The sequence below is a fragment of the Coenobita brevimanus genome, chromosome 112, assembly GCF_032717465.1.
Source record: "Coenobita brevimanus isolate Jiangsu-jjx chromosome 112, ASM3271746v2, whole genome shotgun sequence".
NCBI classification, from domain to species: domain Eukaryota; kingdom Metazoa; phylum Arthropoda; class Malacostraca; order Decapoda; family Coenobitidae; genus Coenobita; species Coenobita brevimanus.
In genome coordinates this window covers 22586806-22658894 of record NC_137065.1, presented here as the reverse complement: position 1 = coordinate 22658894, position 72089 = coordinate 22586806, and positions in this window count along the sequence as shown.

The following is a 72089-nucleotide window of genomic DNA, read 5'->3' as shown; positions in this document are numbered from 1 at the left end:
AGCATTTGTCTCCAGGAGACGATGATGGGAGACTCAGTTCATCTCAGTCCTCCTGGATATAGAGCCTTTTATTCTGATCTTCCTAATGAAGGCCACCACGGTGGCACGGCAGTACTAGTCAGAGATGATGTGCCTTGTAGCAAGATTCAAATCAATACTCCACTACAGGCCGTTGCTATCAAAATTTTTATAAATCGATCCTACACGTTGTGTAGTATATATCTTCCACCCAGTGTTCCTGTCGAGAGAGGGGATCTTGTTCGTCTAGTACGTGATCTTCCCTCTCCCTTCATTTTATTAGGGGATTTTAATGGTCGCCACCCACTGTGGGGTGACGGCATGGCTAACCCCAGAGGTATTTTACTTGCTTCTTTTATAGAGGAAGAAGGGTTAGAGGTTTTAAACTCAGGGGATATGACGCATTTCCATAATCAGACCGGTACTTTTACTGCAATTGATATTTCTCTCTGCTCTTCAAATGCCCTCTTAGATTTTAACTGGCAGGTCTTGCCACATTTATATGGCAGTGACCACTTCCCTATCATAGTAGAGTCTACAGCGTCGGAACCAATGTCTCGTCTTCCCCGGTGGCGCTTAGATAGGGCTGATTGGAGGCATTTTACAGAACTTTGTTCCCCTGATTACTCGATAGCTGATTTTAGCAGTACTGACGAGGCTGCGAAATATTTTATGGATTTATTACATTCTTCTGCACTCCAGACCATCCCCAGGACATCTGGACGTTTTCCCAGACGTCCTGTCCCTTGGTGGAACAGTGATTGCTCTGCTGCTGTGCAGGCAAAGCGTTCTGCCTTCTCCCGTCTTCGGCGGCATCGTGGGGACCCTCAGTGCTTGGATGCCTTTCGACGGGCACGAGCTCATGCTCGGCGGGTCCTAAAGAGTGCAAGGCAAGAGTCGTGGAAAACTTATGTTTTCTCAATTACAACAAAGACTCCGCTCACACAAGTGTGGAATAGAGTGCGCAAGATATCTGGGAAGTTCGCAGTCCCTCCTCCTCCTGTCTTGTCCCATGGTGGTGTGAAGATAGCTGATCCTAAGGTGGTTGCTGACATATTTGCCGATCACTTTGCTAGTGTCTCCAGGAAGGATCCTACCTCGCCAATGGTACACCATCGCCGTGATTTGGAATCACGAGGTGTTAACTTTGCTTCACCTGCTGGTCGCTTTCGTGGCGGAGAGCCATATAATTTAGACTTCACCCTCCGTGAGCTACGAGCTGCCCTCTCAGAGTGCAGTGACAGTGCTCCTGGGCCTGACGACATTCCATACGCTCTGCTCCGTCATCTGTCAACTGATTCACTTCAGTTTTTATTGGATCTTTTTAACAGGGTTTGGAGCGAGGGCTCTCTTCCCAGGAATTGGAAGTTGGGTACTGTCCTCCCCATTCCCAAGCCTGGTAAAGATCATTCCCAAGTCACCAACTACCGTCCCATCGCTTTAACATCATGTGTGTGCAAGCTGTTCGAGAAGATGGTCAGTGTCAGACTTATCTGGTTTCTGGAGAAGGGTTGCTTTCTCTCTCCTTCACAGAGTGGTTTCCGTAAATTACGGTGCACTTCAGACAACCTTATCAGGCTAGAAACATCGATCTCTGAAGCCTTTGCCTCCAAGCAACATCTTGTGGCTGTGTTCTTTGACCTTGAGAAGGCTTATGACACTGCCTGGCGCCATGGCATCCTCCAACAACTTCATGCCTTTGGTTTACGTGGTCGACTACCTGTCTTGCTTGGAGACTTCTTGACTGATCGTGTTTTTCGGGTCCGTGTGGGTTCTTCCTTCTCTGCACCACTGTGCCAGGAGGAAGGAGTCCCACAGGGAAGTGTCTTAAGTGTCTCCCTGTTTACAGTGGCCATCAACGGTATCCTTGATAATGTGCCTGGTGGGGTATCCTCATCCCTTTATGTGGATGACTTGGCTATATGGTTTTCTGGTTCCCGCATGTCTGCTGTCGAGCGGCGTATGCAACTTGCCTTGGATAAGATTTCTGCCAGGGCCACTTCCAAGGGTTTTCGGTTTCTACTTCTAAGACTGTGGCTATGCACTTCTGTATGATGAGAGGGGTACACCCGGACCCTGATCTCCAGCTCTGTGGCAGGAGACTCCGCTGTTTGCTAGAGACGAAGTTCTTGGGCCTGACGTTTGACAGCCGTTTGACATGGGTTTCACACTTGGCAAATCTTAAAGCATCGTGTATGAAAGCCCTCAGTCTATTGAGGGTACTGTCCCATACATCTTGGGGTGCTGATCGGAGGATGCTCTTGCATTTGTTTCAGGTTTTTGTAACCTCCAGGCTGTCATATGGCTGCGAGGTATACTCCTCTGCCACAGAGACCAGACTAAAAACTCTAGATGCTGTCTATAATTCTGGTCTTCGCCTTGCAACTGGGGCTTTCCGGTCATCTCCAATTCCCAGCTTATTGGTGGAAGCTGGTGTGCCTCCCTTAGATCTACTGCGTCAGTCAGTTGCAGCACGGTGCTGGCTCCGGATTCGTCGCCTTCCAGATTCACTTGTCTGTGAGTGTGTGACAAAACAGTCTTGTTTTTGTATTATAGTAGACACCCTCGCATGCCTCGTCCATTTGGCTATAGGGTTCGGGATATCATGGAGGAGTTTCATTTGATGGCAGTATCAGTCAGTCCTATTCGAATCTCGAGGGTTGTGCCATGGATATTACCCAAGGTAACTTTTTGCCGGTCTATTACAGGCTCAAAGGATTCTGTCACTCCACAGTGTCTTTTACAGCTATTTTTAGAACATTCCATGAGTCATGGTGGTTCTGTGCCTGTTTATACTGATGGCTCTAAATCCACATCTGGTGTTGGTTTTGGAGTGGTATTTCCCAATTTTAACCGTGGAGGTAGTCTTCCTTTGGTTGCCTCAGTTTTTACTGCAGAGCTGTCAGCTATCGTTTTAGCCCTGGAGTTGGTGTTTCTTCACCCTGACAATTATTTTACTATTTTTAGTGACTCCCAAGGGGTGCTTTTGGCTCTGGACTCATATAACTCTTCCCATCCTATAGTTTTAGCTATCTTGGAGTGGCTGTTCCTCATCAGGCGTCGGGGGAAGAGAGTGGATTTTTGTTGGGTTCCTGCACATGTTGGTGTGGTGGGCAATGAGAAGGCGGATGCACTGGCAAAGGCTGCTGCCTCTCAACAGCCCCCAACCAACTATCCACTTCCTATTTCTGATGTAACACCCTACCTGCGGCACAGAATTTGTATGTGCTGGCAGAGACACTGGGATGGTGTCGCTCATAATAAGCTGAAAGAGGTCTTTCAGAGAGTGGTTATGCCGAGGGTTCTCCCTCCCATGCCTCGGCGATTGGAGGTGGCTCTTACTAGGCTTCGAATAGGACACTCTCGACTTACACATGGGTTCCTGATGAGTGGTGAGACTCAACGGTACTGTGATGATTGCCTTGTTCCCCTTACTGTTCGACACTTGCTGGTCGAGTGCCCAAGTTTGGGAGACCTGCATCAGAGATTCCTCCATAGACATAGAGGGGCAGATGGTGCCTATTGTCTCTCCTCAATGCTTGGTGGAGACCATAGCGATTTTAATGATGTTTTTAGCTTTCTTCAGGAGGCCGGCCTCCTTACACTTTTATAGTAACTGATATTTTGTTTTAACTATTTTATTGTTTTTAGTGTTTTATTTGCAGTAATGGTTATTACTTCTTATTTTGAATTTGCACTATTTATTCGCTGCGTCTTTTAACTTGTTGTCCGGCGGCATATGACCCTGGCAGTTGCTCCGCCAGATTTTAATACAATCAATCAATCAATCATTACTTTTGATACTCTCTTTGCTATTTCCTCCTTCATGCCCTTGTTACCTAGTCTTTACCACCACCATTACCTATGATACTCTTTTTGTTAATCGCTCTGTCATACCTTCGTTACACTGTCTTGACAACTACCATCACATCTGACACTCTCTTTATTTATCCCTCTGTCATACGTTCGATACCCTGTCTTGACCACCTACATCACTTCTGACACTCTCTTTGTTAACCCTCTGCAATACATTCACTACTGTGTCCTGACCATCAGCATTACTTTTGATACTCTCTTTGTTAATCCCTCTGTTATACCATCATTACCTTGTCTTGACCACCAGCATTACCTTTGATACTGTCTTTATTACTCCCTCTTTCATACCACTTTAACCTTGTCTCGACGACAAGCATTACCTCTGATACTTTATTTGTTAATCCTTTTGTCATACCTTCGTTACCTACTCTTGGCCACCAGCATTACCTTTAATACTCTCTTTATTTACTCTTTCATATCTTCGTTCCCTATTCTTTACCACCACCATAACCATTGATAATCTTTTTGTTAATCCCTCTTTCATACCTTTATTACATTGCCTAAACAACCAGTATTACCTCTGATACTCTCTTTATTAATCCCTTTGCCATACCTTCGATACCCTGTCTTGACCACCAGCATTATCTCTGACACTCTCTTTGTTAATTCCTCTGTCATTCCTGCATTACCTTGTCCTGGCCACCAGAATTTCTCATGATACTCTGTTTGTTAATCCCTCTGTTATACCTTCGCTACCTTCTCTTAATCAAAGCTTTACCTCTGATATTCCCATTGTTAACCCCTCTGTCATACCATCATTACCTTATCTTGACCACTTACTTTACCTCTGATACTTTGTTTTTTCCTCTGTCATACTTTCCATACTTTGTCTTAACCATCAGCATTACATCTGATACTCTTTTTGTTAATCCCTCTCTCATACCATCGTTACCTTCTCTCTACCACCATCATGACCTCTGATACTCTGTTTACTAATCCCTCTGTCATACCTTCATTACCTTATCTTGACCACCAGCTTTATCTCTGATACTCTCTCTCTCTCTCTCTCTCTCTCTCTCTCTCTCTCTCTCTCTCTCTCTCTCTCTCTCTCTCTCTCTCTCTCTCTCTCTCTCTCTCATGGTTTCCTTACCGTGTCTTGACCAACAACATTACACCTGATACTCTTTTTGTTAATCCCTCTGTCATGCCATCATTACCTTGTCTTGACCACCAATATTGCCTCTGATACTCTCTCTATTAATCCTTTATTCATACCTTAATTTCCTTGTCCTGACCACCAGCAATACCTCTAAAATTCTCCCTGTCGTAGTTTCCTTTCCTTGTCTTGTCCACCAACGTTATCTGATACTCTCTTTGTTAATCCCTCAGTCATACCTTCGGTACCTTATCTTGACCACCAGCCTCACGTCTGATAATCTCTTTCTTAATCCATCTGTCAAACCTTCGTTACCTTGTCTTGACCATCAGTATTACCTCTGATAATCTCTTTGTTAATCCATCTGTCAAACCTTCGTTACCTTGTCTTGACAACGAGCATTACCATTAACTATCTATCTATCTATCTATAGCCCGACGCCCTAATCCCGCAAAGGGTGGGCTCAGATAAATCGCCTCCAAGACGCTCTGTCACCCACCATTTGACTACCCTTCCCCCAACTCACCCCTCCCTCTCCCTCATATACCTCTCAACTCAATCCCTCCACCTTATCCTCGGTCTACCACTCCCGCTTCCTCCCTCCATCTCACCTACATTCACCCTCTTAGTCAGTCTTTCATTCTCCATTCTCTCCACATGTCCAAACCACCTCAGTGTATTTTACCTAATCTTCTCAATCACTGCCACATCCACCCCACAACGATCCTTCACTTCTTTATTCGTCAACCTGTCCCTCCATGTCACTCCACATGCTCCTCTCATGTAACTCATTTCCACTGCTCTCACTCTTGGCTTGTTCCCCTCTTGCAATGTCCACGCCTCACTTCCATATGTCAGGGTAGGGATCACAATACTATCATGCAGTGACTTCTTGACTTCCATACTCACCTCCCTATTTCTCATCACTGCTTTCAGTGAACGAACAACCTTCCTTCACTGCTGTACCCTTTCAAGCACTTCATCCCAAAAGTTCCATCCTTACTCATCACACTCCCCAAGTACTTGAATGCACTCACATTCTCCATATCTTCACCATCCAGCCTCACTGTACATTCTGTGACTTCATTCCTCTCAAACACCATAACTTTACTTTTGTTTACATTAACTTTCAGCTTCCTCCTCCTACACACTGTCCCAAATTCATTCACCAAACCTTGCAACTCCCATTCATATTCACTCAGCAATACGGTATCAGCAAACAGCAAACACCGGAATCTTCCACATCTCACCATCATTCATTAGAGCCACCCCAACATCCACTGCCCTACCTGGCATCTCCTTTACAACCCCATCCATGTATATATTAAACAGTCATGGAGACATCACACAACCCTGTTTGAGTCCCACACTGAAATCAAAGAACTCACTCAGCTCACCATTCACTCGCACCGTAGCCCTAGCTCCTTCGTACATACTCTTCACAGCATTCAACAATTTCCCATCCACTCCATATATTCTTAATATCTTCCACATACCTTGCCTATCTATTCTGTCATAAGCTTTCTACAAGCTCATGAAGGCAGCATACACTTTCTTTCCTTTTCTAGATACTTCTCCACTAAACATCTTAGAACAAATATCTGATCTACACGCCCTTTTCCCTTCCTAAATCCCCATTGTTCTTCTCCAACTAGCTTCTCTGTCATATGCCTAACCCTATCGATGAGTATTCTGCCACATATTTTACCAGTCACACTAAGAAAGCAAATACCCCTATGGTTACCACATTCTTCTCTCTCCCCTTTTCCGTTGTATAAAGGAACAATTATACCTGATTTCCAGTCCTCCTTCCCTCTTCCCAAGCCATTCTACACAACTTCCATATCCACTCCACAACAATCTCACCGCCATACCTCAGCATTTCACCACTCACTCCATCAATTCCTGGGGCCTATCCCAACTTGATCTTCTTCATTGCTTCCACTACTTCCGCCCTACTGATCTCTTCCTCTCTCCTCTCATCTCTTCTTCTCCCAGCCATTCCCCAACCACTTATACTCGCACTGCTCTCACCCTCTACATTCAACAAATCCTCAAGGAGCTCCTTCCATCTCCTCAAAATCTCTCCCTTCTCCACCAACAATCTATTATTCCTATCTTTCACTCCCCTACTATTTCCTCTTTCACACTGCCTTACTTTCTTTACCTCCTTCCAAAACAATATCTTACTCTCCCTCTCTTTCACACTCAGATTCCTCCCAAACTCTTCATCCACTTTCTTCTTACTCTCCTTCATCAGTCCCTTCACCTCCCTTCTCCTGTTCACTATACCTCTCTCTTCTCTCTCTCATCTTCTTCCCTACCTCTACTCGCTAAACATTCATTATACTGTATGCCTTCTTCTTTTGTTCCACAGCTCTTTTCACCTCATCATTCCACCATGCTGTTCCTTGCTCACCCTTGCATCTCCTCCTCACTCCACAAACCACCTCACACGCTGTGCCTATCTCTTCCGTAAATATCTTACGTACATCTTCCACCCCTTCCATCTGCTCTAGCTCATACCTTCCCAATCTTTCTTCCAATGTTTCTCTTATACTCTGCCATTTTCTCACTATCTTGCAAATTCTACATTCTTCTCACAGGAGCTGTTTCCTCCTGTCTTCCTCTTCGTTTTCTCAACCATTTTCTTTGCAGCCTTACCTTGGCCATCACTAAGTGATAGTCCGAGACTCCATTCCCCCACCCTCTCCACACTCTTGCATCCAACACTTGTCTTCTCATTCGCTCATCCACACACACGAAGTCTATCATTGCCTTTCGTTCAACAAGTTCACCATCCATCCTCCTCATGACTCTCCATGTATACCTGTGGATCATCTTTTGTTGGAAGTGGGTGTTGGCTATTGGCATCCCCTTACCAGCACAGAAGTCCACCAAAGCACTACCATTCCCATCTACTTCAGCTGTCACACTCCACTGACCAACCACTCCATCCACTCATACATTCCAAACTTTGACATTCATGTCTCCAATCAAAAGCACTCTCTCGCTCCTCTCAAATTTGTCCATACATGCTTCTACTCTCGCCCAAAACTCATCTTTCACTCTTGCCACTGGGTCCTCTGTCGGAGCATAAACACAAACAATCGCCCACACTTGTATACCTATTTTCATCCTCACCCATACAATCCTTGCACCCACTGTTCCATACTCTCTTATATTCTCCTTCTACTTCTTGCTTTATCATCAGACATACTCCCTCTCTTGCCCTCTCATTCTCATTGACTCCCGCACATATACCTAAACCATATTCCCATTCTCTCACCTTTTCACCTTACCATTTAGTTTCAGTCAATCCACATATATCCACTTTTCCATCCTCAAGCACCTGAACAATCTCTCTCTCTTTCGCTTCATCATTCACTCCTCTCGCATTCCATGTTCCCACCCTCAGAATATCCTTTGTCCGTTCCTTAGTCGTCAACGTATGGTCCGTCCTGGTCCGAGGCGCATTACTTACATGTTTACAGTAGTTAGTTCTTTTTACGGGGTGGGGCACTAACCCACCACCAACCCTTTTAGTCGCCCCGTACGACAAGCAGGGATACTGCGGGAGTATTCTTGAAACCCCCGTACCCCCAGGGTAGGGGGATTTCAATGCTCTTGTTACCTAGTCTTTACCACCACCATTACATATGATACACTTTTTGTTAATCCCTCTGTCATGTCTTCGTTACATTGTCTTGGCCACTACCATCACCTTTGACACTTTCTTTATTTATTCCTCTGTCATACCTTCTTTACTCTGTCTTGACCACCAGCATCACCTCTGACACTCTCTTTGTTAATCCCTCTGTAATACCTTCACTACTGTATCCTGACCATCAACATTACAGTACTTTTGATATTCTCTTTGTTAATCCCTCTATTATACCTTCGTTATCGAGTCTTGACTACAAGCATTACCTCTGATACTGTCTTTATTAATCCCTCTATCATACCACTTTTACCTAGTTATGACCTCGAGCATTACCTCTGATACTCTTTTGTTAATCCTTCTGTCATACCTTCGTTACATTGTCTTGACCACCAGCATTACCTCTGATACTCTTTCTTTCCTCTTTCATACCTTCGTTACCTATTCTTTACCACCAGGATAACATTTGATACTTTTTTTGTTAATCCCTCTGTCATAACTTCATTACATTGCCTAAACCACCAGTATTACCTCTGATACTCTCCTTATTAATCCCTCTCTCATGCCTTCGATACCCTGTCTTTACCACCAGCATTATCTCTTACACACTCCTTGTTAATCCCTTTATCATTCCTCCATTACCTTGTCCTAACCACCAGAATTCCTTACGAACCTCATTTTGTTAATCCCTCTGTTATACCTTCGCTACCTTGTCTTAGTCACAAGTTTTACTTCTGATATTCTCATTGTTAACCCCTCTGTCATACTTTCATTACCTTGTCTTGACCACTCACTTTACCTCTGATACTCTCTTTGTTTTTTTCCTCTATCATACTTTCCTAACCTTGTCCTGACCGTCAGCATTACATCTGATACTCTTTTTGTTAATCCCTCTCTCATACCATCGTTACCTTGTCTTGACCACCATCATCACCTCTGATACTGTATTTGCTAATCCATCTGTCATACCTTTATTACCTTATCTTGACCACAAGCTTTACCTCTGATACTCTCTCTCTCTCTCTCTCTCTCTCTCTCTCTCTCTCTCTCTCTCTCTCTCAAACTTTCCTTACCGTGTCTTGATCTACAGCATTACATTTCATCCTCTTTTTGTTAATCATGCCATCATTACCTTGTCTTGACCACATACATTGCCTCTCATACTCTCTCTATAAATCAATCATTAATACCTTCATTTCCTTGTCCTGACCACCGGCATTACCTCTGATTCTCTCCCTGACATAGTTCCCTTTCTTTGTCTTGATCACCAGCATTATCTGATACTGTCTTTGTTAATTCTGCAGTCATAACTCCGTTATCTTGTCTTCACCACCAGCATTACCTCTGGTACTTTCTTTGTTAATCCCTCAGTCATACCTTCGATACCTTGTCTTTACCACCAGCATTACCTCGGATACTCTCCCTGTCATAATTTCCTTTCCTTGTCTTGACCAGCAGCATTATCTAATACTGCCTTTGTTTATTCCGGAGTCATAATTCCGTTACCTTCTCTTCACAACCAGCATTATCTCTGATACTGTCTTTGTTAATCCCTCGGTCATACCTTCGTTACCTTGTCTTGACCACCGTCATTATCTCTGGTAAACTCTTTTTTAATCCATCTGTCAAACCTTCGTTACCTTCTCTTGACAACGAGCATTACCTCTGACACTGTTTATAATAATCCCTGTATCATACCTTCGTTACCTTCTCTTGACCACCATCATTACCTCTGATACTCTCTTTCCTATTTCCTCTTTCATGTCCTTGTTACTTAGTCTTTCCCACCACCATTACTTGTGATAATCTTCTTGTAAATCCCTCTGTCATACCTTCGTTACATTGTCTTGACCACTACCATTAGCTCTGACACTCTCATTATTTATCCCTCTGTGATACCGTCGATACCCTGTCTTGGCCACCAGCTTTACCTATGATACTCTCTTCGTTAATCCCTCTGTTCTACCTTCACTTTTGAGTCCTGACCATCAACACTACTTTTGATACTCTCCGTGTTAATACCTCTGTTATATCTTCGTTACCTTGTCTTGACCACCAGCTTACCTCTGGTACTGTCTTTATTAATCCCTCTGTCATACCACTTTTACCTTGTCATGACCTCGACCATTACCTCTGATACTCTCCTTGTTAATCCTTCTTTCATACCTTCGCTACCTTGTCTTGGCCACCAGCATTGCCTCTGATACTCTCGTTATTTCCTCTTTCATTCCTTCATTACCTAGTCTTTATCAGCATCATAACCTTAATTACTCTTTTTTGTTAATCCCGCTGTCATACCTTCATTACATTGCCTAAACCACCAGTATTACCGCTGACACTCTCTTATTAATCCCTCTTTCATACCTTCGAAACTGTCTTCACCACAAGCATTATCTCTGACACTCCCTTTGTTAAACCCTTTGTCATTCCTGCATTACCATGTCATGACCACCAGAATTCCTTATGATACTCACTTTGTTATTGCCTCTGTTATACCTTTGATACCTTGTCTCAATCACAAGCTTTACCTCTGATATTTTTCTTGTTGACTCCACTGTCATACCTTCATTACCTTGCCTTGACCAATCACTTTACCTCTGATACTCTCCTAGTTTTTTCCTTTATCATACCTTACTTACCTTCTCGTGACCATAAGCATTACATCTGATACTCTTTTTGTTAATCCCTATCTCATACCTTCGTTACCTTGTCTTGACCATCATCATCACCTCTGGTACTCTATTTATTAATCCTTCTATCATACCTTCATTACCTTATCTTGACCACAATCTTTACCTCTGATACTCTGTTTTTTTTTTTTTTCTTTCTCTCCCTCTGTCATACTTTCCTTCCCGTGTCTTGACCAACAGCATTACATCTGATACTCTTTTTGTTAATCCCTCTGTCATGCCATCATTACCTTGTCTTGACCACCTGCATTGCCTCTGATCCTCTCTCTATTAATCCCTCATTCAGACCTTCGTTTCCTTGTCCTGACCACCAGCATTACCTCTGATACTCTCCCTGTCATAGTTACCTTTCCTAGTCTTCACCACCAGCATTATCTGATACTGTCATTGTTAATTCGGCAGTTATAACTCCGTTACCTTGTCTTCGCCAACAGCATTACCTCTGATACTCTTTGTTAATCCCTTAGTCATATCGTCGTTACCTTGTCTTGACCACCAGCATTTCCTCTAATAATCTCTTTGTTATACCATCTGTTAAACCTTCGTTACCTTGTCTTGACATCGAGCATTACCTCTGACACTTTTTATATTAATCCCTGTATCATTTCTTCGTTAGCTTGTCTTGACCACCAGCATTACCTCTGATACTCTCTTTATTTCCTCTTTCATACCTTTGTTACCTAGTCTTTACCACAAACAAAACCTTTGATAATCTTTTCCTTAATCCCTCTGTCATACCATCTTTACTTTGCCTAAACCATAAATATTACCTCTAACACTGTCTTTATTAATCCCTCTGCCATACCTTCGATACCCTGTCTTGACCACCAGCATTATCTCTTACACTCTCCTTGTTAATCCCTCTATCATTCTTCCATTACCTTTCTGACCACCAGAATTCCTTATGATCCTCTCTGTTAATCCCTCTGTTATACCATCGCTACCATGTCTTAATCATAAGCTTTACATCTGATATTCTCATTGTTAACCCCTCTGTCATACATTCATTATCTTGTCTTGACAACTCACTTTATGTCTGATACTCTTTGTTTTTTTCCTCTATCATACTTTCTTTACTTTGTGTTGACATTCAGCATTACATTTGATAGTCTTTTTGTTAATCCCTCTCTCATACCATCGTTTCCTTCTCTTGACCACCATCATCACCTCTGATACTCAATTTACTAATCTTTCTGTCATACCTTCATTATCTTGACCACAAGCTTTACCTCTGATACTCTGTTTCTGTCTGTCTGTCTGTCTGTCTGTCTCTCTCTCTCTCTCTCTCTCTCTCTCTCTCTCTCTCTCTCTCTCTCTCTCTCTCTCTCTCTCTCCCTGTCATACTTTCCTTACCGTGTCTTGGACAACAGCATTACATCTGATACTCTTTTTGTTAATCCCTCTGTCATGCCATCAGAACCTTGTCTTGACCACATTCATTGCCTCTCATACTCTCTCCATTAATCCCTCATTTATACCTTCATTTCCTTGTCCTGACCACCAGCATTACCTCTGATACTCTCCCTGTCATAGTTTCCTTTCTTTGTCTTGATCACCAGCATTATCTGATAAAGTATTTGTTAATTCGGCAGTCATAACACCGTTACCTTCTCTTCACAAACAGCATGACCTCTGGTACTCTCTTTGTTAATCTCTCAGTTATACCTTCGTTTCGTTCCTTTGACCACCGGCATTACCTCTGATAATCTCTTTCTTAATTCATCTGTCAAACCTTCGTTACCTTCTCTTGACAACGAGCATTACCTCTGACACTCTTTATATTAATCCCTGTATCATACTTTCCTTATCTTGTCTTGACAACCATAATTGCCTGTGATACTATCTTTGCTATTTCCTCTTTCATACCCTTGTTACCTAGTCTTTACCACATCCATTACTCATGAGGAGTAGACTGTAGCACTAGTCGAGCAGGGCAGTACTCCCGAGGTGGATGGAAAGCTGATGACAGGGAATCCTGGGGCTCCCGTTTCATCAGCCCTCAGGACTAGTTCATCACCATCCCCTTTTGCTGAACTTTTTTCATTGTCTCAGTTACACAGAGAGTAGGCCAGCATGTTCTCCAGTGCAAATTTCTCTATCTACACCAAACTACATGCACAGTACACACTACACTTCCTTTTCCAAAATTCAAAAAATTATGGCGTCTCATCACCAAGCCTCAGAGTCCCCAGGGCGGGGGGACCATAAATGCCCGCACCATCTGCCCCTGTCCCAGTGACGACTCGAGGTGCCTGGAACCACTGCCTGACTCTCTTCTTCTTCATTTCTGCAACATTCGCGGCCTTTCCTCTAACTTTTGCTCTGTTGAGTACCACCTCTCCTCCTCTAAACCTCACCTTCTTTTTCACTGAGACTCAGCTGTCTGAGGCAACTGACAGCAAACCCTTTTCTGTATCCTCCTACTTTCTCTATACTCATTAGGTGGCTGTTGTGTATATATACGCAACGACTTATCTTGCTCTCGTGATCCTGAACTCGATTCTTCTGAATTCTCTACACTCTCTCTTCGGCTTTCCTGTCATTCTCTGACTAAATATATCTGTGCTGTTTACTTATCCCCTAATTCTACTGACTATCAAAAATTCTTCGACTATCTTACTTCCACGATGGAACACATTCTATCCATTTCTCCTTTCTCTGAAATCTCCATTTTAGGAGATTTCAATGTTCACCACCACCTTTGGCTCTCCTCTCCTTTCACTGATCCACCTGGTGAACAAGCCTACATCTTTTCTATCCTTAATGACCTAGAGCAGCTTGTACAGCACCATACCCGTATCCCTGACCGCCTTGGAGAGAGCTCCAACATACTTGACCTCTTCCTCACAACTGATCCTTCTGCTTACTCTGTTAATCTTTTCTCTCCGTTGGGCTCCGCCATTCACAACCTTATCACCTTAACCTGTCCTATCACTCCGGTACGGCCTGTGGACCCTCCAGGGAAACGTCGTCTGTGGCATTTTGGAGCCGCGGACTGGGAGGCCCTCAGGCAGTACTTCTTTGATTTTCCCTGGAATGATTATTGCTTCCAAGGCCGTGAGCCATCTGAGTGTGCCTTGCGCATTACAGAGGTTATTCTCTCGGGCATGGAAGCATACATTCCTTTCTCATATCCTTTGACTACAGCAAGAAAGCCTTCGTTTCATCACGCTTGTTCTAATGCTGTCCGCAACAAGGAGAGGGCCTACAAAAGGTACCGGAGCCAACCCACCCCTGAATCACATCATCTTTACTTTTCTGCCCGGAATCGTGCTAAGTCTGTTGTTCGCTCTGCTAAAAATAATTTCATCCATACTAAATGCTCTCAACTCTCCAACTCGAATTCTTCCCGCTTCTTCTGGCACTTTGCCAAAACCTTTCTAACAACTTTACCTCATCATCCTTCCCTCCTCTTTTCTACTCTGATGGTTCTGTAGCTATTTCTTCTACTGATAAAGCAGATATCTTCGCACAGGCTTTCTCCTCCAGTTCCACCTTAGACGATTCCGGTGCTGTTCCTCCATCACTTCCCCCCTCCGACTTCCTCATGACTGACATTAAAATTTCTTTAGCTGATGTATTTTCTGCCATCACTGGCCTCAGTACTAACAAGGCATATGGGCCTGATGGGGTCCCTCCTGTTGTTCTCAAGAACTGTTCTTCTGTGCTTACACCCTGCCTAGGCAAACGCTTTCGCCTTTGTCTGTCAACTTGTACCTTTCCTTCTTGCCGGAAGTTTGCTCTCATTCAGCCAGTCCCAAAGAAGGGTGATCACTCCCAACCCTCCAACTATCGTCCAATTGCTTTAACGTCCTGTATTTCAAAAGTTTTCGAGTCAATTCTCAATAGAAAAATTTTAAGGCATCTTTCCTGTCACAACCTTCTTTCCGATCGTCAGTACGGGTTCCGTCAGGGACGCTCCACTGGCGATCTTCTCACCTACCTTTCAGACTCCTGGTCATCCTCCTTTCGGGACCTTGGCGAAAGCTTTGCCATTGCACTTGACATCTCAAAGGCTTTCGATCGAGTCTGGCATAAATCTTTAATTTCCAAACTACCCTCCTACAGTTTCTATCCATCTATCTGTGCCTTCATCACTAGCTTCCTTTCTGGTCGTTCTATAGCCGCTGTTGTAGACGGTCATCGTTCATCTCCTAGATCTATCAACAGTGGTGTTCCTCAGGGCTCTGTCCTATCACCAACTCTCTTCCTTTTATTCATCAGTGGTCTTCTAAGCTGTATATCTAACCCTATCCACTCATACGCTGATGACTCCACACATCACCTTTCCATTCGGTTCCCGCAACGCCCATCTCAACAGTTACTTCAACAAACAAGGGATGAGGCAATGGCACACCTAATGTCTGACTTGGTTCGTATCTCTGACTGGGGTAAAAATAATATGGTTGTTTTTAATGCATCTAAGACTTAGTTCTTACACCTATCAACCCGACAAAATCTTCCACAGGTATACCCACTAATGTTTAATAATATTCAGCTTAATCCTGCATCATCCTTGAACATGCTTGGGGTTTCATTTACTCGGGACTTATCTTGGAAAGATCATATTACATCTCTTGTAAAAATCTGCTTGCAAGAGATTGGGTGTGTTAAGCCGATTCCGCTCTTTCTTTTCCCCTGCACAATTGTTGACTCTATACAGAGGTTTTATCCACCCCTGTGTGGAGTACAACTCTCATGTGTGGGGAGGCTCCCCACATACAGCTCTTCTCAATAGGGTGGAGTCAAAGGCTTTTCGTCTCATTAACTCTCCTCCTCTTACTGACTCGCTTCAACCTCTGTCTCTTCGCTGCACTGTTGCATCTTTATCTCTTTTCTCTCGCTACTTTAATGGTCACTGCTCCTCTGAACTGTCTGCTTGCATTCCTCCACCTCTACGACGGGTGCGTAGCACCCGTATGGCAGCAAACTCTCATCCCTTTTCTGTCCAACTCTCTAATGCAAGAGTTAACCGTTACTCCCAGTCTTTCATTTATGCAACAGGTCAACTCTGGAACTGTCTCCCTCTGTCTGTAATTCCTGCTGCCAATGATCTCCAGTCTTTCAAACGCAGTGTGTCCAGGCATCTCAAAAGGATCGGATCTTGAATTTGGCTCTCTATTGTATTTTGTTCTTCTCTTGGAGGGAACTGTTACTGCGGGCTCATGGCCTTTGGTTCCTTCTTCCTCGCATAAAAAAAAAAATAATACTCCTTTAGTTAATCCCTCTGTCATACCTTCGTTACATTGTCTTGACCACCAGCATTACCTCTGACACTCTCTTATTAATCCTTCTTTCGTACCTTCGATACCCTGTCATGACCACCAGCATTATCTCTGACACTTTCTTTGTTAATCCCTTTGTCATTCTTGCAGTGCATTCTCCTGACCACCAGAATTCCTTACGATACTCAGTTTGTTAATCCTTCTGTTATACCTTCGCTACCTTCTCTTAATCATAAGCTTTACCTCTAATATTCTAATTGTTAATCCCGCTGTCATACATTCATAACCTTGTCTTTACCACTCACTTTACCTCCGATACTCTCCTTGTTTTTTCCTTTATCATACCTTCCTAACCCAATCTTGACCATCAGCATTACATCTGATACTCTTTTTGTTAATCCCTATCTCATATCATTGTTACCTTGTCCCGATCATCATTATCACCTCTGATACTCTATTAATCCCTCTATCATACCTTGATTTCCTTATCTTGACCACAAGCTTTACCTCTGATACTCAGTTTCTATTTTTTTTCTCTCTCCCTGTCACACTATCCGTCCCGTGTCTTGACCAACAGCAGTACTTCTGAAACTCTTTTTGTTAGTCCCTCTGTCATGCCATCTTTACCTTGTCTTGACCACCAGCTTTGCATCTGATACTGTCTCTATTAATTCCTCATTCATACTTTCATTTCCTTGTCCTGACCACGAGCATTACCTCTGATACTGTCCCTGTCAGTTTCCTTTCCTAGTCTTGACCACCAGCATTATCTGATACTGTCTTTGTTAATTCGGCAGTCATAACTACGTTACCTTGTCTTCACCAACAGCATTAAATCAGATACTCTTTGTTAATCCCTTAGTCATACCTTCGTTACCTTGTCTTGACCACCAGCATTACCGCTCATAATCTCTTCGTTAATCCATGTGTCAAACCATCGTTAACTTGTCTTAACAACGAGCATTACCACTGACAATCTTTATATTAATCCCTGTATCATCCTTCGTTACCTTGTCTTGACCAGCATCATTACCTTTGATACTCTCTTTGCTATTTCCACCTTCATGCCCTTGTTACCTAGTTTTTACCACCACCATTACCTATGATACTCTTTTTGTTAATCCCTCTGTCATACCTTCGTTACATTTTCTTGACCACTACCATCACATCTGACACTCTCTTTATTTATCCCTCTGTCATACGTTCGATACCCTGTCTTCACCACTTACATTACTTCTGACACTCTCTTTGTTAACCCTCTGCAATACATTCACTACTGTGTCCTGACCATCAGCATTACTTTTGATACTATCTTTGTTAATCCCTCTGTTATACCATCATTACCTTGTCTTGACCACCAGCATTACCTCTGATACTGTCTTTATTACTCCCTCTTTCATACCACTTTAACCTTGTCATGACCATGAGCATTACCTCTGATACTTTATTTATTAATTCTTCTGTCATACCTTCGTTACCTAGTCTTGGCCACCAGCAATACCTCTGATACTCTCTTTCATATCTTCGTTCCCTATTCTTTACCACCAGCATAACCATTGATACTCATTTTGTTCATCCATCTTTCATACCTTTATTACATTGCCTAAACCACTAGTATTACCTCTGATACTCTCTTTATTAATCCCTCTGTCATATCTTCGATACCATGTCTTGACCACTAGCATTATCTCTGACACTGTGTTTGCTAATCTCTGTCATTCCTGCATTACCTTGTCCTAACCACCAGAATTCCTTATGATACTCTGTTTGTTAATCCCTCTTTTATGCCCTCCCTACCTTTTCTTAATCACAAGCTTTACCTCTGAAATTCTCATTGGTAACCCCTCTATCATACCTTCATTACCTTATCTTGACCACTCACTTTACCTCTGATACTCTCTTTGTTTTTTCCTCTATCATACTTTCCATACTTTGTCTTAACCGTCAGCATTACATCTGATACTCATTTTGTTAATCCTTGTCTCATACCATCGTTACCTTGTCTCTACCATCATCATAACCTCTGATACTCTATTTATTAATCCCTCTGTCATACCTTCATTGCCTTATCTTGACCACAAGCTTTACCTCTGATACCCTGTTCTCTCTCTCTCTCTCTCTCTCTCTCTCTCTCTCTCTCTCTCTCTCTCTCTCTCTCTCTCTCTCTCTCTCTCTCTCTCTCTCTCTCTCTCTATCATACTTTCATTACCGAGTCTTGACCAACAGCATTACATCTGATACTCTTTTTGTTAATCTCTCTGTCCTGTCATCATAACCCTATCTTGACCACCAGCATTGCCTCTGATACTCTTTGTATTAATCCCTCATTCAAATCTTCATTTCCTTGTCTTCACCACCAGCATTACCTCTGATACTCTCCCTGTCATAGTTTCCCTTCCTTGTTTTGACCACCAGTATTATCTGATACTGTCTTTGTTAATTCCGCAGTCATAACTCCGTTACCTTGTCTTCACCATCAGAATTACCTCTGATACATTCTTTCTTAATCCATTTGTCAAACCTTCGTTACCTCCTCTTCACAACGAGCATTACCCCTGATAATCTCTTTGTTAATCCATCTGTCAAACCTTCGTTACCTTGTCTTGACATTGAGCATTACCACTGGCACTCTTTACATTAATCCCTGTATCATCCTTCGTTGCCTTGTCTTGACCAGCAGCATTACCTCTGATACTGTTTTTGCTATTTCCTCTTTCATGCCCTTGTTTCGTAGTCTTTACCACCACCATTACCTATGATACTCTTTTTGTTAATCCCTCTGTCATACCTTCGTAAAATTGTCTTGACCACTACCATCACATCTGACACTCTCTCTATTTATCCCTCTGTCATACCTTCGATACCCTGTCTTCACTACCTACATTACCTCTGACTCTCTCTTTGTTAACCCTTTGTAATACATTCACTACTGTGTCCTGACCATCAGCATTACTTTTTATATTTTCCGTGTTAATCCCTCTCTTATACCTTCGTTACCTTCTCTTGACCACCATCATTACCTCTGACACTATCTATATTAATCTCTCTGTCATACCACTTTTACCTTGTCATGACATCGAGCATTACCTCTGATTCTCTCTTTGTTAATCCGTCTGTCATAAATTCGCTACCTTGTCTTGACCACTAGCATTACCTCTGATACTCTCGTTAATTCCTCTTTCAAACCTTTGTTACCTAGTCTTTACCACCAGTATAACCTTTGATAATCTTTTGTTAATCCCTCTGTTATACAATCGCCACCTTGTCTTAATCATAAGCTTTACCTCTGATATTCTCATTGTTAACCCCTCTGTTATACATTCATTACCTTGTCTTGGCAACGCACATTACCTCTGATACTCTCTTTGTTTTTTTCCTCTATCATACTTTCCTTATCTTGTCTTGACATTGAACATTACATCTGATTCTCTTTTTGTTAATCCCTCTCTCATACCATCTTACCTTGTCTTCACCACCATCATCACCTCTGATACTCTATTTACTAATCCCTCTGTCATACCTTCATTACCTTATCTTGACCACAAGCTTTACCTCTGATATTGTTTCTCTCTCTCTTTCTTTCTCTCTCTCTCTCTCTCTCTCTCTCTCTCTCTCTCTCTCTCTCTCTCTCTCTCTCTCTCTCTCTCTCTCTCTCTCTCTCTCTCTCTCTCTCTCTCTGTCATACTTTCCTTATCGTGTCTTGACCAACAGCATTACATCTGATACTCTTTTTGTTAATCTCTCTGCCAAGCCATCATAACCTTGTCTTCACCACATGCATTGCCTCTCATCCTCTCTCTATTAATCCCTGATACACCTTCATTTCCTTGTCCTGACCACCAGCATTACCTCTGATACTTTCCCTGTCATAGTTTCCTTTCTTTGTCTTGATCACCAGCATTGTCTGATACTGTTTTTGTTAATTCGGCAGTCATAACTCAGTTACCTTGTCTTCACAAACAGCATTACCTCTGATACTCTCTTTGTTAATCCCTCAGTCATACCTTCGTCACCTTTGTTTGACCACCATTATTACCTCTGATAATCTCTTTGTTAATCCATCTGTCAAACCTTCGTTACCTTCTCTTGACAACGAGCATTACCTCTGACACTCTTTATATTTATTCCTGTATCATACATTGTCTTGACAACCATAATTACCTTTGATACTCTCTTTGCTATTTCCTCTTTCATACCTTTGTTACCTAGTATTTACCACAACCATTACCTATGATGCTTCTTTTGTTAATCTCTCTATCATACCTTCGTAACCTTGTCTTGACCACGAGCATTACCTCTGACACTCTTTTTATTTATCCCTGTGTCATACCTTCGATATCCTGTCTTGATCACCAGCATTACCTTTGACACTCTCTTCGTTAATCTCTCTGTTCTATCTTTACTTCTGTGTCCTGACCATCAGCATTACACTCTCTGTGTTAATCCCTCTGTTATACCTCCTATACCTTGTCTTGACCACCATCATTACCTCTGATACTGTCTTTATTAATCCTTCTGTCATACCACTTTTACCATGTCATAACCTCGAGCATTACCTCGGATACTCTCTTTGTTAATCCTTCTGTCATACATTCGCTACCTTCTCTTCACCATCAGCATTACCTCTGATACTCTCGTTATTTCTTCTTTCATACCTTTATTTCCTAGTCTTTACCACCAGCATAACCTTTGATACTCTTTTTGTTAATCCCGCTGTCATACCTTCATTACATTCCCTAAACCACCAGTATTACCTCAACACTTTCATTATTAATTCCTCTTCATACCATCGATACCCTGTCTTGACCACCCCATTATCTCTGATACCCTCTTTGTTAATCCCTTTGTCATTCCTGCATTACCTTGTCCTGACCACCAGAATTCCTTACGATACTCTCTTTGTTAATCCCTCTGTTATACAATCGCTACTTGTCTTAATCACAAGCTTTACCTCTGATATTCTCATTGTTAACCCCTCTGTCACACCTTCATTACCTTGTCTTGACCACTCACTTTATCTCTTATACTCTCCTTGTTTTTTCCTTTATCATACTTTCCTTACCTTGTTAATCCCTCTCTCATTCCATCGTTACCTTCTCTTGACCATCATCATCTTCACCTCTGATAATCTTTTTATTAATCCTTCTGTCATTCCTTCATTACCTTATCTTCACCACAAGCTTTTCCTCTGATAAACTGTTCTTAATATTCTCTCTCTCTCTGTCATACTTTCCTTACCGTGTTTTGACCAACAGCATTACATCCCATACTCTTTTTGTTAATCCCTTTGTCATGCCATCATTACCTCGTCTTGACCACCAGCATTGCCTCTGATACTCTCTCTATTAATCCCTCACTCAGACCTTCATTTCCTTATCTTGACCAACAGCATTACCTCTGATACTCCCCCTGTCATAGTTTCCTTTCCTTGTCTTGACCACCAGCATTATCTGATACTGCCTTTGTTTATTTCGCAGTCATAACTACTTTACCATGTCTTCACCACCAGCATTACCTCTGATACTTTTTTGTTAAACCATCAGTCATACCTTCGTTACTTTGTCTTGACCAGCAGCATTACCACTGATAATCTCTTTGTTAATCCATGTGTCAAGCCTTCGTTACCTTCTCTTCACAGCGAGCATTACCTCTGACACTCTTTATATTAATCCCTTAATCATATCTTCGTTACCTTGTCTTTACTACCATGATTACCTCTGATACTCTCTTTCCTATTTCCTCTTTCATGCCCTTGTTACCTAGTCTTTACCACAACCATTACCTATATAACTCTTTTTGTTAATCCCTCTGTCATACCATCGTTACATTGTCTTGACCACTAGCATTACCTCTGACACTCTCTTTATTTATCCCTATGTCATTCCTTCGATACCATGTCTTGGCCACCAGCATTACCACTGACACTCTCTTCGATAATCACTCTGTTCTACCTTCACTTCTGTGTCCTGGCCATCAGCATTACTTTTGATACACTCTGTGTTAATCCCTCTGTTATACCTTCGTTACCTTCTCTTGACCACAAGCATTACCTCTAATACTATCTATTAATCCCTCTGCCATACCACTTTTACCTTGTCACGACCTCGAGTATTACTTCTGATACTTTCTTTGTTAATCCTTCTGTCATACCTTCGTTACCTAGACTTGACCACCAGCATTACCTCTCATACTCTCTTTATTTCCTCTTTCATACCTTCGTTACCACCAGCATAACCTTTGATAATTTTTTTGTTAATCCCTCTGTCATACATTCATTACATTGCTTAAGCCACCAGTATTACCTCTGACACTCTCTTTATTAATCCCTCTGCCATACCTTCGATACCCTGTCTTGACCACCAGCATTATCTCTGACACTCTCTTTGTTAATCCCTCTGTCATTCCTGCATTTCCTTGTCCTGAACACCAGAATTCCTTATGATACTCTCTTTGTTAATCCCTCTGTTATACCTTCGCTACCTTGTCTTAATCACCAGCTTTATCTCTGATAATCTCATTGTTAACCCCTCTGTCATACCTTTATTACTATGTCTTTACCACTCACTTTACCTCTGATACTCTCTTTGTTTTTTCCTCAATCCTACTTTCCTTACCTCTTCTTAAGCATCAGGATTACATCTAATACTCTTTTTTTTTTAGTCCCTCTCTCATACCATCGTTACCTTGTCCTGACCACCATCATCACCTCTGATACTCTATTTATGAATCCCTCTGTCATTCCTTCATTACCTTATCTCACCACAAGCTTTATCTCTGATACACTGTTTTTATTTTTTTCTCTCTCTGTCATGCATTCCTTACCGTGTTTTGACCAACAGCATTACATCTCATACTCTTTTTGTTAATACATTTGTCATGCCATCATTACCTTGTCTTGACCACCAGCATTGCCTCTGATATTCTCTCTATTAATCTCTCATTCAGACCTTCATTTCCTTGTCTTGACCAACATCATTACCTGTATTACTCACTCTGTCGTAGTTTCCTTTCCTTGTTTTGACCACCACCATTTTCTGATACTGCCTTTGTTATTTCCGCAGTCATAACTCCGTTACAATGTCTTCACCACCAGCATTACCTCTGATACTCTCTTTGTTAATCTCTCATTCATTCGTTCGTTACCTTCTTTTGACCACCGGAATTACATCTGATAATCTCTTTTTTAATCTATCTGTCCAGCTTTCGTTAACTTCTCTTGACAGCGAGCATTACCTCTGACAATCTTTATATTAATCCCTTTATCATACCTTGGTTACCTTTTCTTGACTACCATGATTACTTCTGATACTCTCGTTGCTATTTCCTCTTTCATCCCCTTGTTACCTAGTCTTTACCACAACCATTATCTATGTTAATCCCTATGTCGTACCTTCGTTATACTGTCTTGACCACTTGCATTACCTCTGACACCCTCTTTATTTATCCCTATGTCATACGTTCGATACCATGTCTTGGCCACCAGCATTACCTCTGACTCTCTCCTCGTTAATCTCTCTGTACTACCTTCACTACTAAGTCATGACCATCAACATTACTTTTGATACACTCTGTGTTAATCCCTCCGTTATACCTTCGTTACTTTCTCATGACCACAAGCATTACCTCTAATACTGTATTTGTTAATCCCTCTGTCCTACCACTATTACCTTGTCATGACCTCGAGCATTACCTCTGATACTCTCTTTGTTAATCCTTCTGTCATACCTTCGTTACCTAGACTTAACCACCAGCATTACCTCTGATACTCTCTTTATTTCCTCTTTCATACCTTCGTTACCTAGTCTTTACCACCTGCATAACCTTTGATAATCTTTTTGTTAATTCCTCTCTCATACCTTCATAACATTGCGTAAACCACCAGTATAACCTCTGACACTCTCTTTATTAATCCCTCTGACATACCTTTGATACCCTCTCTTGACTACCAGCATTATCTCTGGCACTCTTTTTGTTAATCCCTCTGTCATTCCTGCATTACCTTGTCCTGAGCACCAAAATTCCTTATGATACTCTCTTTGTTAATCCCTCTGTTATACCTTCGCTACCTTGTCTTAATCACCAGCTTTACCTCAGATATTCTCATTGTTAACCTCTCTGGTCCTTCATATCCTTGTCTTGACCACTCATTTTGCCTCTGATACTCTCTTTGTTTTTTCTCTATCATACATTCCATACCTTGTCTTGATCATCAGCATTACATCTGATACTCTTTTTCTTAATCCCTCTCTCATACCATCGTTACCTTGTTTTGACCACCATCATCACCTCTGATACTCTATTTACTAATCCCTCTGTCATACCTTTATTACCTTATCTTGATCACAAGCTTTACCTCTGATACTCTGTTTTTATTTATTTTTTTCTCTTTCTGTCATACTTTCCTTACCGTGTTTTGACCAACAGCATTACACCTGATAGTCTTTTTTTTAATCCCTCTGTCATGCCATCATTACCTTGTCTTGACAATCAGCATTGCCTCTGATACTCTCTCTATTAATCCCTCATTCATACCTTCATTTCCTTGTCCTGACCACCAGCAATACCTCTAAAATTCTCCCTATCGTAGTTTCCTTTCCTTGTCTTGACCACCAGCATTATATGATACTGTGTTAAGTCGTCAGTCATAACTCCAGTACCTTGTCTTCACCAACAGCATTACCTCTGATAATGATACTCTCTTTGTTAATCCCTCAGTCATACCTTCGTTACCTTGTCTTGACCATCAGCCTCACCTCAGATAATCTCTTATTTAATCCATCTGTCAAACCTTCGTTACCTTGTCTTGACAACGAGCATTACCATTAACTATCTATCTGTCTATCTATAGCCCGAAGCCCTAATCCCGCAAAGGGTGGCCGCAGATAAAACGCCTCCAAATCGCTCTGTCACCCACCATTTGACTACCCTCCTCCCAGCTCACCCCCCCTCCCTCATATACCTCTCAACTCCATCCCTCCGCTTCATCCTCGGTCTACCCCTCCCTCTCCCTCCCTCCACCTCACCTATGTACACTCTTTTAGTCAGTCTTTCATTCTCCATACTCTCCACATGTCCAAACCACCTCAGTGTATTTCTCCTAATTTTCTCAATCACTTCCACATCCACCCCACAACGTTCCTTCACTTCTTCATTCGTCAACCTATCCCTCCATGTCACTTCACATGCTCCTCTCATGTAACTCATTTCCACTGCTCTCACTCTTGACTTGTTCCCCTCTTGCAAGGTCCGCGCCTCACTTCCATATGTCAGAGTAAGGATCACAATACTAACATGCAGTGACTTCTTGACTTCCATACTCACCTCCCTATTTCTCATCACTGCTTTCAGTGAACCAAAAACCTTCCTTCCCTGCTGTACCCTTTCACGCACTTCATTCCCCAAAGTTCCATCCTTACTCATCACACTACCCAAGTACTTGAATGCAATCACATTCTCCATATACTCACCATCCAACCTCACTGTACATTCTGTGACTTCATTCCTCTCAAACACCATAACTTTACTTTTGTTTACATTAACTTTCAGCTTCCTCTTCCTACACACTGTCCCAAATTCATTCACCAAACCTTGCAACTCTCATTCATCTTCACTCAATAATATTGTATCATGAGCAAACAGCAACACCGGAATCATCCACATCTCACCATCATTCATTAGAGCCACCCCCACATCCACTGCCCTACCTTGCACTTCCTTTACAGCCCTATCCATGTATATATTAAACAGCCATGGAGACATTACACAACCCTGTTTCAGTCCCACACTGAGATCAAAGAACTTACTCAGCTCACCATCCACTCGCACCGTAGCCCTAGCTCCTTCGTACATACTCTTCACAGCATTCAACAATTTCTCATCCACTTCACATATTCTTAATACCGTCCACATACCTTGCCTATCTATTCTGTCATAAGCTTTCTCCAAGCCCATGAAGGCAGCATATACTTTCTTTCCCTTCCCTTCATACTTCTCCACTAAACATCTTAGAACAAATATCTGATCTACACACACTTCTCCCTTCCTAAATCCCCTTGTTCTTCTCCAAGTAGCTCCTCTGTCATATGCCTAACACTATCAATGAGTATTCTCCCATATATTTTACCAGTCACACTAAGAAGGCAAATACCCCTATGGTTACCACATACTTCTCTCTCCCCTTTTCCCTTGTATAAAGGAACACTTATACCTTATTTCCAGTCCTCTGGAACCCTACCCTCTTCCCAAGCCAATCTACACAACTTCCATATCCACTCCACAACAATCTCACCCTCATACCTAAGCATTTCACCACACACTCCATCAATTCCTGGGGCCTTTCCCAATTTGATCTTCTTCATTCCTTCCACTACTTCCGCGCTACTGATCTCTTCCTCCCTCCTCTCATCTCTTCTTCTCCCAGCCATTCCCCAACCACTTATACTCGCACTGCTCTCACTCTCTACATTCAACAGATCCTCAAAGTGCTCCTTCCATATCCTCAATTTCTCTCTCTTCTCCACCAACAATCTATTATTCCTATCTTTCACTCCCCTACTATTTCCCCTTTCACTCTGCCTTACTTTCTTTACCTCCTTCCAAAACAATTTCTTACTCTCCCTCCATTTCACACTCAGATTCCTCCCAAACTCTTTATCCACTTTCTTCTTACTCTTCTTCACCAGTCTCATCACCTCCCTTCTCTTGCTCACATATACCTCTCTCTTCTCTCTCTCATCTTCTCCCCTACCTCTTCTCGCTAACCATTCACTATATGCCTTCTTTTGTTCTACAGCTCGATTCATCTCATCGTTCCACCATGCTGTCCCTTGCACACCCTTGCGTCTCCTCCTCACTCCACAAACCACCTCACACGTTCCGCCTATCTCTTCCGTAAATATCTTACATACGTCTTCCACCCCTTCCATCTGCTCTAGCTCATACCTTCCCAATCTTTCTTCCACTATGCTCTTATACTCTGCCATTTTCTCCCTATCTTGCAAATTCTCCACTCTTCTCACAGGAGCTGTTTCCTCCTGTCTTCCCCTTCGTCTCCTCAACCATTTTCTTTGCAGCTTTACCTTCGTTACATTGTCTTCACCACCAGCATTACCTCTGATAATCTCTTTTTAAATCTGTCAGTCAAACCTTCGTTTCCTTCTCTTGACAACGAGCATTACCTCTGACACTCTTTATATTAATCCCTGTATCATACCTTTGTTACCTTGTCATGACTACCATGATTACCTCTGATACTCTTTTTGCTATTTCCTCTTTCATACCCTTGTTACCTAGTATTTATCACCACCATTACCAATGATAATCTTCTTGTCAATCCCTCTGTCATACCTTCGTTACATTCTCTTGGCCACCAGCACTACCTCTGACACTCTCTTAGTTAATACCTCTGTTCTACCTTCACTTCTATGTCCTGACCATCAACGTTACTTTTGATACTCTCTTTGTAAATCCTTCTGTTATACCTTCGTTACTTTGTCTTGACCACCAGCATTACCTCTGATACTCTCTTTTCTACTTCTTATTTCATGCCCTTGTTACCTAGCCTTTACCACCACCATTCTCTATGATACTCTTTTTGTTCATCCCTCTGTCATACCTTCGTAACATTTTCTTGACCACTATCATCACCACTGACACTCTATTTATCCCTCTGTCATAACTTCGATACCTTGTCTTGACCACCAGCATTACCTCTGACACTCCCTTTGGTAACCCTGTGTAATACATTCACTACTGTGTCCTGACCATCAGCATTATTTCTGATACTCTCTTTGTTAATCCCTCTGTTATACCATCGTTACCTTGTCTTGACCTCTAGCAATACCTCTGATACTGTCTTTATTAATCACTATGTCATACCACTATTACCTTGTCATGCCCTCAAGCATTACCTCTGATACTCTCTTTGTTAATCCTTCTGTCATACCTTCGTTACCTTATCTCGACCACCACCATTACCTCTGATACTCTCTATATTTCCTCTTTCATACCTTCGTTACATACTCTTTACCACCAGGATAACTTTTGATACTCTTTTTGTTAATCCCTCTACCATACCTTTTTTTACATTGTCTAAACCACCAGTATTACCTCTGGTACTCTCTTTATTAATTCCTCTGTCATACCTTCGATACCCTGTCTTGACTACCAGTATTATCTCTGACACTCTCTTTGTTAATCCCTCTGTCATTCCTGCATTACCTTGTTCTGACCACCAGAACTGCTTATAATACTTACTTTGTTAATCCCTCTGTTATACCTTCGCTGCCTTCTCTTAATCACAAGATTTACCTTTGATATTCCCATTGGTAACCCCTCTGTCATACGTTCATTACCTTGTCTTGACCACTAACTTTACCTCTGACACTCTCTTTAATTTTTTTCTCTGTCATACTATCCATAGTTTGTCTTAACCATCAGCATTACATCTGATACTCTTTTTGTTATTCCCTCTCTCATACCGTCGTTACCTTATCTTCACCACCATCATCACCTCTGATACTCTGTTTATTTATCCCTCTGTCATAACTTCATTACCTTATCTAGACCACAAGCTTTACATCTGATACTCTCTTCTTTTCTTCTCTCTCTGTCATACTTTCCTTACCGTGTCTTGACCAACAGCATTACAACTAATACTCTTTTTGTTAATTCCTCTGTCATGCCATCATTACCTTGTCTTGACCACCAGCATTGCCTCTGATACTCTTTCTATTAATCCCTCATTCATACATTCATTTCCTTATCTTGACCACCAGCATTACCTCTGATACTCTCCCTCTTATAATTTCCTTTCCTTGTCTTGACCACCAGCACTATCTGAAACTGTCTCTTTTAATTCGGTAGTCATAACTCCGTTACATTGTCATCACCACAAGCATTACCTCTGATGCTCTCTTTGTTAATCCACCATACCATCGTTACCTTGTCTTAACTACCAGCATAACCTCTGATACTCTCTTTATTAATCCTTTTGTCATACCTTCATTACATTGTCTTGACCACCAGCATTACCTCTTATACTCTCTTTGCTAATCCCTCTCTCCTACCTCCATTACTTTGTCTTGACCTCGAGCATTACCTCTGATATGCTCCTTGTTAATCCCTCTGTGATACCTTCCTTCCATTTTCTTGACCACCAACACTACCTATGATACTCTCTTTGTTATTTCCTCTTTCATACCTTCCTTACCTTGCCTTCACCACCATTATTACCTCTAATACTCTGGTTGTTAATACCTTTGTCATACATTAATTACCTTCTCTTGACCACCAGCATTACCTCTGATACTCTGATTGTTAATTCCTCTCTCATATCTTCGTTTCCATGTCCTCAACACTAACATTACCTCTGATACTCTCTTTGTTAATCCATTTGGCATACCTTAATTACATTGTCTTGACTACCACCATTACATCCGACACTCTCTTTGTTATTCCATCTGTCATACCTTCGTTACATTGCCTTGACCACCAGCATTATCTCTGACAGTCTCTTTCTTAATCACTCTGTAATACCTTCACTACTGTGTCCTGACAATCAGCATTAATTTTCATACTCTCTTTCTTAATCCCTCTGTTATACATTCGTTATCTTGTCTTGACCACCAGCATTACCTCTAATACTGTCTTTATTAATCCTTCTGTCATACCTGTTTTAGCTTGTCATGACCTCGAGCATTACCTCTGATACTCTCTTTGTTAATCCTTCTGTCATACCTTCGTTATCTAGTCTTGACCACCAGCATTACCTCTGATACCCTCTTTATTTCCCCTTTCATGCTTTCGTTACCTAGTCTCTACCACCACCATAACCTTTGATAATAATTTTGTTAATCCCTATGTAATACCTTCATTACATTGCCTAAATCACCTGTATTACCTCTGACACTCTTTTTATAAATCCTTCTGTCTTACCTTCGAAACCCTGTCTTGACCACCAGCATTATCTCTGACACTCTGTTTCCTAATCCCTGTCATTCCCGCATTACCTTGTCCTGACCACCAGAATTCCTTATTATACTCTCTTTGTTCATCCCTCTTTTATACCTTCGCTACCTTGTCTTAATCACCAGCTTTACCTCTGATATTCTCTTTGTTAACCCCTCTGTCATACCTTCATTACCTTGTCTTGACCACTCATTTTACCTCTGATCCTCTCCTTGTTTTTTCCTGTATCATACTTTCCTTACCTTGTCTTCACCATCAGCATTACATCTGATACTCTTTTTCTTAATCCCTCTCTCATACCATCGTTATCTTGTTTTGACCACCATCATCCCCTCTGATACTCTATTTTCTAATCCCTCTGTCATACCTTCATTACCTTATCTTTACTACAAGCTTTACCTCTGATACTCTGTTTATTTTTTTTCTATCATACGTTCCTTACCGTGTCTTGATCAACAACATTACATCTGATACTCTCCCTGTCATAGTTTCCTTTCCTTGTCTTGACCACCAGTATTATCTGACACTGCCTTTGTTAATTCCGCAGTCATAACTCCGTTATCTTCTCTTCACCACCAGAATTACCTCTGATACTCTCTTTATTAATCCATCCGTCAAACCTTCGTTACCTTCTCTTTACAACGAGCATTACCTCTGACACTTTTTATATTAATCCCTATATCTTTTCTTCGTTACCTTGTCTTGACAACAAGCATTACCTCTGGTAACTTCTTTCTTTCCTCTTTCATACCTTCGTTACCTATTCTTTACCACCAGTATAACCTCTGATACTCCTTTTGTTAATCCCTCTGTCATACCTTCATTACATTTCCTAAACCAAGAGTTTTACCTCTGACACTCTCTTTAGTAATCCCTGTCATACCGTCGATACCCTCTCTTGACCACCGGCATTATCTCTTCCACACTCTTTGTTAATCCCTCTGTCATTCCTCCAGTACCTTTTCCTGACCACCAGAATTCTTTATGATACTCCCCTTTTTAATCCCTCTGTTATACCTTCGCTACCTCGTCTTAATCACAAGCTGTACCTCTGATATTCTCAGTGTTAACCCCTCTGTCATACCTTCATTACCTTGTCTTAACCACTCACTTTACCTCTGATACTCTCCTTGTTTATTCATTTATCATACCTATCTTACCTTATCTTGACCATCAGCATTACATCTGATACTCTTTTTGTTAATCCCGCCCTCATACCATCGTTACCTTGTCTTGACCACTATTAACACCGCTGATACTCTGTTTACTAATCCCTCTGTAATTCCTTCATAACCTTAACTTCACCTCAAGCTTTACCTCTAATACTCTGTCTGTCTGTCTGTCTGTCTGTCTCTCTCTCTCTCTCTCTCTCTCTCTCTCTCTCTCTCTCTCTCTCTCTCTCTCTCTCTCTCTCTCTCTGTCATACTTTCCTTACCTTGTCTTGACCAACAGCATTACATCTGATACTCTTTTTCTTAATCCTTCTGTCATGCCATCATTATCTTGTCTTGACCACATGCATTGCCTCTCGTACTCTCTCTATTAATCAATCATTTATACCTTCATTTCCTTATCCTGACCACCACCATTTTACGTCTGATACTCTCCCTGTCATAGCTCCCTTTCCCTGTTTTGACCAACAGCATTATCTGATACTGCCTTTGTTAATTCCGCAGTCATGACTCCGTTACCTTGTCTTCAACACCAACATTACCTCTGATACTCTCTTCGTTAATTCCTCTGTCATTCCTTCGTTACCTTGTCTTGACCACCGGCATTACCTCTGATAATCTCTTTGTTAATCCATCTGTCAAACCTTCGTTACCTTCTCTGGACAACGAGCATTACCTTTGACACTCTTATATTAATCCCTGTATCATTCCTTCGTTACCTTGTCTTGACCACAATCATTACCTCTGATACTTTCTTTGTTATTTCCTCTTCATACCCTTGTTACCTAGTAATTACCACCACCATTTCCTATGATAATCTTCTTGTCAATCCCTCTATCATACTTTCGTTACATTGTCTTGACCACTACCATTAGCTCTGACACGCTCTTTATTTATCCCTCTGTCATACCTTCCATACCCTGTCTTGACCACCAGCATTATCTCTGACACCCTTTTTATTAATCACTGTGTCATACGTTCGATACCCTGTCTTGACCACCAGCATTATCTCTGACACTCTCTTTGTTATGCCCTCTGTTATACATTCACTACATTGTGTAATCACCAGCTTTACCTCTAATATTCTCATTGTAAACCCGTCTGTCATACCTTCATTGCCTTCTCCTGACCACCAGAATTCCTTATGATACTCTGTTTGTTAATCCCTCTGTTATACCTTCGCTACCTTGTCTTAATCAAAAACTTTACCTCTCATATTCTCATTGTTAACCCCTCTGTCATAACTTCATTACCTTGTCTTGACCACTCACTTTTTCTCTGATGCTCTCTTTGTTTTTTCCTTTATTACATTTTCCTATCCTTGTCTTGACATTCAGCATTACATCTGATACTCTTTTTGTTTACTCCTCTCTCATACCATCGTTACCTTCTCTTGACCATCATCATCACCTCTAATACTCTGTTTACTAATCCCTCTGTCATACCTGCATTACCTTATCTTGACCAAAAACTTTACCCCTGATTCATTCTCTCTCTCTCTCTCTCTCTCTCTCTCTCTCTCTCTCTCTCTCTCTCTCTCTCTCTCTCTCTCTCTCTCTCTCTCTCTCTCTCTCTCTCTCTCTCTCTCTCTCTCTCTCTCTCTCTCTCTCTCTCTCTCTCTCTCCTTACCGTGTCTTCACCAACAACATTCCTTCTGATACTCTTTTTGTTAATCCCTATGTCATGCCATCATTACCTTGTCTTAGCCACATGCATTCCCTCTCATACTCTCTATTAATCAATCATTTATACCTTCATTTACTTGTCTTGATCAACAGCATTACCACTGATACTCCCCCTGTCATAGTTTCCTTTCTTTGTCTTGATCACAAGCATTATCTGATACTGTCGTTGTTAATTCGGCAGTCATAACTCCGTTACCTTATCTTCACCAAAATCATTACCTCTGACTCTCCTTCTTAATCCCTTAGTCATACCTTCGATACCTTGTCTTGACCATCAGCATTACCTCTGATAATCTCTTTGTTAATCCATCTGTCAAACCTTCGTTACCTTGTCTTGACAACGAGTATTACCACTGACACACATTATATTAATCCCTGTATCATCCTTCGTTATCTTGTCTTGACCAGCATCATTACCATTGATACATTCTTTGCTATTTCCTCTTTCATGCCCTTGTGACCTAGTCTTTATCACCACCATTACCTATGATACTCTTTTTGTTAATCCTTCTGTCATACCTTCGTAACATTGTCTTGACCACTAGCATTACCTTTGACACTCTCTTTGTTAACCCTCTGTAATACATTCACTTCTGTGTCCTGACCATCATCAGTTCTTTTGATACTTTCTGTGTTAATCCCTCTGTTATACCTTCGTTACCTTATCTTGACTACCAGCATTACCTTTGATACTGTCGTTATTAATCCCTTTGTCATACCTTCCCTACCTTATCTAGACCACCAGCATTACCTCCGATACTCTCGTTATTTCCTCTTTCATACCTTCGTTACCTAGTCTTTACAACCAGCATAACCTTTGATACTCTTTTTGTTAATCCATCTGTCATAACTTCATTACATTGCCTAAATCACCAGTATTACCTCTGACACTCTCTTTATTAATCCCTGTGTCATACCGTCGATACCCTGTCTTGACCACCAGCATTATCTCTGGCACTCTCTTTGTTAATCTCTTCGTCACTCTTCCATTACCTTGCGACCACCAAAATTCCTTATGATACTCTCTTTGTTAAACTCTCCGTTATACCTTCGCTACTTTGTCTTAATCCTAAGCTTTACCTCTGATATTCCCATTGTTAACCCGTCTGTCATACCTTTATTACCTTGTCTTGACCACTCACTTTACCTCTGATACTCTTTGTTTTTTCCTCTATCATCCTTTCCATACTTTGTCTTAACCATCAGCATTACATCTGATACTCTTTTTGTTAATCACTCGTTTAAAACCGCTGATAATCTGTTTAATAATCCCTCTGTTATACCTTCATTACCTTATCTTGACCACAAGCTTTACCTGTGATACTGTTTTTTTTTTCTCTGTCATACTTTCCTTACCGTGTCTTGACCAACAGCATTACATCTGATAATCTTTTTGTTAATCCCTCTGTCATGCCATCGTTACCTTATCTTCATCACCAGCATTCCCTCTGATACTCTATCTCTATTAATCTCTCACTCATACCTTCATTTCCTTGTCTTGACCACCAGTATTACCTCTGATACTCTCCCTGTCATAGTTTCCTTTCCTTGTCTTGACCACCAGCATTATCAGATACTACCTTTGTTAATTCCGGAGTCATAACTCCGTTACCTTGTCTTCACCACCAGAATTACCTCTGATACTCTCTTTGTTAATCCCTCTCTCATACCTTCGTTACCTTGTCTTGACCACCGGCATTACCTCTGATAATCTCTTTGTTAATCCATATGTCATACCTTCGTTATCTTCTCTTCACAACGAGCATAACCTCTGACACTTTTTATGTTAATCTCTGTATCGTTTCTTCGTTACCTTGTCTTGACCACCAGCATTACCTCTGATAACTTCTTTATTTCCTCTTTCATACCTTCGTTATCTATTCTTTACCAGCAGCATAACCTCTGATACTCCTTTCGTCAATGCCTTTGTCATACCTTCATTACATTGCTTAAACCAAGAGTTTTACCTCTGACACTCTCTTTATAAATTCATCTGTCATACCGTCGATACCCTGTCTTGACCACCAGCATTAACTCGTACACTCTCTTTATTAATCCCTCTGTCACTCTTCCGTTACCTTGCCTTAACCACCAGAGTTCCTTATGATACTCACTTTGTTAATCTCTCTGTTATACCATCGCTACCTTGTCTTAATCATAAGCTTTACATCTGATATTCTCATTGTTAACCCCTCTGTCATACTTTCATTACCTTGTCTTGACCACTCACTTTACCTCTGATACTCTCTGTTTTTTTCCTCTGTCATACTTTCCTTACCTTGTCTTGACATTCAGCATTACATCTGATACTCTTTTTGTTAATCTCTCTCTCATACCGTCGTTACCTTGTTTTGACCACCATCATCACCTCTGATACTCTATTTACTAATCCCTCAGTCATACCTTCATTACCTTATCTTGACCACAAGCTTTACCTCTAATACTGTTTCTCTCTCTCTCTCTCTCTCTCTCTCTCTCTCTCTCTCTCTCTCTCTCTCTCTCTCTCTCTCTCTCTCTCTCTCTCTCTCTGTCATACTTTTCTTACCGTGTCTTGACCAACAGCATTACATCTGATACTCTTTTTGTTAATCCCTCTGTCATGCCATCATTATCTTGTCTTGGCCACATGCATTACCTCTCATACTCTCACTATGAATCCCTCATTTATACCTACATTTCCTTGTCTTGACCACCAGCATTACCTCTCAAACTCTCCCTGTCATAGTTTCCTTTCTTTGTCTTGATCACCAGCATTATCTGATAATGTTTTTGATAATTCGGCAGTCATAACTCTGTTACCTTCTCTTCACCAATATCATTACCTCTGATACTCTCTTTGTTAATCCCTCAGTCATACCTTCGTTACCTTCTTTTGACCACCGGCATTACCTCTGATAATCTCTTTGTTAATCCATCTGTCAATTCTTCGGTACCTTCTCTTGACACTGAGCATTACCTCTTACACTCTTTATATTAATCCCTTTATCATACCTTCGTTACTTTGTCTCGATCGCCATCAATACATCTGATACTCTCTTTACTATTTCCTCTTTCATGCCCTTCTTATCTAGTAATTACCACCACCATTTCCTATGATAATCTTCTTGTCAATCCCTCTATCATACCTTCGTTACATTGTCTTGACCACTACCATTAGCTCTGACACTCTATTTATTCCTATGTCATATTTTCGAAACCCTGTCATGACCACCAGCATTATCTCTGACGCTCTCTTTGTTAAGCCCTCTGTTATACATTCACTACATTGTCGTAATCACCAGCTTTACCTCTGATATTCTCATTGTAAACCCCTCTGTCATACCTTCATTGCCTTCTCCTGATCACCAGAATTCCTTGTGATACTTTGTTTGTTTATCCCTCTGTTATACCTTCGCTACCTTGTCTTAATCAAAAACTTTACCTCTCATATTCTCATTGTTAACCCCTCTGTCATAACTTCATTACCTTGTCTTGACCACTCACTTTTTCTCTGATGCTCTCTTTGTTTTTTCCTTTATTACATTTTCCTATCCTTGTCTTGACATTCAGCATTACATCTGATACTCTTTTTGTTTACTCCTCTCTGATACCATCGTTACCTTCTCTTGACCATCATCATCACCTCTAATACTCTGTTTACTAATCCCTCTGTCATACCTGCATTACCTTATCTTGACCACAAGCTTTACCCCTGATACTCTCTCTCTCTCTCTCTCTCTCTCTCTCTCTCTCTCTCTCTCTCTCTCTCTCTCTCTCTCTCTCTCTCTCTCTCTCTCTCTCTCTCTCTCTCTCTCTCTCTCTCTCTCTCTCTCTCTCTCATACTCTCCTTACCGTGTCTTGACCAACAGCATTACATCTAATACTCTTTTTGTTAATCCCTATGCCATGCCATCATTACCTTGTCTTAGCCACATGCATTCCCTCTCATACTCCCTATTAATCAATCATTTATACCTTCATTTACTTGTCTTAATCAACAGCATTACCACTGATACTCCCCCTGTCATAGTTTCCTTTCTTTGTCTTGATCACAAGCATTATCTGATACTGTCGTTGTTAATTCGGCAGTCATAACTCCGTTACCTTATCTTCACCAAAATCATTACCTCTGACTCTCCTTCTTAATCCCTTAGTCATACCTTCGATACCTTGTCTTGACCATCAGCATTACCTCTGATAATCTCTTTGTTAATGCATCTGTCAAACCTTCGTTACCTTGTCTTGACAACGAGTATTACCACTGACACACTTTATATTAATCCCTGTATCATCCTTCGTTATCTTATCTTGACCAGCATCATTACCATTGATACTTTCTTTGCTATTTCCTCTTTCATGCCCTTGTGACCTATTCTTTATCACCACCATTACCTATGATACTCTTTTTGTTAATCCTTCTGTCATACCTTCGTAACATTGTCTTGACCACTAGCATTACCTTTGACACTCTCTTTGTTAACCCTCTGTAATACATTCACTTCTGTGTCCTGACCATCATCACTACTTTTGATACTTTGTGTTAATCCCTCTGTTATACATTCGTTACCTTCTCTTGACCACCAGCATTACCTTTGATACTGTCGTTATTAATCTCTTTGTCATACCTTCCTTACCTTATCTAGACCACCAGCATTACCTCTGATACTCTCGTTATTTCCTCTTTCATACCTTCGTTACCTAGTCTTTACAACCAGCATAACCTTTGATACTCTTTTTGTTAATCCCTCTGTCATAACTTCATTACATTGCCTAAATCTCCAGTATTACCTCTGACACTCTCTTTATTAATCCCTGTGTCCTACCCTCGATACCCTGTCTTGACCACCAGCATTATCTCTGGCACTCTCTTTGTTAATCCCTTTGTCACTCTTCCATTACCTTGCTACCACCAGAATTCCTTATGATACTCTCTTTGTTAAACTCTCTCTTATACCTTCGCTACCTTGTCTTTATCATAAGCTTTACCTCTGATATTCCCATTGTTAACCCGTCTGTCATTCCTTCATTACCTTGTCTTGACCACTCACTTTACCTCTGATACTCTTTGTTTTTTCCTCTATCATCCTTTCCATACTTTGTCTTAACCATCAGCATTACATCTGATACTCTTTTTGTTAATCACTCGTTTAAAACCGCTGATACTCTATTTAATAATCCCTCTGTTATAACTTCATTACCTTATCTTGACCACAAGCTTTACCTGTGATACTGTTTTTTTTTCTCTGTCATACTTTCCTTACCGTGTCTTGACCAACAGCATTACATCTGATAATCTTTTTGTTAATCCCTCTGTCATGCCATCGTTACCTTATCTTCATCACCAGCAATCCCACTGATACTCTATCTCTATTAATCTCTCACTCATACCTTCATTTCCTTGTCTTGACCACCAGTATTACCACTGATACTCTCCCTGTCATAGTTTCCTTTCCTTGTCTTGACCACCAGCATTATCAGATACTGCCTTTGTTAATTCCACAGCCATAACTCCGTTACCTTGTCTTCACCACCAGAATTACCTCTGATACTCTCTTTGTTAATCCCTCTCTCATACCTTCGTTACCTTGTCTTGACCACCGGCATTACCTCTGATAATCTCTTTGTTAATCCATATGTCATACCTTCGTTATCTTCTCTTCACAACGAGCATAACCTCTGACACTTTTTATGTTAATCCCTGTATCGTTTCTTCGTTACCTTGTCTTGACCACCAGCATTACCTCTGATAACTTCTTTATTTCATCTTTCATACCTTCGTTATCTATTCTTTACCAGCAGCATAACCTCTGATACTCCTTTTGTTAATGCCTTTGTCATACCTTCATTACAATGCTTAAACCAAGAGTTTTACCTCTGACACTCTCTTTATAAATGCATCTGTCATACCGCCGATACCCTGTCTTGACCACCAGCATTAACTCGTACACTCTCTTTGTTAATCCCTCTGTTATACCATTGCTACCTTGCCTTAATCATAAGCTTTACATCTGATATTCTCATTGTTAACCCCTCTGTCATACCTTCATTACCTTGTCTTGACCACTCACTTTACCTCTGATACTCTCTGTTTTTTTCCTCTGTCATACTTTCCTTACCTTGTCTTGACATTCAGTATTACATCTAATACTCTTTTTGTTAATCTCTCTCTCATACCATCGTTACCTTGTTTTGACCACCATCATCACCTCTGATACTCTATTTACTAATCCCTCAGTCATACCTTCATTACCTTATCTTGACCACAAGCTTTACCTCTAATGCTGTTTTTTTTTTTCTCTCTCTCTCTCTCTCTCTGTCATACTTTCCTTACCGTGTCTTGACCAACAGCATTACATCTTATACTCTTTTTGTTAATCCCTCTGTCATGCCATCATTATCTTTTCTTGGCCACATGCATTGCCTCTCATACTCTCACTATGAATCCCTCATTTATACCTACATATCCTTGTCTTGACCACCAGCATTACCTCTCAAACTCTCCCTGTCATAATTTCCTTTCTTTGTCTTGATCACCATCATTATCTGATAATGTTTTTGTTAATTCGGCAGTCATAACTCCGTTACCTTCTCTTCACCAACATCATTACCTCTGATACTCTCTTTGTTAATCCCTCAGTCATACCTTCGTTACCCTCTTTTGACGAGCATTACCTCTTACACTCTTTATATTAATCCCTTGATCATACCTTCGTTACTTTGTCTCGACCACCATCATTACCTCTGACACTCTCTTTACTATTTCCTCTTTCATGCCCTTGTTACCTAGTTTTTACCACCACCATTACCCATGATACTCTTTTGTCAATCCCTTTGTCATACCTTCGTTACATTGTCTTGACCACTAGCATTACCTCTGACACACCCTTTATTTATCCCTCTGTCATACCTTCGATACCCTGTCTTGGCCACCAGCATGACCTCTGACACTGTCCTCGTTAATCCCTCTGTTCTACCTTTACTTCTGTGTCCTGACCTTCAGCATTACTTTGGATACTTTCTGTGCTAATCCCACTGTTGTACTTCCGTTACCTTGTTTTAACCACCAGCATTACCTCTAATACTCTCACTGTTATGTCCTCTGTCATACCGTCGGTACCTTGTCTTTACCACGAGAATTACCTCTGATAAGCTCATTGTTAGTCCCTCTGTCATACTGATATACCTTCTTAACCTCGTTTACACCACCAGCATTACCTCTGATACTCTCTTTGTGTTTTCCTCTGTCATACTTTCAATATCTTGACTTTACCACCAGCATTGCATCTGATACTTTTCTTGTAAATCCCTCTGTCATACCATTGTTCCCTTGTCTTCACCACCAGCATTACCTTTGATACTCTCTGTATTAATCTCTCTGTCATACCTTTATTACAATGTACTGACCACTAACTTTATCTCTGATAATGTCTTTGTTTTTTCCACTGTCATACTTTCCTTACCGTGTCTTGACCACTAGCCTTACATCTGATTCTCTTTTTGTAAATCAATCTGTCATACTATGGTTACCTTGTCTTCACCACCAGCATTACCTCTAGTACTCTCTTTATTAATCCCTCTTTCATACATTTGTTACCTTGTCTTGAAAACCAGCATTACCTGTGATACTCTTTCTTAAATTGTCTTCACCACCAGTATTACCTCAGGTACTCTGCTTGTTAATCTGTCATACATTCGTTACCTTCTCTTGACCACCAACATTTCCTCCGATATTCTCTTTGTTAATTCATTACACCTTCGTTATCTTGTCTTGACTTCCAGCATTACTTTCCATAATCTCTTTCTTAATCCTTTTGTCATACCATCGTTACCTAGTCTTGACCATGAGCTACCTCTGATACTTTCTTTGTTAATCCCTATGCCTTATCTTCGTTATCTTACCTTGACCACCATCATTACCTCTGATCCTCCCTCTGTTGATCCCTCTGTCATACCTTCGTTACCATGTCTTGACCACCAGGATTACTTCTGATACTATTTTCATTCAGCCCTCCGTCATACCTTTGATACACTGTCTTGACCACCAGCGTTACCTCTGACACTCACTTTGTTAATCCCTCTGTCATACCTTCACTACCTTGTCCTGACAATCAGCATTACTTTTGATACTCTCTTTGTTAATCCATTTTTTTTATACCTTCGTACCTTGTTTTGACCTCGAGCTTTACCTCTGATACTCCTTTTGCTAGTCTCTCTACCATACCTTCGTTACATTGTCTTCACAACCAGCATTACCTCTAATAATTTCTTTATTTCCTCTTTCATACTTTTGTTACCTGGTCTTTACCACAAGCTTTACCTTCGATACTCTTTTTGTTAATCCCTCTGTCATACCTTCATTACATTGCCTAAACCACCAGTATTACCTCTAACACTCTTTTTATTAATCCATCTGCCATACCTTCGATACCCTGTCTTCACCACCAGCACTATCTCTTACACTCTCTTTGGTAATCCCTCTGTCATTCCTCCATTACATTGTCCTGACCACCATAATTCCTTATGATACTCTCTATTTAATCCCTCTGTTATACCATAGCTACCTTGTCTTAATCATAACCTTTACCTCTGATATTCTCATTGTTAACCCCTCTATCATACCTTCATTAACTTGTCGTGACCACTCACTTTATCTCTGATACTCTCTTTCTTTTTTTCCTCTATCATACTTTCCTTGCCTTGTCTTGACATTCAGCATAACATGTGACACTCTTTTTGTTAATCCCTCTCTCATACCATCGTTATCTTCTCTTGACCATCATCATCACCTCTGATACTCTATTTACTAAATCACTCTGTAATACTTTCGTTACCTTATCTTGACAACAAGCTTTACCTCTAATACTCTGTTTTATTTTTTTTCTCTCTCTCTCATACTTTCCTTCCCGTGTCCTGACCAACAGCATTACATCTGACACTCTTTTTCTTAATCCCTCTGTCATGCCATCATTACCTTGTCTTGACCAACAGCATTGCCTCTGATACTCTCTCTATTAATCCCTCATTCATACCTTCATTTCCTTGTCCTCACCACCAGCATTACCTCTGCTACTCTCACTGTCATAGTTTCCTTTCCTAGTCTTAACCACCAGCATTATATGATACTGTCATTGTTAATTCGGCAGTCATAACTCCGTTACCTTGTCATCACCAACAGCATTACCTCTGACACTCTTTGTTAATGCCTTAGTCATACCTTCGTTACCTTGTCTTAACCACCAGCATTACCTCTGATAATGTCTTTGTTAATCCATCTGGTCAAACATTAGTTACCTTGTCTTGACAACAAGCATTACCACTGACACTCTTTATATTAATCCCTGTATCATCCTTCGTTACCTTGTCTTGACCAGCACCATTACCTCTGATACTCTCTTTGCTATTTCCTCTTTATGTCCTGGTTACCTAGTCTTTACCACCACTATTACCTATGATACTGTTTTTGTTAATCCCTCTGTCATACCTTCGCAATATTGTCTTGACCACTACCATCACCTCTGACACTCTGTTTATCCCTCTGTCATACCTTCGATACCCTGTCTTGACCACCAGCATTACCTCAGACACTCTCTTTGTTAACCCTCTGTAATACATTCACTACTGTGTCCAGACCATCAGCGTTACTTTTGGTATTCTTTTTGTTAATCCCTCTGTTATACCATTGTTACCATGTCTCGACCACCAGTATTACCTCTGATACTGTCTTTATTAATCCCTCTTTCATACCACTTTTACCTTGTCATGACCTCGAGCATTACCTCTGATACTCTCTTTATTAATCCTTCTGTCATACCTTCGCTACCTTGTCTTGACCACCATCATTACCCATGATACTCTCGTTGTTTCCTTTTTCATACCTTGATTACCTAGTCTTTACCACCAGCGTAACCTTTGATACTCTTTTTGTTAATCATGCTGTCATACCTACATTTACATTTCGTAAACCACCAGTATTATCTCTGACACTTATTAATCCCTCTGTCATACCTTCCATACCCTGTCTGGACCACCAGCATTTTCTCTCACACTCTGTTTGTTAATCCCTCTGTCATTCCTGCATAAGGTATACCTTGTCCTGACTACCAGAATTCCTTATGATACTCACTTTGTTAATCCCTCTGTTATACGATCGTTACTTTGACTTAATCACAAGCTTAACCTCCGATATTCTCATTGTTAACCCATCTGTCATACCTTTATTACCATGTCTTTAACACTCACTTTACCTCTGATACTCTCTTTGTTTTTTTCCTCTATCATACTTTCCTTATCTTGTCTTGATCATCATCATTACATTTGATTCTCTTTTTAATTATCTCTCTCTCATACCATCGTTACATAGTAACGACCACCTTCATCACGGTTGATACGCTATTTATTAATCCCTCTCTCATTCCTTCATTACCTCATCTTGACCATTAGCTTTACCTCTGGTACTCTTTTTTCTCATTCATACTTTCCTTACCTTGTCTTGACCAACAACTTGACATTTGATACTCTTCTTGTTAATCCCTCTGTCATGTCATCATTACCTCATCTTGACCACAAGCATTGCCTTTGATACTCTCTCTATTATACCCTCATTCATACCTTCTTTCCTTGTCTTGACCACCAGCATTACCTCTTATACTCTCCCTTTCAAAGTTTCCTTTTCTTGTCTTGACCACCTGCATTATCTAATACTGTCTTTTTAAATTCCGCAGTCATAACTCCGTTACATTGTCTTCATCACCAGTTTTTCCTCTAATACTCTCTTTGTTAATCCCTCTGTCATACCTTCGTTACCTTGTCTTGACCACTGAGATTGCCTCTGATAATCTCTTTGTTAATCCATCAGTCAAATATTCGTTACCTTGTCTTGACAACGAGCATTACCTTTGACACTCTTTCTATTAATCCCCGTATGATACCTTCGTTACCTTGTCTTGACCACCAGCGTTACCTCTGATACTCTCTTTGCTATTTGCTATTTCATATCCTTGTTACCTAGTCTTTACAACCACCATTACCTATAAAATTCTTTTTGTTAATCCCTCTGTCATACCTTCGTTACATTATCTTGCCACTAGCATTACCTCTGACACTCTCTTTATTTATCCCTCTGTCATAGCTTCAAAACCCTTTCTTGACTACCAGCATTACCTCTGCAACTCTCTTTGTTTTTTCTTCTGTCATACCTTCACTACTGTGTCCTGATCATCAGCATTACTTTTGATACTCTCATTGTTAATCCCTCTGTTATACCTTCGTTACGTTGTCTTGACCACCAGCATTACATCTGATTCTCTTTTTATTAATCCCTCTGTCATCCCATCGTTACCTTGTCTTGACCACCATTATAACCTCTGATACGCTATTTATTAATTCCTCTGTCGTACCTTCATTACCTTATCTATAGCATTAGCTTTACCTCTGATATTGTCTTTGTTATTTTCCTCTGTCATTCTTTCTGTACCTTGTCTTGACCATCAGCATTACATCTGATACTCTTTTTGTTAATTCCTCTGTCATACCATCATTACCTTGTCTTGACCACAAGCAATGCCTCTGATGCTCTTTCTATTAATCCCTCTTCCATTCCTACATTTCCGTGTCTTGACCACAAGCATTACCTTTTATACTCTCCCTGTCATAGTTACGTTTCCTTGTCTTCACCATCAGCATTGTCTGATACTGACTTGGTTAATTTCCCAGTCATAACTTCGTTACCTTGTCTTCACCACCAGTATTACCTCTGCTACTCTCTTTGTTAATCCCTCCGTCATACCTTCGTTACCTTGTCTTCACCACCAGCATTACCTCTGATATTCCCTTTGTTAATCCATTATACAAGCGTTACCTTCTCTTGACCACCAGCATTACCTCCGATAATCTCTTTGTTAATCCATCTGTCAAACCTTCGTTACCTTGTTTTAACAACGAGCATTACGTCTGACACTCGTTATTTTAATCCCTGTATCATTCTTTCGTTGCCTTGTCTTGACCACCAGCAATTACTCTGATACTCTATTTGTTATTTCCTCTTTCATACCCTTATTACCTAGTTTTTACTACCACCATTACCTATGATACTCTTTCTGTTAATCCCTCTGCCATACCTTCATTACCTTGTCCTTACAATTAGCATTACATCTGATACTTTCTTTGTTACTACCCTTGTCATACCTTCGTTACCTTGTCTTGACCACCAGCATTACCTCTGATAATCTCTTTATTAATCTCTCTGCTATACCTTCGTTACCTTGTCTTGACCACGAGCTTTACCTCTCATACTCTGTTTCTTAATCCCTCTCTGATACCTTCCTTCCATTGTCTTCACCAGCAGCACTACCTGTGATACTCACGTGGTTATTTCCTCTTCCATACCTTCTCTACCTTGTCCTGACCACCAGCATTGCCTCTGATACTGTCATTGTTAATCCCTCTGTCATACCTTCGTTTCCTTGTCTTCTACACCAAAATTGCCTCAAATTTTCTTTTTATTAATCCATTTTCCATATCATCATTACCTTGTGTTGACTACCACCATTACCTCGGATACTGCCTTTGTTAATCTCTCTCTCCTACCTCCGTTACCTTGCCTTGACTTCGAGCATTACCTCTGATACGCTCCTTGTCGATCTCTCTGTGATACCTTCCTTCCATTATTTTGACCACCAGCACTGCCTATGATACTCTGTAATTTCGTCCTTCATTCCTTTGTTACCTTCTCTTGACCACCAGCATTACCTTTGATACTCACTTGCTTATCTCTCTCTCCTACGTTCGTTATCTTCTCTTCATCACCAGCTTTACCTCTGATACTCTGTTTCTTGATCACACTGTCATACTGTCGTTACCTTGTCTTAACTAACAGCATTGCCTTTGATGCTCTTTTTGTTAATCCCTCATACTTTCCTTTCTTTGTCTTGATTTCCAGCATTGCCTTTTATACTTTCTTTGTTGATCCCTCTGTCATGCCTTCGTTACCCTGTCTTGACCACCAGCATCACCTCTTATTCTCTTTTTGTTAATCCCTCTATAATACCTTCGTTGCCTTACCTTGACAACCAGCATTACCTCTGATACTCCTTTTGTTAATTCCTCTTTTATACCTCCTTTATCCCTTCTTGACCACCAGCATTACCTCTTATACTCAAATAATCCCTCTGCCATACCTTCGTTACCTTATCTGTAGTACCACCAATCCCTCGGATACACTCTTTCTTAATCTCTCTGTCATACCTTCATTACCTTGTCTTGACCACCATTATTACCTCTCATACACTCTTTGTTAATCCCTCTGCCATACCTTCGTTACCCTGACATGACCACTAGCATTAACTCTAGTACTCTCTTTTTTATTCCCTCTGTCATACCTTCATAACCTTGTCTTGACCTCTAGCATAACCTTTGAAACTCTTTTTGTTAATCCCTCTGCCATGCCTTCGTTACATTGTCTTTAGCATCAGCATTACTTCTTGTACTCTCTATCTTAATCCCGCTGTCATACCTTCATTACCTTGTCCTGTCCATCAGCATTACTCATAACACTCTTTTTGTTAAGCCATCTCTCCTACTTCCATTACCTTCTCTTGACCTCGAGCATTACCTCTGATACTCTTCTTGTCAATCCCTCTGTGATACGTTCTTTCCATTGTTTTTGACCACCAGCACTACCTATGATACTCTCTGTGTTATTTCCTCTTCCATAACTGCCTAGCCTCGTCTTGACCACCAGCATTACCTCTGTTACTCTCATTGTTAATCCCTTTGTCATACCTCCCTTACCTTGTCCTCAATACCAGCATTTCCTCTGAAACTCTCTTTCTTAATCCATCTGGCATACCTTCATTACCTTGTCTTGACTACCACCATTACCTCTGACACTCTCTTTGTTCATCCATCTGTCATACCTTCGTTACCTTGTCTTTCCCACTAGCATTACTATACCTTTGATACGTACTTGCTTATCCCATTCTCATACCTTCGCTAGCTTGTCTTCGCCACCAGCTTTACCTCTGATACTCTATTTCTTAATCCATACCTTCGTTGCCTTGTCTCAACAGCATTGCCTTTGATACTCTTTTTGTTAATCCCTCTCTCATACTTTCCTTTCTTTGTCTAGACTTCCAGCATTACCTTCTATACTCTCATTGGTAATCACTCTGCCGTTCCTTCGTTACCCTGTCCTGACCACCAGCATTACCTCTGATACTCTTTTTGTTATTCTCAAAGTCATACGTTCGTTACCTTGTCTTGACCACCAGCATTACCTCTGATACTCTCTTTGTTTATCTCTCTGTTATAGCTTCGTTACCCTGCCTTGACCACCAGCGTTACCTCTGATACTCTTTTCGTTAATCCCTCCATCATACCTTCGTTACCCTGTCTTGACTACTAGCATTACCTTTGATACCCTTTTCGTTACCTTCTCTGTTATACCTTCTTAACCCCTTCTTGACGACCAGCATTACCTCTTATAATCTGTTTTTTTATTCTCTCTCTCTCTCTCTCTCTCTCTCTCTCTCTCTCTCTCTCTCTCTCTCTGCCATACCTTCGTTACCTTGTATTGAGCACCAGCATTTCCTCGGATACTCTCTGTTAATCCCTCTGTCATACCTTCATTACTTTGTCCTGACTACCAACATTGACTTCGATACTCTCTTTGTTAATCTCTATGTCATACCTTTGTTACCTTCTCTTGACCACCAGTATTACCTCTGACACTCTCTTTGTTAATCCCACTGCCATACATTCGTTATCTTGCCATGACCACTTGCATTAACTTTGTTACTCTCTTTGTTAATCCCTCTGTCATATTTTCGTTACCTTGTCTTGACCACCAGCATTACCTCTGATACTACCTTTATTAATCTCTGTCATACCACTTTTACCTTGTCATAATCTCAAGCATTACATCAGATACCCTCCTTGTTATTCCTTCTGTCATACTTTCGTTTTCTTGTCTTAACCACCAGCATTACCTCTGATACTCTCTTTATTTCCTCTTTCATTCCTTCGTTACCTAGTCTTTACCACCAGCATAACTTTTGATACTCTTTTTGTTAATCCCTCTGTTATACCTTCATTACATTGCCTAAACCACCGTATTACCTCTCATACTCTCTTTATTAATCCCACTTTCACACATTCGATACCCTGTCTTGACCACCAGCATTATCTCTGACACCCTCTTTGTTAATCTCTGTCATTTTTGCATTACTTTGTCCTGACCACCAGAATTCCTTATGATACACTGTTTGTTAATCTCTCTGTTATACCTTCGCTACCTTCTCTTAATCACAAGCTTAACCTCTGATATTTCCATTGTTAACCCCTCTGTCATACCTTCATTACCTTGTCTTCACCACTCAGTTTCCCTCTGATACTCTCTTTGTTTTTTCCTCTATCATACATTCCAAACTTTGTCTTAAACGTCAGCATTACATCTGATACTCTTTTTGTTAATCCCTGTCTCATACCATCGTTACCTTGTCTCTATCACCATCATAACCTCTGATACTCTATTAATCCCACTGTCATACCTTCATTACCTTATCTTGACCACAAGCTGAACCTCTGATACTCTCTCTCTCTCTCTCTCTCTCTCTCTCTCTCTCTCTCTCTCTCTCTCTCTCTCTCTCTCTCTCTCTCTCTCTCTCTCTCTCTCTCTCTATCATACTTTCATTACCTAGTCATGACCAACAGCATTACATCTGATACTCTTTTTGTTAATCCCTCTGTCATGTCATCATTACCTTATCTTGACCACCAGCATTGCCTCTGATACTCTTTCTATTAATCCTTCATTCAAACCTTCATTTCCTTGTCTTCACCACCAGCATTACCTCTGATACTCTCCCTGTCATAGTTTCCTTTCCTTGTTTTGACCACCAGCATTATCTGATACTGACTTTGTTAATTCCGCAGTCATAACTCCGTTACCTTGTCTTCACCACCAGAATTACCTCTGATACTCTCTTTCTTAATCCATTTGTCAAACCTTCGTTACCTCCTCTTGACAACGAGCATTACCTCTGATAATCTCTTTGTTAATCAATCTGTCAAACCTTATTTACCTTGTCTTGACATCGAGCATTATCACTGGCACTCTTTACATTAATCCCTGTATCATCCTTCGTTACCTTGTCTTGACCAGCAGCATTACCTCTGATACTCTCTTTGCTATTTCATCTTTCTTGCCCTTGTTACGTACTCTTTACAACCACCATTACCTATGATACTCTTTTTTTTAATCCCTCTGTCATACCTTCGTAACATTGTCTTGACCACTACCATCACATCTGACACTCTCTCTATTTATCCCTCTGGCATACCTTCGATACCCTGTCTTTACCACCAGCATTACCTCTGACACTCTCTTTGTTAACCCTCTGTAATACATCCACTTCTGTCTCCTGACATCAGAATTAAATTTGATACTTTCAGTGTTAATCCCTCTCTTATACCTTCGTTACATTCTCTTGACCACCATCATTACCTCTGATACTATCGATATTAATCCCTCTGTCATACCACTTTTACCTTGCCATAACATCGAGCATTACCTCTGATGCTCTCTTTGTTAATCCCTCTGTCATACCTTCGCTACCTTGTCTTGACCTCCAGCATTACCTCTGATACTCTCGTTAATTCCTCTTTCATACCTTTGTTACCTAGTCTTTACCACCAGCATAACCTTTGATACTCTTTTTGTTCATCCCTCTGTCATAATTTCATTACATTGCCTAAACCACCAGTATTACCTCTGATAGTCTCTTTATTAATCCCTCTGTCATACCTTCGATACCTTGTCTTGACCACCAGCATTATCTCTTACACTCTCTTTGTTAATCCCTCTGCCATTCTTCCATTACCTTTTCCTGACCACCAGAATTCCTTATGATACTCTCTTTGTTAATCCCTCTGTTATGCCATCGCCACCTTGTCTTAATCATAAGCTTTTCCTCTGATATTCTCATTGTTAACCCCTCTGTTAGACATTCATTACCTTGTCTTGACAACGCACTTTACCTTTGATACTCTCTTTGTTTTTTTCCTCTATCATACTTTCCTTACCTTGTGTTGACATTGAGCATTACATCTCATTCTCCTTTTGTTAATCACTCTCTCATACCATCTTACCTTGTCTTGACCACCATCATCACCTCTGATACTCTATTTACTAATCCCTCTGTCATACCTTCATTACCTTATCTTGACCACAAGCTTTACCTCTGATACTGTTCTCTCTCTCTCTCTCTCTCTCTCTCTCTCTCTCTCTCTCTCTCTCTCTCTCTCTCTCTCTCTCTCTCTCTCTCTCTCTCTCTCTCTCTCTCTCTCTCTCTCTCTCTCTCTCTCTCTCTCTCTCTCTCGTCATACTCTCCATATCGTGTCTTGACCAACAGCATTACATTTGATACTTTTTTTGTTAATCCCTCTGTTAAGCCATCATAACCTTGTCTTCACCACAAGCATTGCCTCTCATACTCTCTCTATTAATCCCTTATATACCTTCATTTCCTTGTCTTGACCACCAGCATTACCTCTGATACTTTCTCTGTCATAGTTTCCTTTCTTTGTCTTGATCACCAGCATTATCTGATACTGTCTTTGTTAATTCGGCAGTCATAACTCAGTTACCTTGTCTTCACCAACAGCATTACTTCTGATACTCTCTTTGTTAATCCCTCAGTCATACCTTCGTTACCTTCTTTTGACAACTGGCATTACCTCTGATAATCTCTTTGTTAATCCATCTGTCAAACCTTCGTTACCTTCTCTTGACAACGAGCATTACCTCTGACACTCCTTATATTCATTCCTGTATCATACTTTCGTTACATTGTCTTGACAACCATAATTACCTGTGATACTCTCTTTGCTATTTCCTCTTTCATACCCTTGTTACCTAGTATTTACCACACCCATTACCTATGATACTCCTTTGTTAATCTCTCTATCATATCTTCGTAACCTTGTCTTCACCACTAGCATTACCTCTGACACTCTTTTTATTTATCCCCCTGTCATACCTTCGATACCCTGTCTTCACCACCAGCATTACCTTTGACACTGTCTTCGTTAATCTCTCTATTCTATCTTTACTTCTGTGTCCTGACCATCAGCATTACATTTGACACTCTCTGTGTTAATCCCTCTGTTATACCTCCTTTACTTTGTCTTGACCACCAGCATTACCTCTGATACTCTCTTTATTAATCCTTCTGTCATACCACTTTTACCGTGTCATAACCTCGATCATTACCTCGGATACTCTCTTTGTTAGTCCTTCTGTTATACATTCGCTACCTTGTCTTGACCACCAGCATTACCTCTGATACTCTCGTTATTTCTTCATTCATACCTTTATTTCCTAGTCTTTACCACCAACGTAACCTTTGATACTCTTTTTGTTAATCCCGCTGTCATACCTTCATTACATTGCCTAAACCACCAGTATTACCTCTAACACTCTCTTTATTAATCCCTCTCCATACCTTCGATACCCTGTCTTGACCACCAGCATTATCTCTGACACCCTCTTTGTTAATCCCTTTGTCATTCTTGCATTACCTTGTCCTGACCATCAGAATTCCTTACGATACTCACTTTGTTAATCCCTCTGTTATACCATTGCTAGCTGTCTTAATCACAAGCTTTACCTCTGATATTCTAATTGTTAACCCCTCTGACATACCAGCATTACCTTGGCTTGACCACTCACTTTATCTCTTATACTCTCCTTGTTTTTCCTTTATCATACTTTCCTTACCTTATCTTGATCATCTACTTTACATCTGACACTCTTTTTGTTAATCCCTATCTCATACCATCGTTACCTTGTCTTGACCATCATCATCATCACCTCTGATACTCTTTTATTAATCCCTCTGTCATTCCTTAATTACCTTATCTTCACCACAAGCTTTTCCTCTGATAAACTGTTCTTAATATTCTCTCTCTCTCTGTCATCCTTTCCTTACTGTGTTTTTACCAACAACGTTACATCTCATACTATTTTTGTTAATCCATTTGTCATGCCAGCATTACCTTGTCTTGACCACCAGCATTGTCTCTGATACTTCCTCTATTAATCCCTCATTCATAACTTCATTTCCTTGTCTTGACCAACAGCATTTCCTCTGATACATCCCTTTCATAGTTCCTTTCATTGTCTTGACCACTAGCATTATCTGATACTGCCTTTGTTAATTCGGCAGTCATAAATCCGTTACCTTTTCTTCACCACAAGCATTACCTCTGATAATCACTTTTTGTTAATCACTCAGTCATACCTTCGTTACCTTGTCTTGACCACTCACATTACCTCTGATACTCTCTTTGTTTTTTCCTCTGTTATACTTTCCTTACCTTGTCTTCACCATCAACATTACATCTAATACTCTTTTTGTTAATCCCTTTTTCATACCATCTTTACTCCCTCCTGACCACCATCATCACCTTTGATACACTATTTTTAATCCCTCTGTCATTCCTTCATTACCTTATCTTCACCACAAGCTTCACCTCTGATAAACTGTTTTTTTATTCTCTCTCTCTCTCTCTCTCTCTCTCTCTCTCTCTCTCTCTCTCTCTCTCTCTCTCTCTCTCTCTCTCTCTCTCTCTCTCTCTCTCTCTCTCTCTCTCTCTCTCTCTCTCTCTCTGTCATACCTTCCCTACCGTGTTTTGACCAACAGCATTACATCTCATACTCTTTTTGTTAATTCCTCTGTCATACCTTCGTTACATTGTCTTGACCACTAGCAATACATCTGACACTCTTTTTATTTATTCCTATGTCATACCTTCCATACCATGTCTAGGCAACCAGCATTACCTCTGACACTCTCTTCGTTAATCCCTCTGTTCTACCTTCACTTCTGTGTCCTGACCATCAGCATTACTTTTGATACAGTCTGTGTTAATCCCTCAGTTATACCTTCGTTACTTTCTCTTGACTACCAGCATTACCTCTAATACTGTATTTATTAATCCCTCTGTCATACCACTTTTACCTTCTCATGACCTCGAGCATTACCTCTGGTACACTCTTTGTTAATCCTTCTGTCATACCTTCGTTACCTAGACTTGACCACCAGCATTACTTCTCATACTCTCTTTATTTTTTTCTTTCATACCTTCGTTACCTAGTCTTTACCACCAGCATAACATTTGATAATCTTTATGTTAATCCCTCTGTCATACATTCATTACATTGCCTAAACCACTAGTATTACCTCTGACACTCTCTTTATTAATCCCTCTGTCATACCTCCGATACCCTGTCTTGACCACCAACATTATCTCTGACACTCTATTGTTAATCCCTCTGTCATTCCTGCATTACCTTGTCCTGACCACCACAATTCCTTATGATACTCTCTTTGTTAATCCCTCTATTACACCTTCACTACCTTGTCCTAATCACTAGATTTCCCCCAGATATTCTCATTGTTAACCCCTCTGTCATACCTTCATTTCCTTGTCTTGACCACTCACTTTACCTCTGATACTCTCTTTGTTTTTCCTCTATCATACTTTCCTTACCTTGTCTTGACCATCAGCATTACATCTGATACTCTTTTTCTTAATCCCTCTCTCATACCATCGTTATCTTGTTTTGACCACTATCATCACATCTGATACTGTATTTACTAATCCCTCTGTCATACCTTTATTACCTTATCTTGATCACATGCTTTACCTCTGATACTCTGTTTTCTCTCTCTCTCTCTCTCTCTCTCTCTCTCTCTCTCTCTCTCTCTCTCTCTCTCTCTCTCTCTCTCTCTCTCTCTCTCTCTCTCTCTCTCTCTCTCTCTCTCTCTCTCTCTCTCTCTCTCTCTTTCTCTCTGTCATACTTTCCTTACCTAGTCTTGACCAACAGCATTACATCTCATACTCTTTTTGTTCATCCCTCATTCATACCTTCATTTCCTTGTCTTGACCACCAGCATTACCTCTGATACTCTCCCTGTCACAGTTTCCTTTCTTTGTCTTGATCACCAGCATTATCTGAAACTGCCTTTGTTAATTCGGCAGTCATAACTCCGTTACCTTGTCTTCACCACCAGCATTACCTTTGATACTCTCTTTGTTAATCCCTCAGTCATACCTTCGTTACCTTGTCTTGACCACCGGCATTACCTCTGATAATCTCTTTGTTAATCCATCTGTTATACCTTCGATACCTTCTCTTGACAACGAGCATTACCTTTAACACTCTTTATATTAATCCCTTTATCATACCTTCGTTACCTTGTCTCGACCACCATCATTACCTCTGATTCTCTCTTTGCTATTTCCTCTTTCATACCCTTGTTACCTAGTCTTTACCACCACCATTACCTATGATACTCTTTTTGTCAATCCCTCTGTCATACCTTCGTTACATTGTATTGACCACGTGCATTACCTCTGACACTCTCTTCGTTAATCCCTCTGTTCTACCTTTACTTCTGTGTCCTAACCTTCAGCATTACTTTTGATACGCTCTTTGTTAATCCCACTGTTGTCCCTTCGTTACCTTGTTTTGACCACCAGCATTACCTCTGATACTCTCACTGTTATGTCCTCTGTCATACCGTCGGTACCTTGTCTTTACCACGAGAATTACCTCTGATAAGCTCATTGTTAGTCCCTCTGTCATACTGCCATACCTTCTTAACCTTGTTTACACCACCATCATTACCTCTGATACTCTCTTTGTGTTTTCCTCTGCCATACTTTCAATATCTTGACTTTACCACCAGCATTACATCTGATTCTTTTCTTGTAAATCCCTCTGTCATACCACTGTTCCCTTGTTTTCACCACAAGCATTACCTCTGATACTCTCTGTATTAATCTCTCTGCCATACCTTTATTACAATGTACTGACCACTAGCTTTATCTCTGATACTCTCTTTGTTTTTTCCACTGTCATACTTTCCTTACCGGGTCTTGACCACCAACCTTACATCTGATTCTCTTTTTGTAAATCAATCTGTCAAACCATCGTTATCTTGTCTTCACCACCAGCATTACCTCTAGTACTCTCTTTATTAATCCCTCTTTCATACATTCGTTACCTTGTCTTGAAAACCAGCATTACCTCTGATACTCTCAATGTTAATATCCGTCATACTTTCCTTTCCTCGTCTTGACATCCAGCATTGTCTAATACTCTCTTTGTTTATCCCCCAGTCATAACTTCATTACATTTTCTTCAGCACCAACAATACCTGTGATACTCTCCTTGTTACTCCCTCTGTCATTCCTTCGTTACATTTTCTTGACCAGCATCCTTACCTCTCATACTCTCTTTCTTGAATTGTCTTCACCACCAGTATTACCTCAGGTCCTCTCTTTGTTAATCTCTGTCATACATTCGTTACCTTCTCTTGACCACCAACATTTCCTCCGATATTCTCTTTGTTAATTCATTATACCTTCGTTATCTTGTCTTGACTTTCAGCATTACTTTCAATAATCTCTTTCTAAATCCTTCTGTCATACCATCGTTACCTTCTCTTGACTACAGGCTACCTCTGATACTTTCTTTGTTAATTCCTATGCCATATCTTCGTTAACTTGCCTTGACCACCATCATTACCTCTGATCCTCCCTCTGCTAATCCCTCTGTCATACCTTCGTTACCTTGTCTTGAACACCAACATTACTTCTGATACTATTTTTATTAATCCCTCCGTCATACCTTTGATACACTGTCTTAACCACCAGCATTACCTCTGACACTCACTTTGTTAATCCCTCTCTCATACCTTCACTACCTTGTCCTGACAATCAGCATTACTTTTGATACTCTCTTTGTTAATCCTTTTTTTATACTTTAGTTACCTTCTCTTGACCACCAGCATTACCTCTAATACGCTATTTGTAAATCGCTCTGTCATACCCCCGTTACCTTGTCTTGACCTCGAGCATTACCTCTTATACTCTCTTGGTAATCCCTCTGTCATAACTTCGTTACCTTGTCTTGACCACCAGCGCTACCTTTGATACCCTCTTTGTTATTTTCTCTTTCATACCTTCATACCTTGTTTTGACCTCGAGCTTTACCTCTGATACTCTTTTTGCGAGTCCCTTTGCAATACCTTCGTTACATTGTCTTGCCTATTCTGACACACTCTTTCTTAAACCCTCTGTTATACCTTCATTACATTGTCCTGACCATCAGCATTACTTATGATACTCTCTTTGTTAATCCCTATGTTATACCTTCGTTCCCCCCTCTTGACCACCAACATTACCTCTGACACTCTCTTTGTTTATCCCTCTGTAATACCTTCAATACTGTGTCCTGACCATCAGCATTACTTTTGATACTCTCTTTGTTAATCCCTTTGTTATACCTTCGTTACCTTGTTTTGACCACCAGCATTATCTCTGATACTGTCTTTATTAATCCCTCTGTCATACCATTTTTACCTTGTCATGATCTCGAGCACTATCTCTAATTCTCTCTTTGTTAATCCTTCTGTCACACCTTCTTTCCCTTGTCTTGACCACCAGCATTGCCTCTGATACCCTATTTCCTCTTTCATACCTTCCCTACCTATTCTTTACCAGCAGGATAACCTTTGATGCTATTTTATTTCATCGCTCTGTCATACCTTCATTACATTGCCTAAACCACAAGTATTACCTCTGATACGTTCTTTATTAATCCCTCTGTCATACCTTCGATACCTGTCTTGTCCACCAACATCATCTCTTACACTCTCTTTGTTTATCCCTCTGTCATTCCTTCATGACCTTGTCCTGACCACAATAATTCCGTATTTTACTCTCTTTGTTAATTGCTGTGTTATACCTTAGCTACCTTGTCTTAATCACCAGCTTTACCTCTGACATTCTCATTGCTAACCCCTCTGTCATACCTTCATTACCTTGTCTTGACCACTCACATTATCTCTGATACTATCTTTGTTTTTTCCTCTGTCATACTTTCCTTACCTTGTCTTAACCATCAGCATTACATCTAATACTCTTTTTGTTAATCCCTCTCTCATACCATCGTTACCTTGTCCTGACCACCATCATCACCTTTGATACTCTATTTATTTATCCCTCTGTCATTCCTTCGTTACCTTATCTTCACCACAAGCTTCACCTCTGATAAACTGTTTTTTTATTCTCTCTCTCTCTGTCATACTTTCCTTACCGTGTTTTGACCAACAGCATTACATCTCATACTCTTTTTGTTAATCCCTTTGTCATGCCATCATTACCTTGTCTTGACCACCAGCATTGCCTCTGATACTCTCTCTATTAATCTCTCATTCAGACCTTCATTTCCTTGTCTTGACCAACAGTATTACCTCTGATACTCCCCCTGTCATAGTTTCCTATCCTCGTCTTGACCACCACCATTATCTGATACTGCCTTTGTTATTTCCGCAGTCATAACTCCGTTACCATGTCTTCACCACCAGCTTTACCACTAACATTCTCATTGTTAACCCCTCTGTCATACCTTCATTACCTTGTCTTGACCACTCACATTACCTCTGATACTCTCTTTGTTTTTTCCTCTGTTATACTTTCCTTACATTGTCTTCACCATCAACATTACATCTAATACTCTTTTTGTTAATCCCTTTTTCATACCATCTTTACTCCCTCCTGACCACCATCATCACCTTTGATACACTATTTTTAATCCCTCTGTCATTCCTTCATTACCTTATCTTCACCACAAGCTTCACCTCTGATAAACTGTTTTTTTATTCTCTCTCTCTCTCTCTCTCTCTCTCTCTCTCTCTCTCTCTCTCTCTCTCTCTCTCTCTCTCTCTCTCTCTCTCTCTGTCATACCTTCCCTACCGTGTTTTGACCAACAGCATTACATCTCATACTCTTTTTGTTAATCCCTGTCATAACATCGTTACATTGTCTTGACCACTAGCATTACCTCTGACACACTCTTTATTTATCCCTACGTCATACCTTCGATACCATGTCTTGGCCACCAGCATTACCTCTGACACTCTCTTCGTTAATCCCTCTGTTCTACCTTCACTTCTGTGTCCTGACCATCAGCATTACTTTTGATACAGTCTGTGTTAATCCCTCTGTTATAAATTCGTTACTTTCTCTTGACTACCAGCATTACCTCTAATACTGTATTTATTAATCCCTCTGTCATACCACTTTTACCTTCTCATGACCTCGAGCATTACCTCTGGTACACTCTTTGTTAATCCTTCTGTCATACCTTCGTTACCTAGACTTGACCACCAGCATTACTTCTCATACTCTCTTTATTTTTTTCTTTCATACCTTCGTTACCTAGTCTTTACCACCAGCATAACATTTGATAATCTTTATGTTAATCCCTCTGTCATACATTCATTACATTGCCTAAACCACTAGTATTACCTCTGACACTCTCTTTATTAATCCCTCTGTCATACCTCCGATACCCTGTCTTGACCACCAACATTATCTCTGACACTCTATTGTTAATCCCTCTGTCATTCCTGCATTACCTTGTCCTGACCACCACAATTCCTTATGATACTCTCTTTGTTAATCCCTCTATTACACCTTCACTACCTTGTCCTAATCACTAGATTTCCCCCAGATATTCTCATTGTTAACCCCTCTGTCATACCTTCATTTCCTTGTCTTGACCACTCACTTTACCTCTGATACTCTCTTTGTTTTTCCTCTATCATACTTTCCTTACCTTGTCTTGACCATCAGCATTACATCTGATACTCTTTTTCTTAATCCCTCTCTCATACCATCGTTATCTTGTTTTGACCACTATCATCACATCTGATACTGTATTTACTAATCCCTCTGTCATACCTTTATTACCTTATCTTGATCACATGCTTTACCTCTGATACTCCTTTCTCTCTCTCTCTCTCTCTCTCTCTCTCTCTCTCTCTCTCTCTCTCTCTCTCTCTCTCTCTCTCTCTCTCTCTCTCTCTCTCTCTCTCTCTCTCTCTCTCTCTCTCTCTCTGTCATACTTTCCTTACCTAGTCTTGACCAACAGCATTACATCTCATACTCTTTTTGTTCATCCCTCATTCATACCTTCATTTCCTTGTCTTGACCACCAGCATTACCTCTGATACTCTCCCTGTCACAGTTTCCTTTCTTTGTCTTGATCACCAGCATTATCTGAAACTGCCTTTGTTAATTCGGCAGTCATAACTCCGTTACCTTGTCTTCACCACCAGCATTACCTTTGATACTCTCTTTGTTAATCCCTCAGTCATACCTTCGTTACCTTGTCTTGACCACCGGCATTACCTCTGATAATCTCTTTGTTAATCCATCTGTTATACCTTCGATACCTTCTCTTGACAACGAGCATTACCTTTAACACTCTTTATATTAATCCCTTTATCATACCTTCGTTACCTTGTCTCGACCACCATCATTACCTCTGATTCTCTCTTTGCTATTTCCTCTTTCATACCCTTGTTACCTAGTCTTTACCACCACCATTACCTATGATACTCTTTTTGTCAATCCCTCTGTCATACCTTCGTTACATTGTATTGACCACGTGCATTACCTCTGACACTCTCTTCGTTAATCCCTCTGTTCTACCTTTACTTCTGTGTCCTAACCTTCAGCATTACTTTTGATACGCTCTTTGTTAATCCCACTGTTGTCCCTTCGTTACCTTGTTTTGACCACCAGCATTACCTCTGATACTCTCACTGTTATGTCCTCTGTCATACCGTCGGTACCTTGTCTTTACCACGAGAATTACCTCTGATAAGCTCATTGTTAGTCCCTCTGTCATACTGCCATACCTTCTTAACCTTGTTTACACCACCATCATTACCTCTGATACTCTCTTTGTGTTTTCCTCTGCCATACTTTCAATATCTTGACTTTACCACCAGCATTACATCTGATTCTTTTCTTGTAAATCCCTCTGTCATACCACTGTTCCCTTGTTTTCACCACAAGCATTACCTCTGATACTCTCTGTATTAATCTCTCTGCCATACCTTTATTACAATGTACTGACCACTAGCTTTATCTCTGATACTCTCTTTGTTTTTTCCACTGTCATACTTTCCTTACCGTGTCTTGACCACCAGCCTTACATCTGATTCTCTTTTTGTAAATCAATCTGTCAAACCATCGTTACCTTGTCTTCACCACCAGCATTACCTCTAGTACTCTCTTTATTAATCCCTCTTTCATACATTCGTTACCTTGTCTTGAAAACCAGCATTACCTCTGATACTCTCAATGTTAATATCCGTCATACTTTCCTTTCCTCGTCTTGACATCCAGCATTGTCTAATACTCTCTTTGTTTATCCCCCAGTCATAACTTCATTACATTTTCTTCAGCACCAACAATACCTGTGATACTCTCCTTGTTACTCCCTCTGTCATTCCTTCGTTACATTTTCTTGACCAGCATCCTTACCTCTCATACTCTCTTTCTTGAATTGTCTTCACCACCAGTATTACCTCAGGTCCTCTCTTTGTTAATCTCTGTCATACATTCGTTACCTTCTCTTGACCACCAACATTTCCTCCGATATTCTCTTTGTTAATTCATTATACCTTCGTTATCTTGTCTTGACTTTCAGCATTACTTTCAATAATCACTTTCTAAATCCTTCTGTCATACCATCGTTACCTTCTCTTGACTACAGGCTACCTCTGATACTTTATTTGTTAATTCCTATGCCATATCTTCGTTAACTTGCCTTGACCACCATCATTACCTCTGATCCTCCCTCTGCTAATCCCTCTGTCATACCTTCGTTACCTTGTCTTGAACACCAACATTACTTCTGATACTATTTTTATTAATCCCTCCGTCATACCTTTGATACACTGTCTTAACCACCAGCATTACCTATGACACTCACTTTGTTAATCCCTCTCTCATACCTTCACTACCTTGTCCTGACAATCAGCATTACTTTTGATACTCTCTTTGTTAATCCTTTTTTTATACTTTAGTTACCTTCTCTTGACCACCAGCATTACCTCTAATACGCTATTTGTAAATCGCTCTGTCATACCCCCGTTACCTTGTCTTGACCTCGAGCATTACCTCTTATACTCTCTTGGTAATCCCTCTGTCATAACTTCGTTACCTTGTCTTGACCACCAGCGCTACCTTTGATACCCTCTTTGTTATTTTCTCTTTCATACCTTCATACCTTGTTTTGACCTCGAGCTTTACCTCTGATACTCTTTTTGCGAGTCCCTTTGCAATACCTTCGTTACATTGTCTTGCCTATTCTGACACACTCTTTCTTAAACCCTCTGTTATACCTTCATTACATTGTCCTGACCATCAGCATTACTTATGATACTCTCTTTGTTAATCCCTATGTTATACCTTCGTTCCCCCCTCTTGACCACCAGCATTACCTCTGACACTCTCTTTGTTTATCCCTCTGTAATACCTTCAATACTGTGTCCTGACCATCAGCATTACTTTTGATACTCTCTTTGTTAATCCCTTTGTTATACCTTCGTTACCTTGTTTTGACCACCAGCATTATCTCTGATACTGTCTTTATTAATCCCTCTGTCATACCATTTTTACCTTGTCATGATCTCGAGCACTATTTCTGATGCTCTCTTTGTTAATCCTTCTGTCATACCTTCTTTACCTTGTCTTGACCACCAGCATTGCCTCTGATACTCTATTTCCTCTTTCATACCTTCGCTACCTATTCTTTACCAGCAGGATAACCTTTGATGCTCTTTTATTTAATCGCTCTGTCATACCTTCATTACATTGCCTGAACCACAAGTATTACCTCTGATAAGTTCTTTATTAATCCCTCTGTCATACCTTCGATACCTGTCTTGTCCACCAACATCATCTCTTACACTCTCTTTGTTTATCCCTCTGTCATTCCACCATGACCTTGTCCTGACCACAATAATTCCGTATGATACTCTCTTTGTTAATTGTTGTGTTATACCTTAGCTACCTTGTCTAAATCACCAGCTTTACCTCTGACATTCTCATTGCTAACCCCTCTGTCATACCTTCATTACCTTGTCTTGACCACTCACATAACCTCTGATACTATCTTTGTTTTTTCCTCTGTCATACTTTCCTTACCTTGTCTTAACCATCAGCATTACATCTAATACTCTTTTTGTTAATCCCTCTCTCATACCATCGTTACCTTGTCCTGACCACCATCATCACCTTTGATACTCTATTTATTTATCCCTCTGTCATTCCTTCGTTACCTTATCTTCACCACAAGCTTCACCTCTGATAAACTGTTTTTTTATTCTCTCTCTCTCTGTCATACTTTCCTTACCGTGTTTTGACCAACAGCATTACATCTCATACTCTTTTTGTTAATCCCTTTGTCATGCCATCATTACCTTGTCTTGACCACCAGCATTGCCTCTGATACTCTCTCTATTAATCTCTCATTCAGACCTTCATTTCCTTGTCTTGACCAACAGTATTACCTCTGATACTCCCCCTGTCATAGTTTCCTATCCTCGTCTTGACCACCACCATTATCTGATACTGCCTTTGTTATTTCCGCAGTCATAACTCCGTTACCATGTCTTCACCACCAGCTTTACCACTAACATTCTCATTGTTAACCCCTCTGTCATACCTTCATTACCTTGTCTTGACCACTCACATTACCTCTGATACTCTCTTTGTTTTTTCCTCTGTTATACTTTCCTTACATTGTCTTCACCATCAACATTACATCTAATACTCTTTTTGTTAATCCCTTTTTCATACCATCTTTACTCCCTCCTGACCACCATCATCACCTTTGATACACTATTTTTAATCCCTCTGTCATTCCTTCATTACCTTATCTTCACCACAAGCTTCACCTCTGATAAACTTTTTTTTTTTTTTCTCTCTCTCTCTCTCTCTCTCTCTCTCTCTCTCTCTCTCTCTCTCTCTCTCTCTCTCTCTCTCTCTCTCTCTCTGTCATACCTTCCCTACCGTGTTTTGACCAACAGCATTACATCTCATACTCTTTTTGTTAATCCCTGTCATAACATCGTTACATTGTCTTGACCACTAGCATTACCTCTGACACACTCTTTATTTATCCCTACGTCATACCTTCGATACCATGTCTTGGCCACCAGCATTACCTCTGACACTCTCTTCGTTAATCCCTCTGTTCTACCTTCACTTCTGTGTCCTGACCATCAGCATTACTTTTGATACAGTCTGTGTTAATCCCTCTGTTATAAATTCGTTACTTTCTCTTGACTACCAGCATTACCTCTAATACTGTATTTATTAATCCCTCTGTCATACCACTTTTACCTTCTCATGACCTCGAGCATTACCTCTGGTACACTCTTTGTTAATCCTTCTGTCATACCTTCGTTACCTAGACTTGACCACCAGCATTACTTCTCATACTCTCTTTATTTTTTTCTTTCATACCTTCGTTACCTAGTCTTTACCACCAGCATAACATTTGATAATCTTTATGTTAATCCCTCTGTCATACATTCATTACATTGCCTAAACCACTAGTATTACCTCTGACACTCTCTTTATTAATCCCTCTGTCATACCTCCGATACCCTGTCTTGACCACCAACATTATCTCTGACACTCTATTGTTAATCCCTCTGTCATTCCTGCATTACCTTGTCCTGACCACCACAATTCCTTATGATACTCTCTTTGTTAATCCCTCTATTACACCTTCACTACCTTGTCCTAATCACTAGATTTCCCCAGATATTCTCATTGTTAACCCCTCTGTCATACCTTCATTTCCTTGTCTTGACCACTCACTTTACCTCTGATACTCTCTTTGTTTTTCCTCTATCATACTTTCCTTACCTTGTCTTGACCATCAGCATTACATCTGATACTCTTTTTCTTAATCCCTCTCTCATACCATCGTTATCTTGTTTTGACCACTATCATCACATCTGATACTGTATTTACTAATCCCTCTGTCATACCTTTATTACCTTATCTTGATCACATGCTTTACCTCTGATACTCTGTTTTCTCTCTCTCTCTCTCTCTCTCTCTCTCTCTCTCTCTCTCTCTCTCTCTCTCTCTCTCTCTCTCTCTCTCTCTCTCTCTCTCTCTCTCTCTCTCTTTCTCTCTGTCATACTTTCCTTACCTAGTCTTGACCAACAGCATTACATCTCATACTCTTTTTGTTCATCCCTCATTCATACCTTCATTTCCTTGTCTTGACCACCAGCATTACCTCTGATACTCTCCCTGTCACAGTTTCCTTTCTTTGTCTTGATCACCAGCATTATCTGAAACTGCCTTTGTTAATTCGGCAGTCATAACTCCGTTACCTTGTCTTCACCACCAGCATTACCTTTGATACTCTCTTTGTTAATCCCTCAGTCATACCTTCGTTACCTTGTCTTGACCACCGGCATTACCTCTGATAATCTCTTTGTTAATCCATCTGTTATACCTTCGATACCTTCTCTTGACAACGAGCATTACCTTTAACACTCTTTATATTAATCCCTTTATCATACCTTCGTTACCTTGTCTCGACCACCATCATTTTGCTGACCACCATCATTACCTCTGATTCTCTCTTTGCTATTTCCTCTTTCATACCCTTGTTACCTAGTCTTTACCACCACCATTACCTATGATACTCTTTTTGTCAATCCCTCTGTCATACCTTCGTTACATTGTATTGACCACGTGCATTACCTCTGACACTCTCTTCGTTAATCCCTCTGTTCTACCTTTACTTCTGTGTCCTAACCTTCAGCATTACTTTTGATACGCTCTTTGTTAATCCCACTGTTGTCCCTTCGTTACCTTGTTTTGACCACCAGCATTACCTCTGATACTCTCACTGTTATGTCCTCTGTCATACCGTCGGTACCTTGTCTTTACCACGAGAATTACCTCTGATAAGCTCATTGTTAGTCCCTCTGTCATACTGCCATACCTTCTTAACCTTGTTTACACCACCATCATTACCTCTGATACTCTCTTTGTGTTTTCCTCTGCCATACTTTCAATATCTTGACTTTACCACCAGCATTACATCTGATTCTTTTCTTGTAAATCCCTCTGTCATACCACTGTTCCCTTGTTTTCACCACAAGCATTACCTCTGATACTCTCTGTATTAATCTCTCTGCCATACCTTTATTACAATGTACTGACCACTAGCTTTATCTCTGATACTCTCTTTGTTTTTTCCACTGTCATTCTTTCCTTACCGTGTCTTGACCACCAGCCTTACATCTGATTCTCTTTTTGTAAATCAATCTGTCAAACCATCGTTACCTTGTCTTCACCACCAGCATTACCTCTAGTACTCTCTTTATTAATCCCTCTTTCATACATTCGTTACCTTGTCTTGAAAACCAGCATTACCTCTGATACTCTCAATGTTAATATCCGTCATACTTTCCTTTCCTCGTCTTGACATCCAGCATTGTCTAATACTCTCTTTGTTTATCCCCCAGTCATAACTTCATTACATTTTCTTCAGCACCAACAATACCTGTGATACTCTCCTTGTTACTCCCTCTGTCATTCCTTCGTTACATTTTCTTGACCAGCATCCTTACCTCTCATACTCTCTTTCTTGAATTGTCTTCACCACCAGTATTACCTCAGGTCCTCTCTTTGTTAATCTCTGTCATACATTCGTTACCTTCTCTTGACCACCAACATTTCCTCCGATATTCTCTTTGTTAATTCATTATACCTTCGTTATCTTGTCTTGACTTTCAGCATTACTTTCAATAATCTCCTTCTAAATCCTTCTGTCATACCATCGTTACCTTCTCTTGACTACAGGCTACCTCTGATACTTTCTTTGTTAATTCCTATACCATATCTTCGTTAACTTGCCTTGACCACCATCATTACCTCTGATCCTCCCTCTGCTAATCCCTCTGTCATACCTTCGTTACCTTGTCTTGAACACCAACATTACTTCTGATACTATTTTTATTAATCCCTCCGTCATACCTTTGATACACTGTCTTAACCACCAGCATTACCTCTGACACTCACTTTGTTAATCCCTCTCTCATACCTTCACTGCCTTGTCCTGACAATCAGCATTACTTTTGATACTCTCTTTGTTAATCCTTTTTTTATACTTTAGTTACCTTCTCTTGACCACCAGCATTACCTCTAATACGCTATTTGTAAATCGCTCTGTCATACCCCCGTTACCTTGTCTTGACCTCGAGCATTACCTCTTATACTCTCTTGGTAATCCCTCTGTCATAACTTCGTTACCTTGTCTTGACCACCAGCGCTACCTTTGATACCCTCTTTGTTATTTTCTCTTTCATACCTTCATACCTTGTTTTGACCTCGAGCTTTACCTCTGATACTCTTTTTGCGAGTCCCTTTGCAATACCTTCGTTACATTGTCTTGCCTATTCTGACACACTCTTTCTTAAACCCTCTGTTATACCTTCATTACATTGTCCTGACCATCAGCATTACTTATGATACTCTCTTTGTTAATCCCTATGTTATACCTTCCTTCCCCCCTCTTGACCACCAGCATTACCTCTGACACTCTCTTTGTTTATCCCTCTGTAATACCTTCAATACTGTGTCCTGACCATCAGCATTACTTTTGATACTCTCTTTGTTAATCCCTTTGTTATACCTTCGTTACCTTGTTTTGACCACCAGCATTATCTCTGATACTGTCTTTATTAATCCCTCTGTCATACCATTTTTACCTTATCTTGATCTCGAGCACTATTTCTGATGCTCTCTTTGTTAATCCTTCTGTCACACCTTCTTTACCTTGTCTTGACCACCAGCATTGCCTCTGATACTCTATTTCCTCTTTCATACCTTCGCTACCTATTCTTTACCAGCAGGATAACCTTTGATGCTCTTTTATTTAATCGCTCTGTCATACCTTCATTACATTGCCTAAACCACAAGTATTACCTCTGATACGTTCTTTATTAATCCCTCTGTCATACCTTCGATACCTGTCTTGTCCACCAACATCATCTCTTACACTCTCTTTGTTTATCCCTCTGTCATTCCTTCATGACCTTGTCCTGACCACAATAATTCCGTATTTTACTCTCTTTGTTAATTGCTGTGTTATACCTTAGCTACCTTGTCTTAATCACCAGCTTTACCTCTGACATTCTCATTGCTAACCCCTCTGTCATACCTTCATTACCTTGTCTTGACCACTCACATAACCTCTGATACTATCTTTGTTTTTTCCTCTGTCATACTTTCCTTTCCTTGTCTTAACCATCAGCATTACATCTAATACTCTTTTTGTTAATCCCTCTCTCATACCATCGTTACCTTGTCCTGACCACCATCATCACCTTTGATACTCTATTTATTTATCCCTCTGTCATTCCTTCGTTACCTTATCTTCACCACAAGCTTCACCTCTGATAAACTGTTTTTTTATTCTCTCTCTCTCTGTCATACTTTCCTTACCGTGTTTTGACCAACAGCATTACATCTCATACTCTTTTTGTTAATCCCTTTGTCATGCCATCATTACCTTGTCTTGACCACCAGCATTGCCTATGATACTCTCTCTATTAATCTCTCATTCAGACCTTCATTTCCTTGTCTTGACCAACAGTATTACCTCTGATACTCCCCCTGTCATAGTTTCCTATCCTCGTCTTGACCACCACCATTATCTGATACTGCCTTTGTTATTTCCGCAGTCATAACTCCGTTACCATGTCTTCACCACCAGCTTTACCACTAACATTCTCATTGTTAACCCCTCTGTCATACCTTCATTACCTTGTCTTGACCACTCACATTACCTCTGATACTCTCTTTGTTTTTTCCTCTGTTATACTTTCCTTACATTGTCTTCACCATCAACATTACATCTAATACTCTTTTTGTTAATCCCTTTTTCATACCATCTTTACTCCCTCCTGACCACCATCATCACCTTTGATACACTATTTTTAATCCCTCTGTCATTCCTTCATTACCTTATCTTCACCACAAGCTTCACCTCTGATAAACTGTTTTTTTTATTCTCTCTCTCTCTCTCTCTCTCTCTCTCTCTCTCTCTCTCTCTCTCTCTCTCTCTCTCTCTCTCTCTCTCTCTCTCTCTCTCTCTCTCTCTCTCTCTCTCTCTCTCTGTCATACCTTCCCTACCGTGTTTTGACCAACAGCATTACATCTCATACTCTTTTTGTTAATCCCTGTCATAACATCGTTACATTGTCTTGACCACTAGCATTACCTCTGACACACTCTTTATTTATCCCTACGTCATACCTTCGATACCATGTCTTGGCCACCAGCATTACCTCTGACACTCTCTTCGTTAATCCCTCTGTTCTACCTTCACTTCTGTGTCCTGACCATCAGCATTACTTTTGATACAGTCTGTGTTAATCCCTCTGTTATAAATTCGTTACTTTCTCTTGACTACCAGCATTACCTCTAATACTGTATTTATTAATCCCTCTGTCATACCACTTTTACCTTCTCATGACCTCGAGCATTACCTCTGGTACACTCTTTGTTAATCCTTCTGTCATACCTTCGTTACCTAGACTTGACCACCAGCATTACTTCTCATACTCTCTTTATTTTTTTCTTTCATACCTTCGTTACCTAGTCTTTACCACCAGCATAACATTTGATAATCTTTATGTTAATCCCTCTGTCATACATTCATTACATTGCCTAAACCACTAGTATTACCTCTGACACTCTCTTTATTAATCCCTCTGTCATACCTCCGATACCCTGTCTTGACCACCAACATTATCTCTGACACTCTATTGTTAATCCCTCTGTCATTCCTGCATTACCTTGTCCTGACCACCACAATTCCTTATGATACTCTCTTTGTTAATCCCTCTATTACACCTTCACTACCTTGTCCTAATCACTAGATTTACAGATATTCTCATTGTTAACCCCTCTGTCATACCTTCATTTCCTTGTCTTGACCACTCACTTTACCTCTGATACTCTCTTTGTTTTTCCTCTATCATACTTTCCTTACCTTGTCTTGACCATCAGCATTACATCTGATACTCTTTTTCTTAATCCCTCTCTCATACCATCGTTATCTTGTTTTGACCACTATCATCACATCTGATACTGTATTTACTAATCCCTCTGTCATACCTTTATTACCTTATCTTGATCACATGCTTTACCTCTGATACTCTGTTTTCTCTCTCTCTCTCTCTCTCTCTCTCTCTCTCTCTCTCTCTCTCTCTCTCTCTCTCTCTCTCTCTCTCTCTCTCTCTCTCTCTCTCTCTCTCTCTCTCTCTCTCTCTCTCTCTCTTTCTCTCTGTCATACTTTCCTTACCTAGTCTTGACCAACAGCATTACATCTCATACTCTTTTTGTTCATCCCTCATTCATACCTTCATTTCCTTGTCTTGACCACCAGCATTACCTCTGATACTCTCCCTGTCACAGTTTCCTTTCTTTGTCTTGATCACCAGCATTATCTGAAACTGCCTTTGTTAATTCGGCAGTCATAACTCCGTTACCTTGTCTTCACCACCAGCATTACCTTTGATACTCTCTTTGTTAATCCCTCAGTCATACCTTCGTTACCTTGTCTTGACCACCGGCATTACCTCTGATAATCTCTTTGTTAATCCATCTGTTATACCTTCGATACCTTCTCTTGACAACGAGCATTACCTTTAACACTCTTTATATTAATCCCTTTATCATACCTTCGTTACCTTGTCTCGACCACCATCATTACCTCTGATTCTCTCTTTGCTATTTCCTCTTTCATACCCTTGTTACCTAGTCTTTACCACCACCATTACCTATGATACTCTTTTTGTCAATCCCTCTGTCATACCTTCGTTACATTGTATTGACCACGTGCATTACCTCTGACACTCTCTTCGTTAATCCCTCTGTTCTACCTTTACTTCTGTGTCCTAACCTTCAGCATTACTTTTGATACGCTCTTTGTTAATCCCACTGTTGTCCCTTCGTTACCTTGTTTTGACCACCAGCATTACCTCTGATACTCTCACTGTTATGTCCTCTGTCATACCGTCGGTACCTTGTCTTTACCACGAGAATTACCTCTGATAAGCTCATTGTTAGTCCCTCTGTCATACTGCCATACCTTCTTAACCTTGTTTACACCACCATCATTACCTCTGATACTCTCTTTGTGTTTTCCTCTGCCATACTTTCAATATCTTGACTTTACCACCAGCATTATATCTGATTCTTTTCTTGTAAATCCCTCTGTCATACCACTGTTCCCTTGTTTTCACCACAAGCATTACCTCTGATACTCTCTGTATTATTCTCTCTGCCATACATTTATTACAATGTACTGACCACTAGCTTTATCTCTGATACTCTCTTTGTTTTTTCCACTGTCATACTTTCCTTACCGTGTCTTGACCACCAGCCTTACATCTGATTCTCTTTTTGTAAATCAATCTGTCAAACTATCGTTACCTTGTCTTCACCACCAGCATTACCTCTAGTACTCTCTTTATTAATCCCTCTTTCATACATTCGTTACCTTGTCTTGAAAACCAGCATTACCTCTGATACTCTCAATGTTAATATCCGTCATACTTTCCTTTCCTCGTCTTGACATCCAGCATTGTCTAATACTCTCTTTGTTTATCCCCCAGTCATAACTTCATTACATTTTCTTCAGCACCAACAATACCTGTGATACTCTCCTTGTTACTCCCTCTGTCATTCCTTCGTTACATTTTCTTGACCAGCATCCTTACCTCTCATACTCTCTTTCTTGAATTGTCTTCACCACCAGTATTACCTCAGGTCCTCTCTTTGTTAATCTCTGTCATACATTCGTTACCTTCTCTTGACCACCAACATTTCCTCCGATATTCTCTTTGTTAATTCATTATACCTTCGTTATCTTGTCTTGACTTTCAGCATTACTTTCAATAATCTCTTTCTAAATCCTTCTGTCATACCATCGTTACCTTCTCTTGACTACAGGCTACCTCTGATACTTTCTTTGTTAATCCCTATGCCATATCTTCGTTAACTTGCCTTGACCACCATCATTACCTCTGATCCTCCCTCTGCTAATCCCTCTGTCATACCTTCGTTACCTTGTCTTGAACACCAACATTACTTCTGATACTATTTTTATTAATCCCTCCGTCATACCTTTGATACACTGTCTTAACCACCAGCATTACCTCTGACACTCACTTTGTTAATCCCTCTCTCATACCTTCACTACCTTGTCCTGACAATCAGCATTACTTTTGATACTCTCTTTGTTAATCCTTTTTTTATACTTTAGTTACCTTCTCTTGACCACCAGCATTACCTCTAAGACGCTATTTGTAAATCGCTCTGTCATACCCCCGTTACCTTGTCTTGACCTCGAGCATTACCTCTTATACTCTCTTGGTAATCCCTCTGTCATAACTTCGTTACCTTGTCTTGACCACCAGCGCTACCTTTGATACCCTCTTTGTTATTTTCTCTTTCATACCTTCATACCTTGTTTTGACCTCGAGCTTTACCTCTGATACTCTTTTTGCGAGTCCCTTTGCAATACCTTCGTTACATTGTCTTGCCTATTCTGACACACTCTTTCTTAAACCCTCTGTTATACCTTCATTACATTGTCCTGACCATCAGCATTACTTATGATACTCTCTTTGTTAATCCCTATGTTATACCTTCGTTCCCCCCTCTTGACCACCAGCATTACCTCTGACACTCTCTTTGTTTATCCCTCTGTAATACCTTCAATACTGTGTCCTGACCATCA